Source organism: Oncorhynchus kisutch, linkage group LG5 (genome assembly GCF_002021735.2).
Source record: "Oncorhynchus kisutch isolate 150728-3 linkage group LG5, Okis_V2, whole genome shotgun sequence".
NCBI classification, from domain to species: domain Eukaryota; kingdom Metazoa; phylum Chordata; class Actinopteri; order Salmoniformes; family Salmonidae; genus Oncorhynchus; species Oncorhynchus kisutch.
In genome coordinates, this window is record NC_034178.2 from 7,996,662 (window position 1) to 8,068,750 (window position 72,089).

Here is a 72,089-nt window from a genome sequence, read left to right on the forward strand (position 1 = left end):
AGAATGAAACCACTTTCTGTCAAAATTAGAAGCATGTAATATGTGAAAATGTAGATAGCTAACACTAGACTATCTTACCTGTATACATCATCATGCATGCAAGCGTCTCTCTCCCTGTCCGGAATGCTATACCACAGTTGCCCTTAGTTTGAAGATGTAATCCAGAGACAGGTGTTTTCTCCATCTCTTTAGCTGTCACACTCTTATTCCACTGATTTCAAAACTTGATCCCCCAGAAAGTGGAGAGCAACACTTATGCAGCTCCACTACACAATAAAACATTTTTTAAGCCGCATTCAACAGGATTACTAACACAAACTGACGAGCTCAAATAGACAGAAGCCTTCAATATGGCAGACCAATCCTCTCTCCTCTCTCGGCATGTCCAGCACACTCATTATCCCAGCCAATCATGGATACTTTTTCTGTGGCTTAACCAACAAGGCTCGTAATTTAACAATTGTATTCATATTTTCAGATGGCATACAAGTTTGTTATTATGGCACATGAAAGTTCACATGTTCGAGAAGGCATTTCTGGCAAAAACGCATTTTGATTAAAAAACATGTTTTACGTTCAGTCGGCTCTCCTGTGAAGTTGTGACTTGCGACATATGCCTAGTTTCCTGAATTGGGTCACAAATACACAACATGTTTTAAATGTCCTGACTGTTCTCCTGCAACAGGATGATCCAATCAGGAACCCACATCTGTACATGTGTGTCAGTAATCTGATGGACAGTCCTCCACCAGTCTACCACTCCAATCAGAGGTATAAGAAAAGTGTTGCAAAGCGTGTAGTAGTAGTCCAAGCACACGCAGGGTGTGTTTCAGTACAGTGTCATTACTACCAAGCTTGATGTGTAGTAGTGGTGTTACGGTGGGCTCTGTGGTTGTGTGTGGCACACATGGGCCCAATAAAGACATTGAATTAGAAATTACACAAATCCTCTCCAGGGATGGAAAAGGAAGATCAGAGGGCCTGGATAGCGCATCTCTTTAATGCACCATTGCCCTTAACCACACGGTTGTGTGTTCAAGTGTGTGTGTGTCCAAGATGTGAAATCCAAGTGTTATCCATTATTCCCGAAAGTTGCACCTGTCAAATGTTGCAATTTGCAGTATAATATAAAATGACATAACATACCATAGTTAAGTATTCTCGGTTCAATCTGTGTCCTCGCCATAATCGTCCCATAAATTAATTGGTATGATGGAAATATACAGTCATAACCTAGTTTTCACTAATGCCTGTAGCGACAATGGTTAACATACTTATTATATACGTTATCCCCAGGATGGACTATTATCATGTTGCTCATATGAAGGTCACACAGCAGGGTCATGTTAATTAGACACCAAATAGAAGACAAAGCGATGGAATCAGGGACAGACTACCTGAATGTGTCCAAAAAGTTACGTTTGTTTTAATGAATACAACCCAGTTGTCTCTACATCCATCCACATGTCTGATGGTTTCTCTTCTCCAGATCAGTGCACTCGCTAGCTAATTAACCCCAATATGCAGTGAAGTGGCACATGGGAGATGGAGGCCATCTGCAATCTATTCAGTCAAAATATAATCCTGAGAAATCCTAATGCGTGGTGAGCTGTCCTGGAAGAGATGCAGTATCATTAGCTATCACTATGACAGCATTTCAAGAAGTCCAAGAAGACCTTGGTGTTAACACTCAATCTCTTGCATACAAATTCCCATCGCACAGAGCTTAAACTTTAAGAGTTTGTGAACTTGTGAAAGAGGTGTTTATTTTATACTTAGCAAATGAAAATTACAGTGGTGGATTTGAGTAAAACAAAAAAAAGCTAATCCCTTTGGCCTTGGGGGAGTACTGAGCTAGGTGAACTGTGGAGGAACAAAGAGCAAAAGGAATCACTCATTAATTGTGTTGGTTTTGTTCTTGGCCTTCTGGAACAGGCAGTGAATGTAATTAAATTAACATTCCCCCCAAAGAAGCAAATAGCGAGAAATCGCTTGTAGAACACAGTGAGCGAGAGTGATTGAAACTATGCTCTGAGTACGCTTCAGGGTCCTGGAGGGTCCTCTGAATACGTAGATAACATTTTACTATATATAGTCTGTCTGGAACAACACAGCAAAGTTCAGAGCACAATCTGCAGCCATTGTGAGAGTCACTGCAGTGCTTATTGGTTTAATTCACTTATTTTACGTGACACCCTATTTGCCTTCATTTAACTAGGCAAGTCAGTTAAGGACAAATTCTTATTTACAATGGCGGCTTACCACGGCCAAACCGTAACGTGGCTTGATGGAGGCTATATGGCTAACACATCCATCCCATCCACCCCCCGCCATCCACCCCCCCACCCGATCTCCCGCCCTCCGAACCCCTCAGGGGCAGCTGAGAAAAATGAATCATTTTTCCAGGTCACTTCCCATGGTTGCTCCTTGCATCGCAGCTGACTTGGCCTACTTTAATTACAAAGTCGACCGGGGGTCAAGGGAATGGAAGGTTGCTGAGAGTCGTAGTGACACGAGGCGGTAAGTGGTCATGGCATGCTTCTTCCCCATCCTCGCCCACACACTAAAGCCTGGAGGCATTGCCTGGCGGGCTAGGAGCCTCGGAGGAGACGCAGTCCTACATATGATAGAAGCTCCAGAAGTACTGGAGAGCCTGCAGCAAGGCAAGCTGCACTGACTAAATGGGCAGAGACTGACGGAGTTCAACGCTGGCTTCCATCTTGGCACATGGCTCTGTTGGGGGATGTACTGTACAGTATCTCACTGTACAGTTCATGGCCACTGACATGAGTGACTAGGTCGTTGGTTAGCGTCGTTCTACGATCTTGAGATTTATGTTATATAAAAGGAATTGGTGTCTCCTCAATTCTCTCTCAATAGTCAGCTAAATTGCTAAGTATCTTTCCATTTAACTTGCAATACCGTAGTTAACGGTCACACTAGCAGTTTCCTTTCTACTGCTTCATAGCTCTAACAATCTAACACTCATTTAAGTGACAGACACAATACTCACGATGAAGAATATTCTTTCCAAGCCAACAACATAATACAGCATATATATAATTCACCAATTTATGGTTGTAAATGTATGTAGTCTCAGGGAAAATATTGTCTGGATTATTTCAAATCCCATTCCATTGGTGCCCAGATACACCCTCAGGGACAGTATTTAGCTGGATGGATTGTGTATTGTCCTATACAAGCCGTCTCCATTTGATTCTGACCCACATTACACAAGAGCCTCTGGGATTGAGGAGGATGGAGGGGAGGATGGTGAAGATGGTCCACAGTTATGAAGGCTGGTGTTGCTCCACATGCAGAAATCGTGTCATGTTCATGTATACTGTGACACAAAGCATTAATGTCATGAGCAGGCAGTCTTTGTTCAATGGCTTGTAGGTAACAGCATTGCCCGTGGACACTTTCCCCCATCCATTCCTCTGACACAGACTTGACCCTGAGATTTGTGCTGGAGAGTCATGTTTTAAACTTGACCCCACCACTGACCTGTACCAAAGCAAGCTGTATTACAGTGAACCTGTCACATCCACTTGTATACAAACTACTGCGAATTCACTGGAGGGATGCTATTCCCTCTTTAGAGTTTAGACCTGCCTCTGTTACTTTTGCTCTGACTCTTGGCCCTGGGTTTTGTGTTTTTGGCGCCACTGTGTATTACTGAAGTAGCTCTGAGAGACCATCATTCCTCTGCCCAGAAAAAGACTGCTGCATGTTGTCCATATTAGGACAGCCTCAGTCTCAGCAGGACTACTCTACTTCTGCTGTAATATAGATAAGAACAGCATGTTGTTGATACTTGATTAAAAAGGCTTTGCAAATAAGGATTGACGACCTAAATGGTCCTTTGCCCCTGCCCACCACTCTAAGATTAGCGACCCCCAGTATACGTGTACTATCTTGTCCTTTGGTCTTACTTCATTTAGGATTCAACTTTCACTGTTTCATGCCAGCAAATCCATTGGTGGTGAACCTCCGTTCCCCCCAGTTTAACCATAACTGATCTTGGTTTGGTCTCTTTGAAGAGCTTTTTTCCAGCTATATTGAATGATTTCTTTTCTCTAACCAGAACTTGCTTATGCTGCTTGTTTAGCATTTTAGCAATACAAACACTGACCCGATGGTAAACTTAGTGAGTAGTCTTTGTCTAGCTAGCCTCTAGAGTACTTCTCAACTGATCCAGCTATCAGATTCCATTTTGCATCCCTACTGTGTAAACCCTATTATGAAAATAACAGTTTTATGTTGGGTGGGCCTATTCTGTTAGCTTGGTTGGGATAAGATTAAACCAACTGTAATCTAACTGAACACATTGTTGGGTTATCTCTCATGTGTCTGCACATGTGGGTGGAGGGATATCAGTTCCACGTCCTGCCTTTGGGGAAATTGGGCTGTCTAGTTGCAGCTTGACTATGCTCCTGATCTTGTAAGAGGTTTGCTCTGCTGGCACCGCTATGGGTAATTCAAATCCCCAGCCTGTGTCATCAGGGGGTACAACATATTATTGCTTTTCCCAGATGTCTAAAGCGGTCATTTTGGATATTGCTCCAGAACTACAGGACATTAAGCTGAAGCTCTGGTGAGTAATGTTGAACCCCTATTGTCAATCAAACTGCAGGCATGCTGGGGCGGAGTGCGCCTCATACTTCTAATTCCAAAATCCTGCAATCTGCTGCAAAAATATTTTGGCCTAGATTTACCCAGAGGCAATGGCATGTTTTCCAAGTCAGTGGGCGACGCTACAGAGAGCTTGATTATCATCAGGAACAATAAGGGATTGTTTGAATGGAAAGAAAACCCCAGCTGATCCTTCTGCCTTCAAGGACTGTCTGGAATACCCCATGATACACACACCTCAAGTTGAGGGAGTTTACACTTTATTTTCAGGTATAGTCAAGTTTACACTTTACAAAAACATACATTTTAAAAAGGTTTACAGTTTATTATAACAGTTCACAGCTAAGAGTTGTTTTATAAGTAGGTTTATAAGAAGCACAGGATAAATGTTCAGAGTTAACAAGTGTTTTAAAAAGGATCAAGTAAGAAGAGCTGGTGCACTGTATCCACCATGTTTATGAGAAACAGTGATATAGATAGCAGACTTAGTGCCAATGGTTTGTCCTGCTAAGTGTCAACACAATCAGTAGCATCTCCCCCCTGAGGTTTCCCGCTCTTTTGTGTCCCAGTCTGAAGTCAACGAATGGGACAGTGGGAAGAGGGAAGGTGTGGGGGGAGTGGTGGAGGAGCAGGAGGCACAACGCTCAATGTTCCGCATAATGGGAATGAGAGGTCCAAACCACATGATAAAGCACTCAAAGCACTGGTCTCTCCAGCCTGCTTCACGCTCTCCTGAGCAACTTGACAAGTACGAGTCAGGGGAAAGGGGGAAGGGGGGATGAGAAGGAGAGGAGGGGGAGAACAACAGAGAGAAAGAGTCACTGAGGAGGCTTGATCACTCATGTTGTGTATTGAGTGCCCGTTGGATACGTGGCTCCGTCCCTCTCTCTCTCTCTCTCTCTCTCTCTCTCTCTCTCTCTCTCTCTCTCTCTCTCTCTCTATCGTGCCGTGCTTCATTGTTTTCCCAGGTTGGTCATCCTACGCTTGTCTGTTCTCGGTTGGAGGATCACGAAAGAGTCTTGAATGTAAGTCTTTCTTTAATTTGTTCAGGGCCATCCTTGTGGGCTATTGGAATTTGTTTAGTTAGTGGAAGATGCTGAGGCACTAAGCTTGGTCAAACACGGGGAGGTGTGTTTTCGGGGGCTCCATGTGCTTGGGCATGGGAGGCGCCTGCACGTGTACGTTGTTGTTATTCTATCTGTGGCTTCAACTCTTCGGGTCTGAATTGGACTGGGATAGACTTCTAGAGCATGGCATTGAGATGTACTTCAAATGGATTCAGATTCAGTAACACAAAGTAAATAAAAGTGCAAATACTTTGAGGTAACTATATGCAAATGTATGTCCAAAAACAACTTTGAAATTGACTGTTTGGACTGTATACATCAGAGACTACAAATACCATAGATTCAATAATACATTAACCTATTACATTGCTGATTCATTTTGCAGTACAGTTATTGAGAACATTATAACACACATTTCAATGGAAAATGTGACGTCCTACTATTGTTGCTGAAACAGGTAGGCAATTGCTTTGCATGTTGAAACAAACATCCAAGTGATGTTAGCTTTCATGCAGAGGATATTTTTCAGATGAATTCGTATTGGGACCATAATTCCAGTCTTGCCCGACTGATGTCTAATATAATGACCCAAGTCTTTGTTTCATTGGAATAAGGCTTTTCGTCTATTTTGTACTCTCACAGGCAGCAGCCAGAAGGACTCTGAAAAGGGCAAATACTCTTGGAGCAATCATATCTTGTGCCTTTTTCAAGAGATTTATCTTCAGAGGTTTGCCAGAATCAAACCTCCGAATGACATGCTCACTGCTGAATTGTATAGCAATCTAATACAATAATGTACAGGGTACATTATAGGGCAGTGCCTTCAACTGCGCTCAAGGACAAATGTTTTTCATTTTGCACTCATCTGCAGGATCATGTTGTCAGGCTTTTTCTGAACACCTGCAACTGACCTGGGATACATTTAGTCGTACATGTTTTGCTGTTGATAGTTAACATTTATATTACGTTTAAGTCATTTAGCAGACAATCTTATCCAAAGCGACTTACTGTACAGGAGCAATTATCATCAGATTTTTCACCTATCCGGCTTGGGGATTCGAACCAGCGGTCTTTTGGTTACTGGCCGAACGCTCGAAACCCCTAGGCTACCTAACAACAAAGGAACATCGAGACACGCAATTCTGACCTAACTTCTGGTCTTTTTTGGTCAATTATAGATGAAAGATTGACCCATTTTGAATGTTATATTGTTTTTGTTCACCTCTGAGCGATGTACTATCAATTCCCGGGCTCATTTCATGTATTTAAAAAAAAAACTTAATTTGGCCAAGATAAAGCAAAGCAGTTCGACACACACAACAACACAGAGTTACACATGGAGTAAAACAAACATACAGTCAATAATACAGTAGAAAAATAAGTCTATATACGATGTGAGCAAATGAGGTGAGATAAGGGAGGTAAAGGCAAAAAAAGACCATGGTGGCGAAGTAAATACAATATAGCAGGTAAAACACTGGAATGATAGATTTGCAGTGGAAGAAGGTGCAAAGTAGAAATAGAAATAATGGGGTGCAAAGGAACAAAATAAATAAATAAATTAAATACAGTAGGGGAAGAGGTAGTTGTTTGGGCAAAAATATAGATGGGCTATGTACAGGTGTAGTAATCTGTGAGCTGCTCTGACAGCTGGTGCTTAAAGCTAGTGAGGGAGATAAGTGTTTCCAGTTTCAGAGATTTTCGTAGTTTGTTCCAGTCATTGGCAGCAGAGAACTGGAAGGAGAAGCGGCCAAAGGAAGAATTGGTTTTGGGGGTGACAAGAGAGATATACCTGCTGGAGTGCATGCTACAGGTGGGTGCTGCTATGGTGACCAGCGAGCTGAGATAAGGGGGGACTTTACCTAGCAGGGTCTTGTAGATGACCCGGAGCCAGTGGGTTTGGCGACGAGTATGAAGCGAGGGCGGGCCACCGAGAGCGTGCTGGTTGCAGTGGTGGGTAGTATATGGGGCTTTGGTGACAAAACGGATGGCACTCCAATTTATTGAGTAGGGTATTGGAGGCTATTTTGTAAATGACATCGCTGAAGTCGATCGGTAGGATGGTCAGTTTCACAAGGGTATGTTTGGCAGCATGAGTGAAGGATGCTTTGTTGCGAAATAGGAAGCCAATTCTAGATTTAACTTTGGATTGGAGATGTTTGATGTGAGTCTGAACCGTCCAGATATTCCTACATTGAGAAATGTGTAATTGAACAGGAGGTCCACCTAATATCTCCTATTTGTCGGCCTCTTCAGTCCAGGGCGCCTTATATGGTTCCGTTGTGAATGTCAGACTCCACTCTGCGAGGCACATTGATCTGCAGGCGGAACATGGTGAGATTGTAGACTCTTAAATAGCCTCCATATTGTTTAGGCGGTTTTACAGCTAACTAGCTACTCACATGATGATATTGACTTTGGTATTATTGTATGTAGCTATGTTTGCAGGCCAGCCCATAGAGAGAGTATTGCATTGTGGATTTTGTAGCCAACTTGATCTGGAACAAATTTCCACGATTTTCATGTTGCTACCATCTGTATTATAAAGAAAAAACTATTTAGTGTTATTTAACACTATAAATTATAGGAATTAGTTGTTTGGGGAGATTTTTCCTTTAGGGGCGAAGCACTTTGACACTCCCAGGATAATGTATTCATCAATGCCTAATTGTAAATTCCACATAGAACTACAAATAAATCATAAATGTCTCTGTGACCCTTTTCCACTTGGTTGTCATGTAACGGTTGTCTTCGTCGTCTGAAGACGACTATGAAATATCGGACCAATGTGCAGCGTCGTAAGTGTCCATGTTCATATTTATTTAAACTCAGAACACTAAAGAAAATAACAAAGAGAATGAAACGAAACAGTTCTGTTTAGGTGACATACACTAAAAAGAAAATAACCACCCACAAACAAGAGTGGGAAAACAGGCTACCTAAGTATGATTCACAATCAGGGACAACGAATGACACCTGCCTCTGATTGAGAACCATACTAGGACAAACACAGAAATATAAACACAAGCACAAAACATAGAATGCCCAAACATACAAAAGGAACTAAGGTCAGGACGTGACATGTCATTATATGCAGGATGCTTTTATCAAGTATTTCAATTCAATGCAACTCAAGGACATTTGAAGTGAGTTTCAGTCAAGACGACTGATGAATAATCCACACGGTGTACATACATTTAAACAATAAGGCCCGAGAGGGTGTGGTGTATGGCCAATATACTACGGCTAAGGGCTGTTCTTATGGGCGCCTGGATACAGCCCTTAGCCGTGGTATATTGGCCATATACCACAAAACCCAGAGGTGCCTTATTGTTATTATAAACTGGTTACCAATGTAATTAGAGCAGGGCTAGACCCACCCAGTTTATAAATATCAATAATACACATTGCACATCAAGTAAAGAGTCCGAATTGGTGGCTACAACCTAAGTTTTAATATTCATTATTGGTTGTTTTTCTGTGTGGCTGCTCTCTACTTTCACACGGTTCTGTCCTGAGCCCATTGTTATAGCATGGCAGAATGTGTCCTAACATAAATATTGGATGACAAGATAAGTGTATTGGTGCAGGGGCCTGCTTCCTCCTTCCACCCCTCATCTAAACGTATAACACCATCAGCTAGTCCCAAGGGAGTGATAAGATACATTCTGAAATATTTCTTAACACTTTAAGGTCAGGAAGGTAATATGCTCTTTGGAAACCGATGAAAGGTAGGAAAGCTGTCCGGAACTTTTTATTTACTTGTGAAAAGATGTACTTTCTTATTCAGACTTCTCAGTTGACCTCGAGCTAATGTTTGTCCTCTGAGAGAAACTGTGAAACGGGACTGCTTGGGCTCAGACATATAGATGTAGGATCTTAATTTGACCGCTGTTTTGTTGCTGAGAATCTTCCTGCATAGCAGGAAATTCTAACTTGTAGTGTATTCAAGGTTTAAAAAGGCTTCTAAAGTTAGCAATTTCCACTTTAAAATGTCAAACTTGATTTGCCCTAATGGCAAATGTATCAACCCCTACAAAAATATATAATCTACATGATAATTCACATTTCCTGTTGCTGCAGGAATAATTTCCTACTGTAGCAAACTGACTCAAATTAAAATTCTACATTTGTATTTATAGATTTGAATAGCTTTCAGTCTGCCCCTCGCTTCAGAAAATTCCTGATTCTAGTTGACACACAGAGTTGAGGCAGTCGTGACAAAGTCAGGGAGTGACAGTTCTGGACCTGAGGCATGGAACAGAGCTGTAGTTGGTCACACTGCTGAGACCGTTAACATAGAAACACAGAGAAAGTGATGCTGTTATACAAAGGCTTTGTCTTTGTTTACTTGCCAAATAAATTCCATCAGCAAGTCATGGCCATCCCCCAAACAGTAAAAACTAAATGGAGAATGTATTCATATTACCTTGGTGGGATCAGAATCAGTTCAAAAAACAACATGGTCTCTTTAAAATGTCAAAATGGTGATATTTAACCTCTGTACCCAAGCTGACCTATTAGTTATATAAATGATACAGATATTCCTTTACATAGACTGCTATATGTTGTTAGTCAAAGCCTACAAGGGAAGATACCACACTGGTTCGCAGTTGTCAACAAGGCAAAGGCGAGTTCACATCGGACCACAGTAATTAGACTAAAGAGGGACTGTCCCTATTTAGTCTAATTACTGTGGTCTGGTTTTAATAAACCAACTCCCTTGTTGCCATGGTAGAAACACCACCGTTTCCAAGCAAGGCCTTGGCATGGGCGACCAGCAGTGTCTCAGATCTATTCATGGCCAGCCAGTCTCCCAAATTCCTGCTGAAAATCTATCCTCTCCCCCTGCTGTGGCTTCCAGTGTCTGGCAGCCATTCTCTGGCTCCTCCACATCACACAGTTTCCCACTTGAGTCAAGAATGCTGGAGTTTTCAATAGAACTAAAAGTGGTTTGTTTGTGAGGGCCTTTCTCTTCTACACTGTGGGGTTACTGGACTGTGTGAAGGGTGGTTTGTGTTCCGTGTGACCAGACATGACACTAGAACGTACCTCTTGGCAAAGACAGACTAGAGAAAACCAAGCAAATCCAATTTACTGTGGTGGAGGGTGGATATTTAGTTCTATTCTTCCACCCGCACCTACTCATTAAAGTTTGCAGGCTTGGGAATGAGGCAGTGGCCACCCTTTTCCAGCTCTATGCTGAAGACAGTAGCAGAGGACATACAGTCGTAGTATAATTACCTCTGGGATGGCGTTGTGCAAACTTGTCTTTAGCTTCAATGTCATGGCTATTAAACCAGCTATGATCCTGCCACAAACAAAATGGTCAATGACTTTACTCTGAGACCGGTTTCACATCACCATCTAACGAAAGTGCGATGTCAGTCTTTGGGTATGCAGGGACATGATATGAAGCTGCTGTGGAGGTCTGTTGACTATAACACAGTTGTCACCTTCAATATATAGCAGAAATAACCTGAGAGACCTTAGAGCAGAAACTGCAAATATATTTTGTCTTGAACGTCTTGACTTAGGCTCAGGGCAAATCATTGACCTCAGACAGTACCAGTATTAGCCTAATCTGAGTATCTGAGTTGACTTACAAGGGCCTAACGCCATCGTGTATGGTTATTGTTTCTCAAGTGCACACTTGATTTGAACTGGTTGGTTTTAGGCTTTGTGCCAACATGATTTTAGAAAATGTTGCATTGACAAAAGGCGCAGATGGGGTTTGTGGACACAGCTGTCGGCGTTAACTGGATATTCGATTGGATGATGTTTCCAGTCAATGGCACTGCATTTATACAACGGAGCAGTAGATTGTTTTTCAAGCTGCAGTAGGCTAGATGATAGCCCAGGATAAAAGAGAGGAGAAGAGAGAACAGAAAGAGCAGTATTGATTGTCTCCTAGCCTTTCGAAAACATATGTTTACTTTAAAAGGAAAGAAGACAATCAATGTACTTCCCTATTTCATGTTGCCACTGTGGTGAAACTGCAGCAAGGTTACACATTTATTCTTACCAGAACTCGAGCACTGAAACATCATCTTAGATAACCTTCTACTTGCTTTTTGCTGCTGAAAATCTGCTGTGCTTTGTAATTATTAGTTGTGTTTGTGGACCCATTTGACCCAGTCTATGGAGGGAGACCATAACAGTACATTGAAAAGCAAGGTGCGTGTACACACAGCTAAACCGTGTTTAATCTCATTAATGCAGAGAGGCCACTATTGGTCCTGGGGAAATTTAATTTTGTTATCAATTTCCCCTAATCTCCACTGTGATAGAACAGGCTAAAGGGGACAGTATTATTAAATGCAAGGGCTTTGGTGGGCAGTCCTGGCATATTAGATATATACTTTCCCTGAAGGGCCTAACACCAAAGTTAATGGTCAAATAAATGGTCAATTAGTCTAAAGTAATCCATTTAGAATTCATATGGGACAGGTTACCTTAACGGGGTATATTTATGAAAATCAGGTAACACTATACATTAGGCTGCTCTTATACCCATGTAGTAACACTGCTATTACACTAGTAACAACATTGCGGTAATGATGATCTTAACGCATACAGTATTTCAGCATTAGTACACCGGTAGAAGATCCACTTATTGCTAAATGTCACAAGAGCATCACAAGTGCAACTTACTTAATGTAATGTTAACACACATCTAGTCCAGGGAGGGTGAGACATCTAGTCCAGGGAGGGTGACACATCAGGTCCAGGGAGGGTGACACATCTAGTCCAGGGAGGGTGACACATCTAGTCCAGGGAGGGTGACACATCTAGTCCAGGGAGGGTGACACATCTAGTCCAGGGAGGGTGACACATCTAGTCCAGGGAGGGTGACACATCTAGTCCAGGGAGGGTGACACATCTAGTCCAAGGAGGGTGACACATCTAGTCCAGGGAGGGTGACACTGTGCTGACTTGATCATGCTTTCACGCCACTCGTTCCATATTATCGACTATGGACACACTCTGTTGTCTCCACAGCTCGATGCAGCAACCACTCAATGTTGTTTTCCATCCACACAATCCATTTGGACTAATTTGATATCCATCCCGTGCATGAGCACACGCTGAGAGGAAGTGACAAGGTTGCATTGCAAGTCCACCAATCAGAAAGCATCTTTCTTTGTTAGCGGATAACAAGTTGTGAGACAACAAAGCCACGGTGTGCCAAGGGAAGTAATGTGAAATCAGTATGTGGCCTATGGTGAATTCTGTAACGCGTTTCAAGAACAAAACTTCACATTCTGTCTCGATAGAGGCTTACAATGCAACGTATGCTGGACAAAGGCTATGCTGTAGGTGGTTTATTGATTTAGTTTTTCGATGTAAAAAGAATAGAGATAAGGTGCTTAGTTTGCCTTTAGTCTGAGTCAGAATCTGTTAAAGGCCCAGTGCAGTCAAAAATGCATTTTATATATATTTCCACACTATGAGGTTGGAGAAATACTGTGAAATTATGAACATTATGATAATACCCTTTCAGTTTAAGAGCTGTTTGAAAAGACCACCTGAAATTTTTGCCTGTTTTGGTGGAATGGAGTTTTGGCCTGCCTGGTGACATCAACAGGCGGTAAATTAGTTTACACACTCTTAGAAAAAAGGGTCCTGAAAGGGTTCTTCAGCTGTCCCCATAGGAGAACCCTTTTTGGTTCCAGGTAGAACTCGTTTGAGTTCCTTGAACCAAAAAGGGTTATTCAAAGGATTATCCTATGGGGACAGCCGAAAAACCTTATAGGTTCTAGATAGCATATTTTTTTCTAAGAGAATAGATAAATTAAAAGGGAGTTCCCCTCCCTACTCAGACCACTCCTAGACAGTCCTAGCTAAATTATTGCTTGAGAAATGTATCTTTGCTAAGAACCTTTTTTGTTTCTTTTGGACCATATTAATGAGAAATATCACAGTAACGTTTGATATTGATTTGATATTGAGATAAAACGGCTGCATTAGACCTTTCAGACTTAACTGTTCAGGGTTAAAACTATTTCAGGTGAAAGAAACCCATTGTTTGACTTCCCATTGAGATCCTTAGAACTTTTTGTTTAGTTTCGACCCTATTCAGAACTTTTGGAATGCAGAATTTAAGGAAAATTAGTCATTCGAGATTTTGATAGGATCCACGACTATAGCCTGGCTCGAGGGCGTATCAATGGATCACGCGACCTAATGGTCGCTCATCACCATGTTTAATTCCTCTGCCATAGCTACCCCATGTCCGCTCATGTAAAATGCATGACTCTGATGAATGTTCCTACGCCTTCATCTCTTAGCCCCGTTATGCATTTCTCTGCCGTCTCTCCCATCTCTCTGTCTTTGATGCCTAAAGATGATACATAACTTTCGTATTAGCGAAGAGCGAAGTGAGATATTCCAGTTCTGAGCGAGCCGAGGGTATAGACCTCTTGCTCTCTGTTTTGAAGGAGAGATAAATCACGTCTATCCCTAACGGGCCGTCACATTACACACTGCATTACTTCTAGCTCCACTGTTAGGGGAACAGCGAGGTTAGAGTGACTGAGTTATTCATGACTTATTCATGACCTTGCATTTTTATACACCTGGATATTTTTGTGTGTGATGTTGCTAGCGAGGGCGTATGGTACAGGTGGTAGCCCGCCTGGGAACTTAGTCTTCTCCCATCCATATTCGTCCTCTTTGACTTATTCTTTCAAGGCATTATAACAATGTTATAAATGATTATAAGACGTGTAATAACTGTCTTATAAACCGTGTTATATCGTATACATCAGATTGGCTGAACAAACCCCCAGTGCACACTCCCCCACACTGGATATGAGTGATGCGTTCATTAGATATAATTTCTCTTTTTAATCGTTTCATCTCTAATAACTTCAAGCGTCACAGCTTACATGGGCACTCGACAAATAGTGTCTCCGTACGATGCGTGTTAAAAAAGGATTAGCTGGCTGTCGTAATGGGTTTGGCACATCACCGTTCTGCTGTAATCATAGTAAGTCATAGTAAATACATTAAACATATATAGTATTTATGTCACTGAATTGAGGATGCAGAGGATTATAGCACATCACACCATCACAGGGTCCAAAACCTTATTTCACTCAATATGTCCTTGCCGGAGTCTAGCTAGTGTCAGTGATGGTGAGAGCGGAGAGGACCTGTTTGACAGTTTGAGTTCTCGTTGGAATATTGTTCCTATTGTGAGAAAATGGTGATGCTGTGTGACATGCCAGTGTGTATGTTTGTGTGTGTGTGCATGCATGCTTGTACCCATATGTGTGTTTGTCTGTGCACACGCACATGTGTGTGTGTGTGTGTGTGTGTGTGTGTGTGTGAACTGGACTTCCCTTGTGTGACAGAGAATGACAGCTGAGTTCAGTGCCGGGCGAGGTGTGTGTGTGTGTGTGTGTGTGTGTGTGTGTTTGCCAGCACTGTGCAATGCACTGTTCACCGCTGGATTTGATTCAGCATCAGGACGTCTACTGAACCGTAAATTCATGATGCTAAAGATATTGATGTTGTATTTCCATTCATCTCACTAGTTCGTATCCACTGGCAGAAAGGAGAATGCAGTCATCACTTGTTAAAGTCATTATTGACCTCTTAATTCGTCCCTGAGCGGTCATTTCATTCAGTTTGTGTCCAATTATTGGTTATTGCCTAGCAACCACGGCCGGACTCAGAGGAAGTCCATGAACAACATAACACAACAAAAAGAGAGAATGTCTGGTCCTTTCAGCTGATAAATGTTATTTCTCTCTTGTCTTGTTGAACCACGCAGCCAGGCATACCCGTGGAACTTGGTGATTAGATCTAAAATATTGGGCCATCCCGGAAAGCATTTTCTAGGTGCCTGTGTTGAGATGCCAGATGCAAACACTGGCCGTATATATCACTACAAAGAGTAAAAAATGCTCTTTAAAGGCCCATCTGAACTCAGTTAAAGGGGCAAAAGTCACCAAGTGAAGAAATGTGTTTGGGATTTGCCTGGAGGCCATGACGCCTTAGAGCGTGATGCCCCCCCCCCCCCCCCCCGAGGCAGACACGTACTTGTATTAAAGTGCCCTCCCTTTTCTGTGAGTGCTTTGTCAACAAAGCTATGCAGAGAGCTTTAGATTTCCACTCAGCTTTATTAAACTACCACTAACACGTGTAGGAGCTCCCCTGTCAGACCATACCAGTTCATTGCAGGAGGGAGTCGAGATAGATGTGAGAGGTAAAGATGTTACGACCAGGGAGGAAGATGAGAGATGATGATAGGAAGGGAGTGTGTGTGTGTGTGTTATCCATAGCGGCAGTGCCCTCTAAATAATCTGGTAACAGCCCTGGTCAGGCTTATCCCTTTAATGGGCTCACTTAGAGAAAAGAGGCAATCTCCTGAACATTCCAATCATTCCACCATGTTAAAACCACGGCTCCCAGAACGCGTCTGAGAGGGAAATATAGAGAAACCCCAAACAACAGCTTGTGCTAATCATGTTTGTCAGTTTCAACCAATATAATCACCCACATCCGGATGAAAGAGCTGGCATTTTTACTTCATACACCATGACTTTGCACGAATGATTCCACAGACATTGTGTAGGTTGATGATATTACTTCCCTCTACTAATTTGATTGCAGTCCTTCCAGGAAGAACAGAGAAAAGAATAGAAACACAGCATCAATGAATACAATCCTTTACATTGGAGGACGCAAGGAGCGACATTGTAATAAATGACCTTTTTGACTTGTATAAGAGTCTCTTGAACACCGAGGAGGCTGAAGAACGCTGAGCTCTGCCTGTGTGCTGAGTGGCATGCATTGTGTTATTACAGTGAGCTGGGCGCTTTCCAGCCAGGCTCTGTGACTGGAGGTCTATTGTGGGCTTAATTAAAGAAAGAGTCTGTACTGTGGGTATTCATGTGCTTTCTGAAGAGGCCTCTCCACCTAACAGCACATCCCAAAGCAGCAGCAGCAGCAGCTCTCCAAAGGTTGCCCAGAGAACTGGGTTTTTGTTTGATTTTCTTTTTACTCTAAGGGAAATGGAGGATATCATCTTACTCTGGAGATGGGCACTTATTTACTGAAGCTATTCTGGCATAGTGTTTTTCCCAAAGGTAGAGAAACCTCTCTCCTGCTCAAACCTCCTACATAGTCCTTGTCTTAAAACGTACAATATTTTTTTCTACATTTGTGCAGACTATACATCATGTTTCATCAAACGTGCTTAGCTGACATTTACTGCAGAATCACATTTTGTGATGATACAAGAACTTAGCTTTTTCCGTTAAGATCTCAACTCTTGTCTAAAACTAACCTTAGATGGAAATGGATTTTCTTGTCTTTCTCAAAAGTGCAATTTTTTAACTGTGCCTTACTCATCCGGTTCCAACTCTAAAAATAAGTGTCAGAATCACTGCCACGGTCAGGGTGCTTAACTAGCCCAGCGCCCTGATTCATTCCATTCAACCAAGGTCTTAAACTTCAACTCTTTCTGACTAATACAAGCATATTACATTCTTCTTCCAAACATTTGAAATGCACAGATTCTAGAGGGGAGGTGGCAGATTTGAACTTTTCAAGTGACTATGGGGAATGTTACCCAAGATAAGGTCAGTGAGTGAGTCCCTCAATATCATGTAGAAGTTGAGGGAGAACGAACGCCCCACATGTCTCCAGAAGTAAATGACTGCGGACAGAATCTTTAATCTAACCTTCTTTCATTTGGGGAGAGAAAAAAAGCATGCTACAATGAACTTTTGCTAGTGTGGGTGTATGTATGTGTGTGTGTGTGTTTGAGAGAGAGAGAGAGAGAAAGAGAGAGAGAGAAAGAAAGAGAGAGTGAGAAAGAGAGAGTGAGAAAGAGAGAACGAGATACCAAGAGAGATACCAAGAGAGAGACGAAGAGAGACAGAGAACTTTGGCAAGATTGCAACGTGCGTGAAAATTATAAGTGGGACAATACCAGGAAGGAGAGAAGATTATAAACCATTATAAATCGACACATTTTCATTTCAGATGCCATAATCCCACAACAGGCATACTGTACTGTACCAACTGACTGCACAGGGTGGGCTGTCCCTGCTCTAGCTACAGTACCTCCCGATTGGCTCATCTAAAGCAGGGCCGCCCACTAAGCTATTTGAATACAGAGTGGAGGGGGAGGGGGAAGGGGAGGGGGAGGCGGAGCGGTGAGCTAGATTCCCTCCTCCTGCCTGTGTGTTCTCACTGGGCTGGGGAGAGGAGCGGCTTTAGGGTGCAAGGAAATATGCCACGAGAGGCGATGTGACAGCCAGAGACAGACGTACACTGACACAAAGTTCCCCCAGTCGGACTGGAGTATAGCAGGTCGACTATTGCTGCAGCTGGTCTGTTGTAACGGAGAATGAAGGGCCTCTTCTGACCTGACGGTTCAGCAGCTCAGTTCAGCTCTCTCATTTCTTCTTCCTCTCTTATTTCACTTTGTTGATGGACAATGGGATTTTAACCATGTGGCAGGTAAGGTGGACTGTGATTGATTGTGTGGAAATGTTGTTGTGTGGTCCCTGAGGGTATGGGGTCTCTGGTTACTTAAAGCAGGGGTCATCAGGAGTTCTCTCCAAAGCTCTCTACATCTAGTGATGATGATATCACAGAGAGAGCTGAGTTCTAATCATCATTAACCGTGATCACAGTTATAGGGCTGATGATAGTATGACCATGAGGTTAAGTAGGCAACATTTCCAGATGGGACTACCACCATATACGTGTGAGAGGTAGTTACTTTAGTGAATATGCTACTGTATCAATATAACTTATTGATCATCAGAATTTGAGTATGATACACTTTACTTCAGCATCTGTGTTCTTGTGTTTATGAGACTAGAATAGGTTTGCTGTTTGGGGTTATAACATAAGTAGTTGTCATATTCAGATGAGGGGACTGTGATATGTCAAATATTTTTTGACAGCAGGAACACAGTGGGACCCCTAAGGGTGCACGTCGTGATTGTATCAGTGCAGGGAGTGATGCCTCTGTTCATTTCCACAATCGTTTTCATGTGACCTAATTTTGGGACGCTGATGAGCTCTTGTCCTCTTAGCAGACTTTATGCGAGTGGGTGAGAGATATCGGTGGGGTGTTCACAAAGTTAGTGTGGTGTGAGAAACCTGAACTGTTGGGCTTTTAAAAATAAATCACTGAAGAGAATTTGACACACCGACTCTGCGGGCGACATGAGTGGGGAGGCAATTGGGAGGATGGCGTGTGTGCACGTGTGTGTGTGTACCTGCATGTGTGTGTGTATGTGTTTGTTTATGCTATGTTATTTCTGAGTTCCTCCAAATCCTCTCAGCATACTGCCGTCAACATGGTGTGATACTGATCACCCAGAGTAGGAGGGAAGCAGAGGTCACATCTGCCCATTCAGCAACATATTCTTTCCAGCCATGCACACGTTTGACAACGCTCTTCTGAACCCTAAGCACAAACCTATCATGTTCACTTCCCTTCACTTACTGTATTGTGGGTCAAAGGCACAGAGATGCCCCTCTAACCTTCTCTCCCCTGGTTCCAGATCTATTTGTTCATGTTTGGCATGACAATGACCATATGAGTTGACAGACAGCACAAACATATCTTGGATCAGACTTTGCGTTTATTGTCTTTGATAATGATGGGAGAGCTGTGATTTCAAGATATGGCTGATGCTTTGTCAACCTGTTATAAAGCGGTCCACTGTCTACTTGGTCAGTGGAGACGACTGCTTGAGGACCATAGTCTGATAAGCTCTCGTGGGGCCACTTTGACCTGCCTCAGGACATGACAGACTGTGGGAATGAGTCACTGTGACTTGCTCTGTGTTTGTCACTGGGAATAAATATAGCAACAACAGCATTGTCTGTTTGTCTCTGCTTTCCTGTGTCTTTGATGTACTTCTGGTCATGTTGTGTGTCTTGTTGATATAAGGTAATTAGATGGATGGTGACCAAGCTGTTATCCTTGCGTTAGTTGTGGCATATTTTCAGTTTATTACAGTTGTGCTGTTTGCTAATTGCATTCTGGGTATCTCCCAGCAGGAAATGAACCACAGACAGTTTTTTTTCTTCTCTTCTGCACCTATGCTTATGCGTTCTTTGATTATTTGGTCCAATAGATGCATGAACAATATTTCCATGGTAACTTATTCTGCAGTGAGCCTTTGACAATGAGAGACTTGTTTGGGATTTTGGCTCTGCCTCTTCGATCAGGGAAGTCGTGTGGACGGAACACAGTTTTTCAGTTTCCAGCGATCAGTCATAGTCATTCGGCACAGTAGAGCGAGAACAATTGAAATAGGAAAAGTGTGACTTTAGTTTGGTGGTTGCCATTTTGGGGGAAATGATTGAATGTGGAGTGATGAGAGCCGTCTCTCTCAAGATCCAGAGAAGCAGATGCTCCAATGTATAACGATGTGTCTTTCTGCACGTCTGCATTGTTGCCACCAGAGAGCGTTCTTTCTTGAAACGTTTTACAAAGTTACTTTGACGATCATTTTTGTGTATAAATAATGATTTATATTAATTTAATTTAATTATTTTTTTATTTTTTTAGGGGTGGATCAGCTTAATATTGCGGAAAGATTGTTGTTTCCATCAATGTAATTGTCTGCATCATTTCCAATCCCCCATATCATTTTTTGGTAAATATATATATACATATATATATATATATATACATACACATACCTATATAGATATACTTTTTGTGGAATTTTCCTTTATTATTCCCCGCAACCCCTACCAAATTGAAGAATTTGACAGTCCTCCCATTCATATCACAAGAATGGACAAACAACACTATTAAAACAGGCAAGAGAATAGACAGGCGTGTGCATTGTGTATGGTACATTGCTCAAAAAACCCTGAAGTAGAAGGCACTACGTGCTGAAACGTTGGTTGCTATACCCATCAAATGTTTGGTATCATAATTAGTGTGCAACTTTCTTTCTTTCTTTTTATAGTTTATTCTGTCTGTTTCTCAGCACTTCGACAAAACATTTTCGGGGTGTGTGTCAGCTACAGAAAACTCAATAAAAGGTGTAGTATTTGAAGTGTGAAACATAAACAGATATCACTTACACATAGGCTGCTTAAACACCTCCCATAGTGGGTTCATAGAGCTTCTAACTTGATCCATGTGTAAGGTGTTATGTATGCTGTTATGACCTTATATGACTGTTTACCCGGTCAGGTCAAGCATGCCAAGAATAACCTGGGGTCAGCCTCTTGGGGTGTAACTGATGGAGCAATCAATGACCTGTGGTCTAACTGACATGTCAGGACGTAGGCCCCCAATCGCATGACTGTGTCTGCAGTCTATAGCGACATCTTCTGCTGGTAGAAAAGGATATCAGTATGACTTGATGATGCGTGTCAGAGAGAAGATAACCATACACACACACACAGTTGCACACACACAGGCGTTCACACACGCACACACAGGCGTTCACACACAGGCGCACACACACACACACACACACACACACACACACACACACACACACACACACACACACACACACACACACACACACACACACACACACACACACACAGTGTGTATGCACACACTCACACAAACGAGTGCACCCACACACACACACCTTTATTACATTCCCACCTCTGACCTCTATGTCTGTTAAACTCAGTACCGTAAGCTTCCTAGCTCCATATAACATTCCACAGACGCCAGGTAAACTTTTCCCACTCTCCCCGCCCGGCACTGGGTCTTTGACAATGATGAGTGGAGAGGCATATGTCACCCCTGACCCCTCTCTCTTCCCCTGTCACTGACTGACACTTAGCCATGTCTGTGGAAACTAAAGCTGGGTCTCGAACAGTATCACAGAATCACATCAACAGTCTCAGCTATTCTGAAAGGGAGACAATCACACACATTTAATACACTGTCATGTAAACATGCACACACATACTTGCATAGTCGCTTCATAAGACATCTCTCTCTTGTCATCTGTCTTGTGATGTAAGGGAGCGGAGCGGGGAACGGTCCTATACAGTATGATGCATTATAGATGAAGGATTTGTGTACTGTTTACATCACACAGGTCATATAAGATGCCTCCACCGTAAACTGGACAGACTCCCACTTTCTACACAAACTCATAACCTCACATATATGACTCGTTTCAGGAAATTAGGCGTATGCCGTGGGTCACTACTTCACGGGAGAACCATTTTTTATGCAGACTTGCTGTGCAAACATGCACTCACACGTAAGCATGCACACATATGCTTGCTTGCTCGCACACAAACGCATACAGCACACACATGCGTCATTGAAACTTTTCCATCTGGCCCTGTCAGCTTTATAAACACTATTATATAAACACATTCTTCCCCAATCTGTCCCCAACACAAATGTAATTTTCAATAACATTTGTTATTGTTATTCCATATCTGGGTCAGTCAGGAGGGGGGAGCCAGATGAGGATCATAGCCAGAGAGACCCCCCTGAGTCAGATGTGCCAGTTTAGGGTTCCAGGTCCCCCCCCCCTAATCTCCCGGCTCGCACCCCAGCCTCAAACACAGCGTCCAATCCCATTAGCCGTGACTGACCCGATCTTCAACATGAAAGTCTCTGATTGGTCACAGACACAGTGGCAGGAGCGGATTATGGATAAACAGGCAGGGTGTCTGGGGCCGAAACAAAGACAGGCAGGCCGAGAGTGAGGGGGGCGAGTGGCTAAATGCTAACGCTAATGAGTCCGACGTACGGTCTGGGGCGGTCATTAGAGGTGATTAGGGGGGCACTGCATGCGACGGTCATGGGGAGAAGGGGACACAGAGAGAGAGAGACACTGGGTAACAATACACTCTATAACTGGTGTCAGAACAGTGGACTGGGGCTGTGGAACTGTAGCTGTGACAAATCCATTTTTATGCCAAGACCAGAGGGTCCAATTGCCATTTATTAGTGGATATTTTCACACTCTCAACAATGACTTTGGAAATATGCCTACAGTATATATTGACAACAAAAGCAGACATCAAGGGCATGAAGACCATGCACCAAATGTTATACTATGGTTCAAAGGGTGGAGTCAATTTCATACTCAATAAAAAATGTATAACTTCCAAGTAAATTGTATGAGGAGGTCAGCTCCCGAAAGAAACGTTAGGGTCAGTGGTTCATCTCAACCACTCACTGTGTGTCTGAAAGAGATTGTTATTACTCTCAACAGCCAATCCTCTAATCTGCCTTTAGGTTATTAAACGTGTTTGGAGAGAAGCAAATAAATTGTCAAAAGTCCTAGGTATCTAGAACAAATTCTTTGTTATTTTTGTGCCCTGGTTAGGAAACTATAGATTATGTCCTGGTATATGAACTACGGACATGTGAGCGTTGATTCTTATTAGACACTGTATAGGGATTATAAAACCCAGAATTATTCATTTGTATTTTTTTGTTCCTCTTTTTCAAATCCAAAATAATACAACCATTTGTTTTTACCATTAACAATTGCAAAATAAAACTGATATTGGAATTATGTATCTCACATCTAATCCCCAGAAATTAGACGAGATGTAGAATACGTTTGTATTTACGCTACCTATAAATGGTTCATACTTTTGCCCTAAAAGTATGAACCATCTCCTCTCGTGCATCTCCTCTCATGCATCTCCTCTCGTTTTTCGCCCGTCTCAGTTCATTTGGAAATGAAAGTGCATATGCATACACACACTGATTATGTTAGGTAGGTCAATGCCTTTGACCTAGTTTGAGCGTTGCGCTCCGTGGGATGCCACAGTCGCTCACGTCAAGCCACCGGATGGACAATATTCCCCTCCATTTTGTTACAGCAGCTTTCTGCTGGTTAATTTATTTTTTTGTACATTTTATTTGACGTTTCAGCTGTTTTGGGATAACAAGCGTGGGATTATAAAATGGTATCCACTGTATGGGATCTCCCTTTTTTGATAGTCCTATTGTACTGAACTGAAAGGGAATCTTGACCACATATTATTGAATAAGTTTTTTTTTTTTGGCTACTCTAGCTACAAACATTCAGTAGGAGATGTAAGCTTACTATGATAGCAATTTCAATATACAGTAGCTTGAAGGTGTTAACTAATCTCCAATTGAATACTTTTCCTTTTTGTCTCAGAGCATCTGACCTTTGCACCCTCATACATCATATTGTCTTGCCCTTTCATCTTTTCATCCAATCTTCATGAAGTGACTGTTTTTAGAAACTGGAGAGAAAAAGGATCTGTTTAAAATTTATGAGATCAAAGATAGTGAAAAAGCCACAACCTCTAGCAACTGAGTTGATTTAAAGATACAACCAGTACCTCCACAAACAGACAAGATATCCAGCGAGACACAGGGGGATATGCATAGTGCTCTAAATCAGGGGTTCTTATACTTTTTTTCAGATGAGAAATTCTATGTTTTTCTGGGACCCAAGCTCATGAAAAGTGCCTTATCCGAGCAAAACATTTTAGTGTCCCCCCTCTTGAAGGCAGAGAGAATTTTTTTTTGTTTTAAAGTTAATTTCCTGCAATTCTACACATTGTGCCATGGGCATGGATAAAATGTTGCTGTTTCAAAGCAATTTTTCAGCAAATATACACAGTATGCCATGGGGCAGAAAGAATATGTTGCAATTTCATAACACATTTTGCCATGGGGAAGAGATATATATATGTGTATATACATATTTTTTGCAGTTTTACAGCTAATTTTATGCAATTCTACACATTATGCCATGTTAATATGATATCAGAGTGAGAGTGAACATCAAAATCAAAGGCGGACCCGTGGAATTCAGGGCCCCTGGGACCGTGCCCTACATCAGTATTTTGCCACGATAACAACAAGTTTAGATAGCTGGCTAGACTAACTTAACAATAAAAAAATGGTTAGCTGACAAGGCGAATTGAGTGACTGACATAACAAGAGAAGAACTGCTGATGCACAACCAAATTTAGAAATTGCACCATGTATTCTACTATTGTAACTCACAAAAGTAAGTTGACCCCCCCTCTCATACTTTAAAAAAGGCTACTCTAAATGTTAGTTGGGACCAAGTTTCCTTACCGGTAAATCCATTTTTTTTGTCGTTAATTGTTAGGTTTCAACTTGGTATAAAGATAGTGTAGCCTCGTCTTCATTGGCCATGTTTCAGTCTGGCTAGCTGGCTGTCAGTGTGAGTCTCCATTCTTTGTACCTGTCCCCACCTGGCATCAATTGCCAAGCCAGCAACATTTAACTTTCTCAAACAAACCTGCCTGAGGCACCATGTTAGTTACAACAGAAAGGGTTAATGCCATGACCGTTAGCAAATGGAAAACACTGTAATTCAACTTGTGACTCTCTCTCACGCTGCATATCAGCACACTAACATAACTCCACACAGTATTTGATTGATCTTAAAGGTTCAGACTCAGTTCAACTACCAACCCTGGTTAGGCCCTTTGGGAAGGTCATCACAGTCTATTATTCACAGAGGTCAATAGGAAGAAGAGTCCAAGACTAGTGTCTAAACCCATTACATGTCATAGAACTCCAACGTATACAATGTGTATTCCTCAGATTTGAAATTCACACGGTATTTTAATGACACGTGTTACATTAGTTATTCTTCGGGCACCTATCCCTGCTGATTTTTCATTGGACCACAGCTATAAATGAGCAGAAGGGAGAGAGAAGACAATACCCTCTCCCTCACCCCCTCTCTGCCCCTCTTCTCTTCTCTTCTCTTCTTTTCTCTCCCTCCTCCCCTCCCGCACCTCCACTGTGAGGTCTGACAGATTGCAGTGTCACTTTTTTTGTGTGAAGTGGGATTGTCCACAGAGCTAACCGCTCTAGTGAACCGCTCTATCTCGCTAACTTTGCTGGAATTGTTGGGACAACTCTGTCCTTTCCTGTTGTGCCTCCGTGGCTCCTGTGAAACGCTGGTCGGCAGCTACACTAGATGATTTTGCGTATTCAGTGTGTGCGTGAGGAGGATAAGGGCTAAGCAGGCAGCAGAGTGATGCCTGCTGTGGACCGATGTTCCACCCCGCTGTGTCTCCATGCTCAGGGATCTGTCCTCTGAGCTCCCTGCTGCCTGTGTTTCTGATTCGGGCTCTTCAGCTTCTGTAGCATCCTCCTCCTCCTCAGCAGAGATGTCTGCCATGCTGAGTACACGGGAGCGAGATCCATCGGTGGGTACTGAGTGGGTCTGCTAAGAGGGGATCCGCGTGCTAGGGAAGGGCAAAGACCATGGCAAAGTCTGACGGGGACTCCACTTCAAATCAATTCAAATTTGATTGGTCACATACAAGTGTTTAGCAGATGTTATTGCGGGTGTAGCGAAATGCTTGTGTTTCTAGCTCCGACAATGCAGTAATATGTAACAGTAATATCTAACAATTTCACAACCTATACCCAATACACACAAATCTAAGTAAAGGAATGGAATTAAGAATATATAAATATGTGGACGAGCAGTGTTAGAGCGGCATAGACTAAGACACAGTGGAATAGAATACATTATATACATATGAGATGAGTAATGCAAAATATGTAAACATTGTTAAAGTGACTAGCATTATACTTATTGAAGTTATGACTTGCTTTGGACTTTTCCCAGAAGAATCTATTCAGCTGTTTCATGGTTTATCTGGTGTTATTAGGTTGAGAGCAGACACTTCGACATGCAGTCGCATACTTCAATACCGTACACCGAAGTCAAGGGAGCGATTATCTTCACTGAGTTCAGGGAAACGATAGGGTCACTGCAGTTGTCTCTGTGATAGACAAGTCATTGCTGGTACGGTGCGTGCTACATTGATTTATTCAGTTCTGTATCAGGTCAATTTAGGCATGTTTGGTGTTTGTGTGTTTAAAACGTACAACGCATTACACATTGTATGATCCATCACAATGAATGTGTTTGGTCACTACAGCTTCTGTCCGATGCCCGAAGGTTGAAGCATTCTGCAGTTGACATTCAGCGAACTCACTGTCCCCGATCAGAGGAATTCAGAGACCATTCAATGCTAAATAAGAAGTGTTGTGTCTGTCACTGTGGCGTTGCTTAGCAGTCTAGTCCCACTTGGAACTAGGTCAGAGAGATGTATAATACTGTACTTGCTGGACACACAAGTACAGAAAACAGTGACATCTGTTGAAAATACTACACCCAGGGACATCCCTGGAAAAACGGCTTTATTAGAGGTAGGATTATGCTTTGACTTTGAAGGATTGTTCACTTATTGACAGGGTTCAAATTGAACCGTTCAATTAAATCAGGTCAGTATTATCATGGTCAAATAAAATCACATAATGGTTCTGGGTAGCTGTAAAATCATTATATTTCCTGGTAGACAGGTCCTGTTTCCTGTGCTCTGCTCAGCATCAGTTTATTGAAAATCATTTGCCCCTTGCTGTACTCGGGCCAACCTGAAGGCTGAGGGTACATTTTCACTGCCGCAGGATTGAGAGAAGGGCATGGCGTCGGGAGAGTATTGGCATCCGCCACCTCAGACAATGGCATGAGTGTTTAGTTGACCTGTCTAGACAGCGTCGTGGGGGAGCAAGTTTCAGTTCTCTGTTCTGATGAGTGATTATCTGCATTCAGCATCAATTGTGGATGAAATAACCCACCTGGAGGCCTACAAAAAGGATATACAAATGTATATTGCCAAATGTATTGAGTTGTGTAACCAGGTTTTCGATAGAAGTAAAAAAAGACATCCCTCCTTATTGGTTTTGACAAGGACTCTGGGTCACCGTCAGTCAGTGTGTTACAGCTTGCCATTACTGAGACAGATGTTTTAACATAAATTGTACTCCTGTCCTCTGTTTATTAACATTAAACAATTAAGACAAATAAATAAAGGAAACATAAAATAACAGGAGACTTTTGCTTTGTTATTTCTATGACCACACCTTTTTTTTAGCACAGCATCCACCAATATATTGTGGACATTTCAAACAATACAAGCTCTGATCGCTCAACACTCCACGTTTTTGATGAATTAATTTATCGCTTCATTTTCATTCAAGTACTACAATTGATGACAATGGAAATGATCAGTCAACTGTAGATAACCATTCACGTGTATTTATCTGAACGGTTCAGTCTTTCTGTCCACCTCTCCAGATAGCTGAGCAGTTACCCTGGATTTCGCTGACACGCCCGCGCCTGAGTTCCACCTGAGAGGATGGACGCGCTGGAGTCAGAGCTGACTTGCCCAATCTGCCTCGAGCTCTTTGAGGACCCACTGCTCCTGCCCTGTGCCCACAGCCTGTGCTTCGGCTGCGCCCATCGCATCCTGGTATCCCACTGCGCCTCCAACGAGCCCGTCCAGTCCATCGGAGCCTTCCAGTGCCCCACCTGCCGCTATGTCATCTCTCTCAGTCCACAGCGTGGCCTAGAAGGACTGAAACGCAACGTCACCCTCCAGAACATCATCGACCGCGTCCAGAGGGCCGCCTCCTCCGGCCCCCTGGCCCTGCTGCCCCACAGCGGGCCCAACTCCCCTAGCGAGGACGCCGGGCGATTCGCCCTGGCCCTGGTCCCCGCCTCCACCGCCATGACCAGCCCCGGGACGCCGCCCAGCCACGTGCAGTGCCAGTTCTGCGAGCAGGACCCGCCGCAGAACGCTGTCAAGACGTGCGTGACATGCGAGGTGTCATACTGCGACGAGTGCCTGCGTGCCACGCACCCCAATAAGAAGCCCTTCACGGGCCACCGTCTGATTGAGCCCATGCCGGACTGCCACCTGCGGGGGCTGCAGTGCCTGGAGCACGAGGAGGAGAAAGTGAACATGTATTGCGTCACCGACGAACAGCTCATCTGCTCGCTGTGCAAACTGGTGGGCAGACACCGAGACCACCAGGTGGCGGCCTTGAGCGACCGCTTCGAGAAACTCAAGGTAAGGGATGACTTTTTGAATGTATGCATGAACCTGGTCACTATGCTCTGCTGGTGGACATGTTGTTTTGAGGAGGGGCGGCATCAGAACTGCTGTGGATAATGTGTGTGACGGGGTAAAGAATTAAAAGCGAGAAGTGAGGAGCTGTGGAAAGCTGTGTGTGAAGTTGAAAAGAGTGAGAAAGTGAGATGCCCGATTGTGCACCCGCCATCGTAGGTGTGACTTTGTAAGTGTAATGTTGTGGTGAAGAAATACAGCTACTATATTTTGTTTTGAGTGCACTATAATCCTCACTAACTATGTAGCCTAGATTTCCAACAAAAATTATGTTATCATCTTTTTGTTTCATCATTAGCAAGGCGCCCTAATCATACAATTAGTACAAGTACTGCACCGCCCTAAAATGCCAAGAGGGTCTCTCTGCATCTCTCCTGTGCAGGCAGTGTGAAAATAGGGTCTCATTAGTGATGAGGAAGAGTGCTGCATCCAGAAGGTTGAGGTTAAACAGTGGTAATCGCTCCGTTTGGTGGGGGTTGGTTTAATTGAGTGTGACTGGCAGGTCGTGTTAAAGGCTGTTAGGGAGGGCCCACTGGGAGATGGCCTGTTATTACCCCCTCTCTCAGGGGGGAGCTGAAGCACACTCGGGGGGGGGGGCTGTCGGATGGGGGCCTGCTGCCATGTGAAGAAGGGTGTCTGTTAGGGCATGGTGGTCCCCAGAAGTGTGATGTTTGATGGAGGTGTCCTATATGGATTCTGCAGAACAAATTAAGACCAGAGTTTGATTTGTGATAAGGCCATGTGTGATCACTGATTTTCAGTTTGGCATCTATTGCACTCTGGTCCATCTCTCCTGTGTATGTTAAGCGGTCTAGAAAAGTGTTCTGATTACAGAAGCAACACATGAAGTCCAAATGTAACTATTATCAATGCTTCATTTGTAAATCGGGAGGTTCTGAAACAGAATGTGAGCGCGAGAGGGGGGTGACCTGTGGGGCTCTGAGGTACCGGAATGCATGATAAAAAAACAGCTTCATAGTAAAGCATCACATGCTTATCATTGTATTTGCCGAGTGGCACAGAGCAGTAGAGTAGAGGCACTTGCAGAAGTTGCACAAATGGCAACGTTATTTGTTGCCTATGGTCTGGGAAAAATGTGTCCTTTTCTAAAAGTCTTTCATGCAATTCTACGTCATTTTAAGTGACTGGTGACTTTTACAGAATCTTTTTTAATACAGCACAAATGATCGAAATGACAGGCTACTTTGACACTGACAAAACGGATAATCTGAGATCAATCAAAAAGACCTTGTCTTGAATCCATCAAAGGCTGCATTTATACAGGCAGCCCAATTCTATCTTTTTTATCTAACTTTTTTTCTGGAAAAGATCTGATGTGATTGGTCAAAAGACTGCCTGCCATTTTGTACAGTATGAGGAAGAATTAAAATCCTGAAAAAGCTTTCCAGTTTTACTGACTCACTCACCAGTCATGGTCAATACGCTGGTGTCAACAGCCTCTCTCTCTCTATTGTTTTACTTTGTAAAACAATACTGTTCACTGAACAGGCCTATTTGGAAGTTGATCAAATATTTTGGTATCCTACATACTTATTAGAGTCTTCTCTTTTCAGCAGTAACCATTTGCTTTCCAACCTACGTTTTCCTGCGATTGTATTTGAAAGATTGCGAAAGGTCTGTTTAGCTATTCACTGGCAGATTTGCCGCACATTCCCGAGGCAAATCCTTGTGTTTAGGCTACACACAATCCACACATATGTTATTTATTTTAAATAAGCTATTGATCCTCTGTGGCTAAATTATAGACGTATTCCTGGTGTAGTTTTCTGAATTATTTCATTTATTTCAGAACAGACAGACAGCAGCTATTCTATAATTTAGTGCAACGCTGGAGAGGTGATAGTTGCAGGCTCGCGTCTATCAGAGCAAGAGAGAGACGGAGAGAGATCATTGAAAATGAATATCATTCTAGTTCTGTGAGTGATTTAAGAGTACTTCTCTCTTTTCACAGCAACGGCCACCAGGCTACAATGTTGCGCGAACCATAAACCCGGGCCGGGTTTACCTTTCACATGACTTTTTTTTTTACGGGGCAGATCTCTTTTATTTGATGTTTACATTGTAAACAGTGTAAAGAATGTTTCATGCCAGGAGCGGTGGGCTACCGGACCCTTGCAAAATTTAAAGGTGCCGGATCCTATTCCGGCAGGATCTGGGCCAAATTAAACACGGACTATCATGTTCAGTGTGAATTGCAAACAGTGAGAAAAAAATGTCATGCCACGAGAGGTAGGCTACCGGATCCTTGCAAAACGGAGAGGTGTTGGATCGTATTCCCGGAAAGATCCAGCTCAAATGAAGCACTGGCTATTTTTGTTTTTCAGAGAGATGAACCATTGATGGAGCATTTGTTATTCTACACTACAGTGTCTTTCTGCCTCACTTCCATATTATGTATGCTTTACGACAGACAGATGCATTCATATTAAGGTCAGTGGATCTCCCAATTAGTACACTGAATCATTTCATAGTGGTATATATGCATTACTCATGGATCTTCTGCACTTAAAAGGCATTGCACAAATGAGCATACCAGAGGATACACACTCATGTAAGAATGCAACGGCCGGTCCTTACCTTTCTGCTGCCCCTAGGTGAGTCCAAAAAATGCTGCACCCCTCAAAACTAGAATGGGTACCTGGGTGCATGATTACAGACTAGCAATGGGGCTTTGGGGTTCTTGGTTATAAAATGGAGATCATTCCTGATGCAGTGACAACGCAATAGCACGTGTGCACTGCAATTGCAAAATAAACACATTTCTACCTACTGTAGAGGAAGAACATGCTGATCTATGTCCAGTGAAGTGGATCTTTTTTTTTGGGGGGGGGGGGGGGTAATATTCTCAGTGTTGAGAACCCTTTACATGTTCCTATATGGCTCCAGTATCAATTAAGCAACAGAATACAAACATTTGCTTCCGTTTGGAGCCGAATGATCGCAACCCAGGATTGGCTTACGATGGGCTAATACTCTCACTCTGCGACAGACCTGCATCGAAAGGCCTTGTGCTATAGTCTAATCTCTCTCACTTCACCTTTTGAAGGATTTTAAGATTCGTAGAATCATGAAAACACTCCTGTAAGGATAGGCGAAGCTCGGATGTAGGTCACTAACTACCAGAACCCTTTGCACCACACCATGTAAAATTCATGCAGTATTGATTTGACCTTTAATTACTCATGAAAGAAAACATTAAGGATCATTAAACATGTACTCATATTAGGCGGAGCTACCGAACGATTGAAGGGAAATGACTGTCCTATGATTGCAGTATTTTCAGTGGTGGCAGTGGGCCTCTGTGAAGGGGCTAGGTCATTGTGGCTACACCCTTTCCTTTTGGGAGATAAAATTACCATTTCACGGAAACGTACAGAGAGAGGAAATGGTTCAAAATAGCATCAGAGGTCCATGGATCTGGGTCATAGAGGAAGCTCTGATCTAACAATGCAGAATCACGATAAACTTGTTGTAGCTAAGCAAAGACCTTTGACTGTCCTCTGCCTTCCTCCCCTCCCCAATGGCACAGCTCCTGGCTTGGCCATAACTCTTCACTTTACTCAGCCCAACTACAACTTCTTCCCCCATGCCCTGGAGTAATCGAGTCATACTGTTACACGGTCATGACCCTTTGCCTGTAGCCTTGCCTCTGATCTATGACTGGCCATGCAGATTACTTTGTGTCTCAAGGGTCTAGGCCAAGGGAGGGACCACAGACAACACAAGCATTGACTGTTTCTGAAGTGTTATCATGTACAGTACGTTATGCAGCATTATGGCTTGCATTTTGCACAACTGGCAGAGTAGTGACAGGAGAAACGTTACGTTTATCATGGACACTGCAAATAGATGGTAAATAGTGATACAAATGATTTTGTATACATCATTTGATGTCAACAAAACGAATGGCACAAAATCACATGGAATTAATGCAGATGTACTTCATGTATGGATCCTGCAACTTTCCCACATGGTGTGCACATGAAGACATGGATTCCATTAAGTGAGAGTAAATAACGCAAAGCTGCTTGCCTTTCTCCGTAAACAAAATCACTGAGTTTATATCAGACAGAAACAGCTTGGGAAAATGAAACAGGAGAAATGGAGAACTGATGGAAATGAAGAGAAAGTTGACGCAGATAATGTGAGGAGAACATAATGGCACACAAACAAAAAAATTAACACTGAGACAAGACACACAAGCAAACACAAACACATTAAGAATGAAGCAAGATGTGAGAAGTTGATATACAGTACATTAGATCATATGATACACAGTCTATAGCTGTTTCAACATTATGTATCCTCTGCTCAACAACCAACAAGATCTTATGGTCTCACTTCAGTATTCAACGTTTGCACAGGGGGGACAAACATCAAAACTCGATAGCTGCGTTTAGGCATTAACTCCGACTGGTTAAGGTAAGGGTTAAGGTTTGGTATAGGGTTAAACCCTGTGAGACCCAAGCATAGGCCTCTGACTACGGTTTAGGGTTATTTTTATTTTTTTACAGAAAAGTTGCAAAAATTCACCATTGGGCATCAATGGTAGGAAGAATTTGTGTTAAGAAAACTGTACAATTCTATAAAAACCACATAAAAATATATCAAAAGCATCGACGTGCTGGCGCATGTTCTGGTGGGTCCTGGGGGTGTGATCTTTGACCCTCTGTAACTTTCTCACGCATCATTACTAATGATTCATTCAGGATGACCCGTAATCATGTTAGCATCCACATTAATGTAGAAACATGTTCTATTATCATTTACAATATGTGACTCCAAAATGACACAAAACATGAATTACCATTTAATTATTTTGGGCATAAAATAATCTGAAACTCAACCAAAACGAACGGCAAATGCATCCGATACGTTTGTAGAGTCACAAGCTTGATGTAGTCATTCCGTGCTAGGAATATGGGAGCAAATATTAAACTTTCGATTACTTTATTTATAAGAATCATTTTGACACCTACTTTTTTGAGTGAAAAAAATACTACTTGTTAATCAAAATCTCTTTCTCTATGCAATTGGGTTAGTATACAATTATATAATTTCCCTTTTTTTGCATACAGTTTAGCTCGGTATTAATATGATTTATTTCATACAGTCATTATTGCTCATCTTTATCAGGGATGTCAATAATTTAAGGCACAGTACATGTAAAATGCAGTTATATTGTCTGAAATAGTAAAATGCATCAACATTTAAACATTTTAAACTAGAACACCCCCTCGTCACACCCTGACCAACTACACCATAGAGAAACAAGGGCTCTCTATGGTCAGGGCGTGACACTATCACTAAATGTGAAGACTGTATATAATCAAATCAAGTATCTAGGTTGAATTATTATGTGATTAAACTAATCATGTAAACATTAATTAACTCGGATGTCGGGGCACCACTGGAAAAATTAAGAGTAAGAGTATAATTTCCCGAATTTAACTCTTCAAATTGGTCTTCTATTAATGATTTATTATTATTATCAGTTCTCATTCCAAAAATTGTACAATTCTTGGTTATCTGCACGAACCCTAGTTTCCATAATGAATCAGAAATATACAAATTGGCTTAATGATTTATTTACTAACTAACTAAATAATCACACAGAACGACATAACAATCAAACAGTAGATATTGGTTACTAACAATGATAGAAAAGTCCTATATGACGGCTTGGTAGACAAAGGAAAGGGGACTGAGAAAGAGCGGGAAAGACTAAATTAATTCAATACACACAGTGGATAATTGCTAATACTTTGCACATGAACAGCCACTCATTCTGAAAGAAATTGCAATGTGGTTGTCTCTCCGTTGAAAACACTCTATCGTCCTGTAGAGTTCATAAGAGTCTCTGGTTAACTTCTAGTCACATCTAGGAGTGATGCAGCACTCCTAGATGTCACAATGTCTTTTGTGGTTGTAGGTGGTTGGGATGGACACTTCAGAGTACCATTGGTGACATTTTCGGCAGTTGTCAGTATTCTCGTACTAGGTTTACGTGATTTCTAGCTGCAGACTAGTAGTTCGTGCCATCTAGAATTAGCTCCTTCTTCTGTAGTGATCGACAGTCTCAGAGTTTAAACATTTCCAGCAGTGTATTCAAAACTACAGCTGTATGGTCTCCGTGGCTTATAGAATTGTAGCCATTCCAACGTGGGGACGACATACCGGCATTCTCTGACTTAATGTATATTTTGTAGGACAGTGTTTTATACTCTTGTGGAAGAAGGGGCAGTTCTATGATGCCTAATGTGATGTCTGGGCTCACGGGGGTGTGGCCACTGACTAGTTAATCGTTATATGAACATCCATACTCTCATTTAGAAGGTTAACATCACATTACATCTTTTCACAAATAGTTTCATGTTTAATCACATATGTTTCACAATATTTAGATGTATACTTGACAGCTGGGAAATGTACACTTTAAGAGATACAGTTATGTGTGTTTCTTGTCCTTCATGAGATCACCAAATGAAACACACTCGTCATGACTGTACTTTAAGTGTCCACGGACCATTCCCATATTCTCAAAAGTAGAAATATTGTTTAGTTCTCCTATTTTGGCAATTAGGAGTTTTGAACTAAGATAAGCTCTTTGTTCTGGTAGACTCTCTCCCTTAATAATGCATGGCAGTTTCTACCAGGTATTTATGACCTGGCGTAATATCATAAAACTTGTGGTGGGGATAGTGAGAGAGGGGGTGGGGCCACGTCGTGACAATTTTTACTATTTTCTAGATTGTAGAATAATAGTGAAGACATTAAAACTATGAAATAACACACACAGAATCCTGTCGTAAACAAAAAAGTGTTAAACAAATGTTTAAATGTTTTATTCTTCAAAGTAGCCACCCTTTGCATTGATGACAGCTTTGCACACTCTTGGCATTCTCTCATCCAACTCATCCAAGACCATCTCAATTGGGTTGAGGTCGGGTGATGCAGCACTCCATCACTCTCCCTCTTGGTCAAATAGCCCTTACTCCGCCTGGAATTGTGTTTTGGGTCATTGTCCTGTTGAAAAACAAATGATAGACCCATTAAGTGCAAACCAGATGGGTCGGCATATCACTGCAGAATGCTGTGGTAGCCATGCTGGTTAAGTGTGCCTTGAATTCTAAATAAATCACAGACAATGTCACCAGCAAAGCACCCCCACACCATCACACCTCTTCCTCCATGCTTCACGGTGGGAACCACACATGCAGAGATCATCTGTTCCCCCTACTCTGTGTCTCACAAGACATGGCAGTTGGAACCCAAAATCTCAAATTTGGACTCATCAGACTAAATGACAAATTTCCACCGGTCTGATGTCCATTGCTCGTGTTTCTTGGCCCAAGCAAGTCTCTTCTTATTATTGGTGTCCTTTAGTAGTGGTTTCTTTGCAGCAATTCAACCATGAAGGCCTGATTTACGAAGTCTCCTCTAAACAGCTAATGTTGACATGTGTCTGTTACTTGAACTCTGAAGCATTTATTTGGGCTGCAATTTGAGGTGCAGTTAACTCCAATGAACTTATTCTCTGCAGCAGAGGTAACTCTGGGTCTTCCTTTCCTGTGGCGGTCCTCATGAGCGGCGGTTTCATTATAGTACTTGATGGTTTTTGCGACTGCACTTGCAGAAACTTTCTTGACATTTTTCTGATCGACTGACCTTCATGTCTTACAGTAATAAAGTGACTGTCATTTCTCTTTGCTAATTTGAGCTGTTCTTTCCATATTATGGACTTGGTCTTTTACCAAAAAGGGCTATCTTCTGTATACCACCCTACCTTGTCACCACACAACTGATTGGCTCAAAAGCATTACAATAGAAAGAAATTCCCCAAATGAACTTTTAACAAGGCACACCTGTTAATTGAAATGCATTCCAGGTGACTACCTCATGAAGCTGGTTGAGAGAATGCCATCAAGGCAAAGAGTGGCTACTTTGAAGAATCTGAAATATAAAATATATTTGGATTTATGTTAACACTTTTTTGGTTAATACATGATTCCATATGTGTTATTTCATAGTGTTGATGTGTTCACTATTATTCTACAATGTAGAAAATATAAAACATGAAGAAAAACCCTTGAATGAGTAGGTATTCTAAAACTTTTGACTGGTAGTGTAGGCTTCCAAACTCTGTTTTAGACGATACTGACTTTATGACCAAAATGATTCTATTCACACTTTGTAGTAGGTGTGTCCAAACTTTTGACTGGTACGGTATATATATTTTTTTACATAATCACTACATCTTAGAGAAGACAGCAAAAAATGGCTCAAGTCATGTACTTGCATCATGTACTGCCAACATATGCTTTTGTAGGGGACCATTGTACGTTTCTAATGTTTCAGAGGCACTAATGCCAAAGTAATCATACTAACACACAACAAATACTACTAAGAAATAAATATTGTTCTAAGGAAATGCATATAGTGTTTGACACGACATTTTTGACATTTGACAGTTTGACATTTTTTTGTTTAAGACCTGTATAAGATGCAATATAGGTCGCGTTGCATTTTTGCAATTGTGGTTCTCAAAGGGATAAAACAGAAAAAAACGTAACAGTTAAAATTAGGCATTCATTGTTTGGAATAGGGATAAAACATAAAAAAATATGAAAGAGTGCATAGCACTGGGATTGAAACCTCGACGCCGTAGCTTGCGTTTCAAGCCCTTCCTTTATCCTAATCCACAACGCCTTATCAAGCCGCGAGCCTACTAGATGGTAATAGGTGCTCACATTACCCCTAGTGGATGGTATCGAAGGCATCTCCCAACATCCTGGGAATCTGGACAAACGTTGAATACTGAAGTGGATCTGGTGTGACCTGGCTGCAACAACAGCGCTAGAGGGTGTTGTGATGTGTGATGACCCGGTGGACATTTTTCAGAGCATCAGACTGCTTGTTCAGGGACACCCAGACACAGAGTGAGCAGGAAAACACCATCCCACCTGCCTATGTGAAAGAGACAATGGTGTAGCAACGGTATAGGATCATCTCTCTACTCCCATGACATCACTGCCTGAGGCTAACTATGTCTAACACCACTGCATGTCAGTCGATACCACACACAGTGAGTTAAAACAGGGATAAAACATGTTTCTTGTTGTTATTCCGAACAGGAACCTGTTGCTCAGAGACCTTTGGTATTGTGTTATGTAATATTGGGGAATGGGCACTGACATGATAGGACATGTAGTTCTTGTGGGCCATTGTCTGCTAGCTTTTGTTCTTTTTTTCAAATCAGTGTCTGACCAGCGAATCCAGGTATATGCTTGCATGTAATTAAATGCCAGGCAAAGCATGAAAACCAGTCTAGTTGCCCTGATGTAGAGGATGCAGAAGAAGTTATGTCACATGCCATGTTTTATCAGTGACCTTGTTTACAGCATAAAGGTACAGGACCTGACGCACCATAGAAATGATTCATTTATTTTACTCAGGGGTGTGAAGTGTTGGCCTCCAAGGATTCACGCATCGTTCGTGGGAGGCTCACTTCGGAGTATGGGAGAAGGAGAAAAGGGCAAAGTCGTGATCCTAGTACTCCTGAGTCACGCCGTTCATAAAGGCAAAGAAATTGACATCCAAAAAGGTTCATACTTACAAATGTAAAACAATTTTGGAATTTACAAGCCACACATACATTATAGGTTGACTTTTGCATTAAGATTAAAAAAAGCCTTGCCTGTCCTTAGCCCTCTTTATGCTGTGATCGTATCACATAAATCGTTTTTTTTTAGATGCCCTTGGTGTTTCCTCCCATATAGATATTATCAGATATTGAATAGTAAAAAAAAAATCCTCATCGTAAAGGGTTCTTACAGGGATCTTAGAAGGTCAAGTAGCAAGAAGCCATTAAAAGTGTGGTGAGTGGTATAGCTTTCTTTTGATTAGATACAGATGCTGAAGGAAAGACGTTAGAATCTATTTCCTTTGTAGAACTCCCTGCAACTGCCTTCAATGTCATCTGACCACACTCAGGAGTAGCGCACTTTTTTTTTATAGAACTGTATTTAAATCTCAAAAGTTTCCATATACCCTTCCACTAATGACCAGGGATTTCTCCCAGTTTGAGATGTTAACTACACAAATGTGGCTAGTGATATTTTGCAATGAAGAGAACTAGTGTATTTGGTAAATTGATACAGTAGGCTGTCATTTCATATACTACATTATCTCCTGCTGAGAGAACATTCAAAATAGAAACTGACTATAAGGATTCAGGTATTCCGTCCGCTTTATTGGCATTTTGGTTTTAAAAACAAACCATTTGAAATATCTATGAATAGGACAATTGCATTGAGTTTGAGTTCAACCATGTGCCTCCTGCTTAATGTGAGTCTTTCCTTTAACCATCATAGACCTTTCTTTACTCCATACAGCCAAAGATCTTTCAACAGAGGTCTTATCTACGTGATTTGTTTCTCGGTGTGTCTTATTTACTCAACATGTTTTCAGACAACAGGCTTGGATCACCCCAACGTTATCGTACATGATTCACTGTACAACAGTTTCAAGATATGTAACAGATGCTTCTTTCACATTTCCTCTGACACTCTGATTTATTCTGACCTCTTACTAGGTGAAGAAGAAGAAAATGCTTGATAAATATCCTCAACCTAGAGCGTGTCCACTTTAAACTCAGTGAATTGAGAATATTGGCTATAAATACATGAGATCAAGAGTAATTTCTCCTGACCCGAATACAAATTTACAACAGGGACATTTCAATTAATCTTCTCTGGGCCGTGGGGGACAAATTCCATTGTATTAGCGTCAATTTCAATCGGACATTAGATTGAACATGCTGAGGAGACCATAATGGAGGGAGTCACATGGGGCATACTGTTTGACCCCTTAGTTTGGTTTCCAGTGATACCTATTCAATATGTCCAATCAAGCAAGAAGACACGCTAGTAGTCCTTGTAGTATTGCTGTTCTCCTGCATGGGTTCAGTTATTTTTTACACCCCCGTTGATCATGCCATCCCCTATGGTCCTTAATGTGTTTTTGTTTTTGTATGTCATCATCGTATTAAGGCCATCCATTAGACTGGTAACCCCCCCCCCCCCCCCCCCAACCGTATTCTTCTGCCTGGCTCGTCTGTTGTTTACGTTGTTTACCCATGGGGCAACTCCATTTAATCCCTACCGAACATCACATTGTGGCTTAATATGGTCGGTTGGGCAATAATATGATAGAATGTTGAAATAAAGAAGACAGGCAGGCAGAATAGGAAGGGGAAAAGGGGGGGGGGGAAACGTCAGGATGAACAGCTCACATAAACACTCTTTGATAGGTGGATGGGCTGTCAGAGGAGCTTTTGACGCTTCATCTGCCGGTCGGGGGGGTTTATGCATGAGTTTTTTTTCCCGGAGTGGCTCAGGCTCTGGCTAAGGCTCTGCCAGTAGTGTTTGGCTGTGAGTCCTGCTCGGAGACTGAGTGACTGGGATGAGGCGGTATCGGGACGAGGGACATGGGCAGCGCCCGGAGGTTAGTCTCCAAATTGTCCAAAAGCAAGTGTGACAACCGTGGATGAGATTTTGGAAGGGGAAGAGGGGAGGTGAAGGAGGAGGAGAGGAAGGAAGAGGGGGAGGAGGAGGAGGAAGCTTCTCTGTTTTGGCTTCATGATTTTGCTCTCTCTAAAACAGAAATGTAGGACCTCTAACACCTTTTGATCAGCTTGGTTTTGTGTTTATTTTCCTCTTGAAAGTATGGTAGGTTGCTTTTCAGGCTTGTTCATGAGACAAACAAGGACAATAATTGTTGTTTTCTCTTCTGTCTTCAATAGTCATTTCCTCTTTCTTTTGCAGCAAGCGTTGGATTCCAACCTGAGTCATTTGGTCAAGAGGAACAATGAGTTGGAGGGGTTGATGGGAAAGTTGATCCAAACCTGTCAACATGTAGAGGTGAGTGCTCTATGCCACTGACCATGCCATTAGTTCAGAGATGCCCGTGCCAGGGGCATGCTGTATTTAGTTAGTCTAGTGCATGTGATGCACGCCCAATTCACCGTATGCTGTTCACCTCAGAGAAAACAACAAACTTTGTTCATTTTTGTATTGGGGTCAAATTTAAAATGAGAATGATGATTTTCCTGACATGCTTATGCCCATGTTGTCCTGTCGTCTTGAAGTAGTTTATGTGGCCACAGATGCTCTTGTCTCCGCTTGAGTTTGCTCATCTGAATTTGCATATAGAATCTTGTTCTACAATTTCAAAATGCACAATGTTTTCCTGATATGTAGGCTACTAATCATTGAGTTGTCAAGCAACACATTATACAAATGTATTATATTATATACGTGTCCAATTTAAATATGCACATGTACAATACAATCAGATTATACTGATGTATCTATACGGAGACAAAAGATTGGTTGTGCCACTTCTTTAATGAAGGTTCTTCTGGATTAAGCCTTTCTGACCATTGCCACTTGTTCTTGGTCTGTGATGATTCAAATTAGATGCGCCTGAGAGGAAAGAGTCACAGCCCCATGGTGGACGAGTGGGCTAGGATATGACATGTCCTGAATCTTTATCTTTATACTCTAAGCAGAGATCGTATTATGTTTCCATGGCCACTGTCACCAGTACACTAAAACGTTTAAGGACAGGCCGCAGGTCCACTTTGGTCATTTCATTTAGCCTTTTAAAATCCACAAACCTGGTCCTTTCAAAATGGATGTATTTAAATAATGCATCAGAGAAAAAGAGGGGAAATATCTGACCTCGTTTTCATGGTGGATGTAGGTCAGAACGAATGTGTACATGGTTTTTAAACACACTTCCACCCATTAAATAATGTGTGTAGGCTAACTCTTGAGTGTTTCTGTGTTTTTGTATGTGTGTGTGTGTGTGTGTGCGTGAGTGTGTGTGTATGTGCAGCTTGTGCTCAGTGAATCAACTTTGCAAAAGTAATTCGCGTGAATAATTGAGGAATGTGGAATGACTTGCATAATTATTGTGCAACTCATGAAACAACTTCATTAAATCTGTAGATTGTAATTTGCTATATCCACCCCAAGGATTACAGTTAGAGTTATTTTTAGTATAGTCATCATCACTGTGCCTAAATGTGCAAGGGAGTGGAAAGACCCCCTTTCTCAGCACTTAACGAGAGTACACAGGACGCGTGTGTACTTTTTGGAGATCGCTAAATATTTTAAAAGCCTTCTAAAGAAAATCAGCCTCTCTTCCAACTTCTGTTAAAAGTTTGCGCTCTTTTGACGTGCAAATTCCCCAGAAACGCATTTACTTTGGGTTAAATGAATCACTTATGCTCCTGCCAAAGACTCTGTCATGTCCGTCACACACCCTCTTGCCACGGCAAAAGGCTGAACCCACAGTGTGTCAGCCACGTGTACTCATGACGCTGTCAAGGCAACATGGCCACAGCATGTGTGTGCGTGTGCTTGTTTGACTGTTTTTGTAGGTATATAGGGGGGCGAGAGAGAGAAAGAGACAGAAATGTGGGGCTAATTAATAAGTATTCATCTAATCTAATGAATCTAAGATTTCACGAGATGCTAGAATGATTTAAGAGGAATACAGTGTGTCCTCACTGAACATCTATCTCCTACTGTACACATAGATGGTTCATAAGACCTAAACTCCACAAATATTCAATAGTAGATCAGAGGAGGGAGATAGAGTGAGGGAAAAAAGTTAACCCACTGTTCCTAGGCCGTCATTGAAAATAAGAATTTTTTCTTAACTGACTTGCCTAGTTAAATTATTATTATTATTTTTTAAAGGCAGCTGGGATCATAGTCACCAAGAAAACAATTGGTAACACACTATGCTGTGTAGGACTGAAATCCTGCAGCGCCCGCAAGGTCCCCCATATACATGCCCGTCTGAAGTTTGCCAATGAACATCTGAATGATTCAGAGGACACCTGGGTGAAAGTGTTGTGGTCAGATGAGACCAAAATGGAGCTCTTTGGCATCAACTCAACTCACCGTGTTTGGAGGAGGAGGAATGCTGCCTATGACTCCAAGAACACCATCCCCACCGTCAAACATGGAGATAGAAACATTATGCTTTGGGGGTGTTTTTCTGCTAAGGGGACAGGACAACTTTACCGCATAAAGGACGATGGACGGGGCCATGTACCGTCAAATCTTGGTTGAGAACCTCCTTCCCTCAGCCAGGACATTGAAAATGGGTCGTGGATGAGTATTCCAGCATGAATTGATTGATTGCTTCTGTGGACAGGTGTTTTTTTATACAGGTAACAAACTGAGATTAGGAGCACTCCCTTTAAGAGTGTACCTGTATAGAAGACACCTGGGAGCCAGAAATCTTTCTGATTGATAGGGGGTCAAATACTTATTTCCCTCATTAAAATGCAAATCAATTTATAACATTTTTGACATGCGTTTTTCTGGATTTTTGTTGTTGTTATTTCTGTATCTCACTGTTCAAATTAACCTACCATTAAAATTATAGACTGATCATTTCTTTGTCAGTGGGCAAACGTACAAAATCAGCAGGGGATCAAATACTTTCCCCCCTCACTGTAGTGGATCTCACCCAGGATCTCCTCTAAACCCTGTGAACGTACAGTAGAGAAACCCACTCACAAGGCGAAGGAACCTAATTACTGGCTTTGGAAAGACAGATCTGTGTGCGTTTCAGTGAGTCCCTTTCATATCATAAACAGCCTGTCCACACCAGGGAGTGACCATAACACACCTCGTTGGCTTGGCAACTCTCAAACAATCCCCTCTTTCACGACTCCCCTCTCTGCTTTTCGCTTCGCTTCGGTTGAAACTTGTCCAGGTGGTGAAATCTGTGTTTCACCAGGACATAACAACGGGCACCAAAGAGGCATCTATTTCAAAAGCCTGTGGCTAGTAAAGTGGATCTGAGTGTGCATGCACTCAACAATCACAAAGCTTCAAGATCTGTAGACTAATCCAAATTCTACATAGAATTGAGCACTGTTAGACTCAGCAAAACACAGGTGCAGTCATTCCCTATCTTCTGTAGTAGCCAGAAACAAACACAGATTAAGGTACTGTGTTTCAATGTTGATTAATTCACCTGGAGGTTATTATTTACAATGCAAAACCAACTGACATCTGAATTATCATTAGTTGAACTATAGCTTTAAATGGAGACTGCAAGATTCTGACAATTAATGTTTTTCTACTTTTTTCTAAATCATTGCCCTGAGACAGGTCGGACGTTTTGATAATTACAAACCGTTAATGGGATACCGTGAGATTCGTCTTTTGACAAAGCCAGCATCAGATGAACTTGTGGCTACCATTTTTATATCTGCATGCAGTATGAAAGAAGTTAGAGGTAGTTTTGCAAGCCAATGTTGAACCACTGCTAACTAGTGTTAGCGCAAACCATTCGCTAGCGTTCCAGTAGACTTCCAGTCATTGTGCTGCCGCTAGTTATCGTTGGCACTTGAAACTACCTCGAACTTTCTTCACAATGCACACAGACATAAAAATGGTATCCATGAGTTCGTCTAACTCTGGGTAAGTAGAACAATAAATGGTTTGTAATTACAGTTTACTTAAGGCTGTGAATTATCAGACAGATGAATTATGTTTCATTTGTGTTTTTCAGGTCAATGCATCGCGGCAGGAGGGAAAGCTGATGGAAGAATGCGACCTCCTGATTGACATCATCCAGCAAAGGAGACAGATCATTGGGACCAAAATCAAGGAGGGGAAGGTATAAGTTCCAGGAGTGGCCATGGGTCTGAAAGGGGAATCCCATCCAACACACACAATCCTCTGCACTTTCACTGAGCTGCAGTCTGAACTGTACGGCCTGGGAAGGAATGTAATAGTAAAACAACAGAAGGGTAAATGTCTCTCGCCTTCTGTTCGGGGTCTGCATTGGATCTGTTGGAAAGTCCACCATCTGTTCACTCTCAATCTGTTCATTTATGATGCAAAGTGAACATTTGAACAAGGTCACCAGGGGAATTGGACCATGCTTAATGATCAAAATGTCCGACCTACAGGGCATGTCTCAATTATTTTTACTGACTGACTGAGTTGGAATTCGCTCAAAGCTAACTATTTGTAGTCAGAGAGGAAATGAAAAGGACTTCACACTTTGTGTTACTTTTACTTGCTTCAGTTCCCTTGCTGTATTTCTGTTGGCATTGGAATTACCAAAGCAGTCCAGGGTTAGTCAGAAACCAGGTTCCTGCAGTTTAAAGGGCGGGACTTCCTTCCTTCCTGGTCTCGTGTCAGGACTTGAGTCAGGAGCGGGGCATTAAAGTAGAAGTACCAATATCAGGGGCCAAAGAGGCAGTTTAGCTCTGGCCTTTCGGCTGGAAATGAAAACCTACCTAAATCGAAATCCTTTATGGTGGTCGGTTGCCGCTGAGACGATAGAGAGATAATTTGGTATTTTTCCCTGCTCCTACTCCTCTGGTATTGTCCAGATATAGGATGCGGGAGACAAGTTGTTTCATATAAATACAAAACAATTGCAACAGAAATATACACATACGAATGACACCAAAGATTAGTTGTTTAGTGAGAGTGGGTCAGAACATGTTGATGAGGGTAGTGTGTCTGACCTAAATACAACATCCAACCAACCACATTTCAGAGCCCTCAATCACTCTCTCTAAACCTCTCATTAGGTTAAGAGAAAGCAACAAGCAAAAAACATCTGGATACGATCCCAAATGCCCCATCTGGGCTAAATCTCTACCATCCCTGACGTGGGATTCAGTTAATCACCATCGACCCATTCTAACCCACCTATGTCCTATCTGCTCTATAGGCAGTCCGGATCAGGAAGCTAGCCCAGCAGATCTCCAACTGTAAGCAGTGCATCGAAAGGTCCTCTGCTCTCATCACCCAGGCTGACCAGACCCTGAAGGAGACGGACCACGCCCGCTTCCTCCAGACCGCCAAGAGTATCACCGAAAGGTGAGCCAGGCCAGCAAGGAGAGTGTGGTAGAAATTCACTACGAACACTGACTAACCATTGGCCATTGGCCATTCACGGTCAATCCAATGTGCAAAGTAGTGGGATAGTTGTGAACTAAACCCTCTGGGATATGTGTTTGCGTTAGGGTTTCCATGGCAACCGCCTCCTCTCAGGTCCTGATTCCAGAGATCAACCTGACAGACACATTTGACACGTTCGCTCTGGACTTCACCAAGGAGAAGAAGCTGCTGGAGAGCCTGGACTACCTCACAGGTATAGAGTACAATCAGCTCTGGTTACTAGTAGTGGTGGGCGCCAAAAGTGATAGTTCAATACAATGTATAATTTGGAAATATTTTGATATACTGTAAATGTGTTGCCTATATCATGGTTTTGCTTTATATCATGATATCTACTATATAAAAGCACTGACAATATATGTAGCTATAATCTATTGTTAAGAGCATGAGTTGGCATCTCTCTCTATAAACATAACCTAAAAATGTGGTTGAATGAACTTAACCTTACTGTGGTCCAAAGTTCCACATCTACATAATGTCAAAATTGTCTTTGTTTTTGTCAATGTTATTGCATGTTATTGCAGTACACATATGAATAGGTTTCTATGAGATCGTGGAAGAGGTTGTTGTTAGGTCTTTGCGATGGCAGAGGGCTTCGCTTGAGCGTTGGCTCACTAAGTAAATTAGTCTGAGTCATCGATGTGTACACACTGGCGGAGGGTGAGAGCGAGAGAGGGTGAGAGCGAGAGAGGGTGAGAGAGGGAGAGAGAGAGAGAGAGATGAGAGAGAGAGATGAGTTGAGAGAAGAGAAATATGTCATCAGCCAAATCACACTATCAACCTCTGAAATATCATCTGGGCTATAAATGATCATTAGCAAACAAAAGCATGGCAATCAGTATAAGTCACTAGCCTTCAGTCCTCCTTTAAGAGCCACAGTACCTTGTTTGAGGTGAAACGGCATGCTCAAAGGTGAACCGCTGTTATTCCATTGTTATTTATGCCAGAGCACGCATAACATTTTCCATTCTTACCCTTCTCATTACCATTATCTAGCGCCAAGTCCTCCAGGCATCAGAGAAGAGCTCTGCACTGCATCGTACGACACCATCACCGTCCACTGGACCTCAGACGACGAGTTCACAGTGCTTTCCTATGAGCTCCAGTATGCTATCTTTACAGGGCAAGCCAACATTGTCAGTAAGTATCTGGGTGTCGGCAAAAATGCAGTCACACATACCAGAAACACCTTCAAGCACACAACTATCTTCATAGGTCAAGCCAATGTTGTCAGTATGTATCAGGGTGTAAGTTAAACTACCCTCTGGCATACCAGACACACCACCAGACACACAATGGTATCTTCACATGGCAAGCCAATGGTGCTAGTAAGTGCACAGAACGCCTTGAGAGAACACTTTGTGCTCACAACTCTCTCCTGATGATACATTTTGTATTTTCCAACTCAAAGCCCCGCGATAAATCAAGTGCAAAGCCAAACAGCTGGAGGACTTAAGAATCAAAACCGAATCATGCGTATCTTCTCACCGAGCCGGTCGACTAGGGCCAATGGGGTGAGCTCAAATCTCAGGATCTCAGCTTGAGTTATTACAGTGTCAAAGGGGACAGAGTGGGAAGGAGAGAGGGAGACAAGCTGACTCGGAGCGAATTACAGTCATAACACGAATCAGTGCTCAGAGACCTCCTCCCCCACGGATCACGCCTGAACGCCACACTCATGCATACTTCACTGGGCAAGCAATATAAAATGAGGTCAGGGGGTGGGAAATATAGCTTCTTAGATGAAGAGAACAGAGGAGGAAGTGTGGTTTGATGAAAGCGGACGGCTAGCAAACAAGGTTATAGGATGTCACGAGCATAAATAGGATATGATGTCTCGTATTGTGAGCATCTAACGTCACTTCAAACAATAGCATTTAGCAACAGCTAAAAGAAGAAACTGAAAACTACCAGAACTATAGCTTTAATATTGCAATACATCCCCAGCGTTGCTGCAATTTGGAACAAGAGCTGCTGGCTTTTTCCACGCTTTAATCATGTTCGAAACTCCAGTGCCCCCAAGTTTGAATGCCTTTCGATACTGATATACAAAATGAATGAACATAAATGTATAATAGAAGCCTCCCATGTTCACCCTTGAATGATAATTGAACATAACAATTGTGTCAGATGCTGTCTTTGGAACTCCGTTGAGCAGACGCCTCTCGAAGGGCCTTGAAACATTTTTTTCCCCCCAAGTCTACCAACATCAGCACTTTTCATGAGGGGTGGCGTAAACCCAATGTGACACGTGTTTTTTTCCCCCACTTCCCCCTCTCCTCATCCTCTGCACACGCTATGTTCTCTTCCCGCTCTAGGTTCACATCCAATCACCAGGTCTAAGCTCTGGGCTGAGGCTGAGGTGTTGTCACAATGTCACATCTTAGAAATGTCTCCGAAAAACATGGCAGAGGAAAACGGGTGACGGCAAACACTGGTCCCATCGGGTCTCACTCAGGGTCATTTAACTGCAGGACAATTTAATAACTCACTGTGTTTTCTCTCACCAATGTAAATGATGTGTGGCGGGCACTGCATTCCAAGATGGCTTCCGTGTGTGAGATGAGAAGGGCGCGTTTCCATTTAAAATATTAACAAACGTGCGGTACATTCACAGTGCACTACACATTTACAGCAGGTCAGCCTTCAGAACACACGTTAGACATGATGACGGGGTAGGATGGTACATGGTAGCCTATAGGGAAGGACAAAAAGGTGTAACGGGTTCGCAGATGTCGCGTGAAGCTTACGGAGAGTACACGGTGCACTCAGCACGATGGCCACTCTGTCAGAGAATTAAGCCTACGGGCATCAATGTGGCACGGCACAGCTTAGTACAGGCCTATCAATGTACAGCACAGCCAGTCCCATGGAACAGCACAGCCATTGAGAGGTGAATGACCCTCCCCCTCCTAACACCCACAGTAACCACATGAAACAGAGTGAAAAGCAAGAGAGTGAACGGCAATGGAGAGGGAATGTGTTGGATCTTAATAAAGGAATCACTATTAATGGCATAATGCTGCGTTGCATTCTGGCTGACTGTTTTTTTGAACATCACTGGCATAATGGATTGACTTTGTATGATAAATTACCCCTCAATTTCACATGTTTACTACACCCTCCCATGCCAAAGTCCCTTTGGACAAGAAGCATTGTCTGAACACACTGATCATGAATCCTTCCCCTCTCACTTGGGTATGATTGAAAAGGCCATAGAATGGATTGAGGAAGTGACTGATTGTGGAATTTGGACCACTCCTCTCTATCCTATAGCTCTGGTCTCCTAGGATCACATGAATCGACTTCCTCCCCTTCTAACACAAACAGACTCAAATCTACACCTCTCTTACACTATAGATAAGACTTCGCTAACTAAAGAATGAAAAAATACAATATGTCGGGGGAATATGGACTTAATTAGGTGAATGTTGATAGTTGGTCCAAGTATGATACTTACCTTGGCTGAGGATTGGCTGTCTCTGAGGCAGGCAACATAAATCATTTCCTCATTATGTGACAATGAACTTTGCTCATGTCCTGGAATTCGGCAGTTGACGAGTGACCTTATTAATTGAAAATGTTTGCTCTTCAAAGTTTATCAAGGCCACACACTTCAACAACAAAGTATGTGTACTGTACATGTGTAGTCTGTGTTGTGGGTCTGTTATAGCCACTCTGTGTGTGTTTATGTGACTACGTGTGTGCAAACGGAGACATATGTGTGTTCACTCATACGCACCAATGCATAGCTGAGTGTGTATGCATGACAACACGGTAGCTGTGAGTCTGTTTCTCCCTCCCAGGCCTGTGTAACTCAGCAGACAGCTGGATGATTGTGCCTAACATCAAGCAGAACCACTACACCGTCCACGGCCTGCAGAGCGGCACGAAGTACATCTTCATCGTCAAAGCCATCAACCAGGCAGGTGCCCGCAGCAGTGAGCCAGGGACACTCAAAACCAACAGTAAGGGCTCCATACATTACGCCATAAGGAAACTTGGCATAATGACATGCAGTTTTAGAGAAGTCTCTTGTGATTCTTAGCTAATATGGTCACAGGATTATGTATCAATACGGTGTCCATATTAGGACAGCATCACATGTCGGGATGGCGTCCTAATATGGACACCATACATACAGCTACTGCCTTCATAGCCTATCCTATCCTAGCCCCTTGCTAACTTAACCATGTTGTCTCTCTCCGTCCTCTTCATCCAGGCCAACCATTCAAGCTGGACCCCAAGTCCGCCCACAAGAAGCTGAAGGTCTCCCATGACAACCTGACGGTGGAGCGCGACGAGACGGCATCGAAGAAGGGACACGGCCAGGAGCGCTTCACCAGCCAGAGTAGCTACGGAGTCGTGGGCAACGTTTACATCGACAGCGGACGCCACTACTGGGAGGCCCTGATTGGAGGAAGCACATGGTGAGTTAGACCTGGGTGACCTGATGGACCAATGTCTTGCTCTGAACCACATGGTGTTTGGCGCGTTGGATCTGGCTAGGTAGAATGACAGAGATAGAGGGGCGGTTATGTTACGCCACTTTCTAAGTAACTTTAAGGCACATTTATACAATGTAGACAGAGAAAGATTCAATGCACATTTAATAAGTATGAGTTTTTAACACTTGGTAAGTGTTCAAAAGTTGTAACGGTTCTCTTCTTCCTCTTCCTCTGAAGAAGAGGTGTAGCAGGGATCGGACCAAGACGCAGCGTAGTTATAATTCATGGTTCTTTTAATAATGAAACTATACATGAAATAGACTACAAAACAAGAAACATGAAAACCCGAAACAGTCCCGTGTGGTACAAACACTGACACAGGAGACAACCACCCACAAAACCCAACACAAAACAGGCTACCTAAATATGGTTCCCAATCAGAGACAATGATTAACACTTGCCTCTGATTGAGAAGCATATCAGGCCAAACATAGAAATAGACAAACCAGACACACAACATAGAATGCCCACCCAGCTCACATCCTGACCAACACTAAAACAAGGAAAACGATGGTCAGAACGTGACAAAAGTGTTGAAGTGTTTGGGGTTTAGAGGCTTGTTAACAGTGTCTTCTTACTTCTTTCTCCTCAGGTATGCGGTGGGCATCGCCTACAAGTCGGCCCCCAAGCACGAGTGGATCGGCAAGAACTCGGCTTCCTGGGTCCTGTGCCGCTGCAACAACTCGTGGGTGGTGCGCCACAACAGCAAGGAGCTGGCCATCGAGCCTTCGCCCCACCTGCGCCGCGTGGGTGTCCTGCTGGACTACGACGCCGGCTCGCTTTCCTTCTACGACGCCGTGGGCTCGCAGCACCTGCACACGTTCCACGTGTCCTTCGCCCAGCCCGTGTGCCCCGTCTTCAACGTGTGGAACAAGTGTCTGACTGTCCTCACGGGTCTGCCCATCCCTGAACACCTAGAAGGGTTGGAAACCCAGAACTGAGACCCCCTGGGAACTAGAATTCCCCCTGGCTAAACCAGACTAAGTTGGTTTGGGTTAGGTTAAGCCACCTTCAAGGCACTTTGGGCCTCTATGAACTAGCAAAGGTCGTCTTCAATCTTGAATCATCTCAGAAAACGTCATGCTACCACCTCCTCATTTCATTTCATTTTAGGGACTTTGGACCACCCCTTGGGCCAACGTCAATCACACAGACCACCCTCTATTCATCCACAGAACGCTGTTTGCAGTGGGAAAGAAGGGAAAAAGCTATGTAGCTGTACAGTTGTGAATTATAGCATTGCCCAACTCCCACATTCATGATTATGGAACCAAAGTAGACATGAATTTAAATGATTTTATTACTATTTTCTTGTGCTTATATGATAGATATTCATTATTGAAGTGTAAGAAATTAGCCTAGATAAATTCCAATATGTACAATTTCCCTTATGTTTACACATTGTTCATACATTATTTATGGTCAGTTTACCAGGGATAGGAGACATTTATAAATCTAGGGAAATTATTTTGATGCAATTTATCGATGTTACTTTCTAATCTAGAAAAGGTATTGTGTCCTAATACATTAATGTGTAAATTATACATATTTGTGACAACATAATTACTTTCTTCCTTACAGTACCTTAAACCCACAAGTGTAAAAGTACCGTCGCATTTTAGACAAGCAGGGAAACAAATTGCGTCTTTAATTTTTGTCATGTTTTGTCCTCTTTGCAATGGGATAGGTCCTTTGTTGTTCAGCCATGCATGTTAGTGAGAATCTCTCAGGTCTATTCCAAATCCTGTTTTCATCCATGAAAATAATGCAAACTACTTTGTCCTCTCCTGAGTGAATACTAACTTCCTACTGTCCTTAGCAGTTGTCACAAATCTAAACTGAAAAACACTTCCACTTTGTTGTTAGGTACAGTGAGGACAAGACTATTACAATAATTTCTCTATTCAGGTTCAGTGGCCGCTGGGAGGTCAATTTCAATGACAACAACCATGCCTCTGGGCATTTGTCATCCATATGTCACACAGGGAAGCACCACACTTACAAACTCGGTCATTATTTCACCAAGGTCGATGCCACCACGAGCCACAGCTTGACCTCAGCTTGACCACTGTATGACCCAGTGACCAGGAACTCAAACGTTGTATGATACGTCTCGCCACCACAAACAGGCACTCCATGATGTACATAGCATATTATGTTCTCTTTTACTCTGTCTTCTTTCGAAAGAAGGACCATCTGGATATTTTACAGACCATCCTTAAGTTTTTAAAGGAACACAATGGATTGGTTCACTCATTAATATGTGTCTTAGGTTTGGGATGATCTGTTTCCTTGTAATGGATGCAGCGATTATCTGCTCTTTAATGTTGCCACAGAAACTGTTTCGATTCAGTTGTATGTTTGAATCCGGTGGACACTATTTTAGGAAAGAGGATCGGAATGCTTGTGTCACTGTACAAATATGAAGTAGCATTTGTCGATTGTCAAAGGTTCAATAAAGAAAGATACATTTTAACTTGTTTACTGCCTCCTGTACTGTATATTTTATACACACCGACACGCACACACGCGCGTGCACACACACACACACACACACACACACACACACACTTTGTTGTAAACATCACTTTAGCAATAGTTACCGACCACCAACGTAGCCTAATATATCGCTTTTTCTCTTTCTAGAGCCTTGCCTTCCCACCATAAACCGGCCCATCCAGCCATCTATGTCTAAGTTTAGCCTACAAGCTGGTGAATTTATCTTGAGAACTTCCTGTAGACAACAGGGCCTCTTCCTGGTCCGCTAGAGGCTTTTGTCTCTGGTTCACAGGGGCAATGGTGTGACCGGGCAATTTGGGCCTTACCCAAAACAATATGGGCCTCAGACAAAACAACAAAGACCTGAATACAACTGACTGGGGTCCTTCCTCTTACAACTAACATACATGTTTGACAACAGTGTTTGGGAAGGTGTGTGTGTGTGTGTGTGTGTGTGTGTGTGTGTGTGTGTGTGTGTGTGTGTGTGTGTGTGTGTGTGTGTGTGTGTGTGTGTGTGTGTGTGTGTGTGTGTGTGTGTGTGTGTGTGTGTGTGTGTGTGGTACTCCCCTGAGTGTCTCAGGGTTGCCATCCCGCTGGGCAAAAACTGTGAAAATGTGGAAAACTGATTGGACTTGCAAAAAGTAAACATTTTAATCATATATATTTTTAAGCTGAAGTCAATGACAGGGTGACATCTTTGATTGATTTCACACTTGCATCATTTAGTAGACACTCTTATCCAGAACAACTAGGGTTAAGTGCCTTGATCAATGACAGATTCATTTTTTTATCTTCACCTAGTCAACTTGTGGATTCAAACAAGCAACCTTTTGGTTACTGGCCCAATGCTCTTAACCGCTAGGTTACCTGCCGTCAACATATCACATTGAATTTGACAACTCAACCAAATGTAAATCAAAAATAGATGTTGAACTGACATCTGTGCCCAGTGGGATGGTACCGTGATTCTCAAGAGGCAGCTCTTGCACCAGCCCAGGAAACTGTTAGGATGACATGATTTTCAATGACATCTCTTTTGGTACCCTGATAGAAAGGCTTTAGGGATTTCCTGTGTGTTTGGTGTGTGTGTGACGGCATATGTACGTTGTGCATGAGTGAATGTATATGCGTGCATGCATGCATGCTTGTGCGTGCATGCGTGTGCGTGTGTGCAGACAGGTGTGCATGCATATGTGACTGTGTGCGTGCATGTGTGTTGTTCATGAACTTACAGTGACCCTACACATCAATTACTGGTCAGTGGAGGTCATGACTGAGCAGGAGCGCTGTGACATTTACCTCATGGCTGGATGTTTGGCCAACACACCAGGAATCTTAGCTACCCGTGAGAGAACTGCCCAGAATCACAATCTACAGACACAGGAAGTGAAGGATAGTTGATAAGAGGGAAATAGGAAAAATAACAAAAACAAATGTCTATATCAACTGCCTTCATACAATGTGATAAACATTGTCTGGTTTCATGTGGCTATTTAGTTGTATAGCAAGCATCTACACACATTTCAATAGGACACCCATATTACTGGTCACGTATTGAAAGGAAAATAAGAAAAAGTTGGCCACATAATTATACTTTACATTATGGCACATGATACTCTTTTCTTTAAAGAAAAAGTATTACATCAACTGTGGATGCCGAGTCGAGTCAACTCCATGAATGGCCAGCAGAGGCCAGTATAATGTGAAAAGAAAGTACTTCATCCATAATCCATAACATCATTTGGAAAAATGATGGTCTCGTGCCAATGTCTAACGATCAGGGTAGTGATATTAGTATGATTCATTACAATAGGACCACACATGCTCAGTTGAATCTGTGTAGTCTGGCTCTTAGTATGGGTTATGGTGATGGTTAATCTCTCTGATACAGGTGTCCGGCTATCAACAATGATCTGACAGTACTGATTGTGCTTTATCAAAACAACATCTGTGAATTTGGAATACTATAACATAAACAAAGAAAACAAATAAGGGAAAGATCCTATTAATTCACTGACTACAGCTGTTCCATTAATCAACGTTGGATCCTAATCAAAAGCTTACTAATTCCTCTTACACAATGTTTTGCTTCCTGCCATGTGTAATAAATTGCCGTTTGATTCGCTGTGTGCCGCTGATCGATCATATGAAGGCTGGGAAGCAATTCAATTTGATGATTTAAGTCCTTCTGCAATGGGCACAGTTTTTCTCAAGTTATCTATCTGGATTTTGCCTAAATGCATGGAAATAGAATGAATAGAATGGGAGTCCCCATTCAAGTAAACTATTTGTCAGTTCTATTCATCCTATGTCTATGCATTTAATCCTATCCGAAAGGAAAAATCCAGATGGACAACTTTTGAAAAACTGGGCCCTGGGATTACAGGATCATTAGGATAGATAAATGAGAAGGGAGTAGTTTTGGAGTCAGTTGTAAACAAGCATAATTCTTGCTTCCTTCTTTCCTGGTCTGATCAGACATGATCGGATGGCCTAAATGTTCACAATGCGTGATTACAATATACAACAAATGGCATAGCGTGACAACCCTGACTTGCACATAACACATAATGCACCCATAATTCACTGTGTTAAAACACATGGTGACTTTTCATCAGATTGATATGGTTTGTACCAGCATAGTCAGACAGAGCATGCTCTGTATCCAGTTACACCAGTATTCACAGACAAAAAAGTTAAGAGAACATGTCAAAGAGGATAGAATTTCATGCACTTTCTTGACATCATAATGTCTCAAGTGAAGATGGTAAGGTCTGTAATCACAACTATTAGTATATAAATATGATATCCTCCTATGTTCCCTCCATCAATCCTAATCAGAACTGGGAAGGTATGAGGTCTGTAATCTAACATCCTAATAGTTCTGATGTTCTTTCATCAGACCTAATCATACCTGAGAATAGAGGGGGAGCTCTTTTAGAGCTGGGTCAGAATGACAAATGATGCGGTCGTTTCATCTTAAATCACATTTTCCTCCAGCCCTTTCTCTCCATTTGGTTGAGGCAGCTCTGACAGCTCCTGTATCTGTCTGCACCACTCTCTTACATCCACACTGGGCAAGTTCAATTAAGAGGCAGTTCGCAAAGACACTCAATGCAAAGTTATGGCCTCTGTCTCACCTCCAACTGTCTTGCTGTTTCTTTCTTTCTCTCGCTTTCCTCTCTGTCTGTTTTGCTGTTCCCCCCCCCCTCTCTCTCTCTCTTTCCTGTCTGTCTAGCTGTTTTCTCTCTCTTTCTTCTCTGTATGTCTTGCTCTCTCTCTCTCTCTCTCTCTTTCCTGTCTGTCTAGCTGTTTCCCCCCCTCTCTCTCTCTCTCTCTCTCTCTCTCTCTCTCTCTCTTTCTCTCTCTTTCTCTCTCTCTCTCTTTCCTGTCTGTCTAGCTGTTTCTCTCTCTCTCTTTCTTCTCTGTATGTCTTGGCATTTTTTGGTTTTCTTCTGTGCATGATTAAGGTTATTATTTTTGTTGTGGTATAATTAAGTATGCCTGAATAGGCCGAATGGGGATGCCGTCCCTGTCACTTCGGCATGGCTTTAGGTGTGTTACTGAAGCTACTGTCACGGTGGAGGAGTTTCTGTTCGCCGTAGGAGAGAAGGTAGGAGAGAGGTGGAAGGTAGGTGCATCCCAGATGAATAAAGCAGTGGTGGTATTTCTTAAAGAAGAGCGCCTTGTAGATCGTATGGTTGAGCATGGCGTACTTCTTAAAGGAATGTTTATTCAAGTTACGCCGCTTTTTTCTCAGTCAACAAGGGTAACGATTTCAAATGTACCGACATTTATTCCCAATGAGCTATTGGAGCGCAAGTTATTGCGCTTTGGGAAGTTTGCTAGTTCAATTAAGGTTGTCCCGTTGGGTTGCAAACACCCGGTGTTGAAACAGATTATGTCATTTCGGCGACAGGTGTTTCTGTTTTTGGACTCACCGGAGCAGACTTTAGAGTTATCGTTTAAAATCAAGTATGACAATAGACTGTATATGGCTTATGCTAGTACGGGTAGTCAACGGTGTTTTGAGTGTGGGGATGTTGGTCATAAGTGACATGTTTGCCCGAAAAGGGAGAAGGCCGAGGGAGGGGCGCAGGTGGTCATCGTAACGCCTGGGCCCACTGATGTAGGGAGAGGTGGGCCGACAGTGGTACTGCAGCCACAAGCACCTGTTGCTGAGGAACAAGTTATCCGTGTTGAGGGCACGGATTTGCAACTTGTATTAGAGGGAAATGTCATGCAGCAGAAAAATATTGTTGTAGAAGGTAAGGATGTATCTGAAGAGCCAGTTCATCAGACTGGTGAGCAGGTGCCCACTATGAGTAATGGGGTACAGGAGGGGGTTCATGTGGAGCTATGCTCCCAGGGAGTGGAGGAGATGCCCACTACGAGTAGTGGGGTACAGGAGTGGGTTCGTGTGGATACTAGGCTCCCAGTTAGTGGAGGAGATGCCCACTACGAGTGCTGGGGTTCATGTGGAGCTAGGCTCCCAGGTAGTGGAGGAGATGCGCACTACGAGTGCTGGGGTTCTACTCCACTACCTGGTAGCCTAGCTCCACATGGTACAGGAGTGGGTTCATGTGGATGCTAGGCTCCCAGGTAGTGGAGGAGATGCACACTACGAGTAATGAGGTTCAGGTGGGGCTAGTCTCCCAGGTAGTGGAGGAGATGCCTGGTACGAGTGATGGGGTGCAAGTGGGGAGTGTTGAAAGGGATGTGGTAGAGGGGAATCAGTTGTCTGTGGCCTCAGCTGAGGAGGATCAGGAGAAGGATATCTAATTTTGATATGATAGCAGATGGTGATGACTAAATTTACGATCTAGAGGAGGTAAATGGGTTTCTGGATCAGACCTTTGGGAAATCTGTCAAATTGGCAGATTATTTTGATGTTTGTGAGGTCAGCTGTGATGTTACAGAAGACGGTGGGGTTAGACCATTTGAGTGAGAAGAAGCGGTTTCGCTTGAGGAAATTTGTTACTGCTGTTGCAGCAGCACAAGGTGGTGGGAAACGTGGTCAGGTTAATAAGAGAAGATGAAAATAATGATGATGATCATGCTTCATAGGGTGTCTTTTTTCTCTTTGGTATCTCAGTGGTTTCTTCTGCTTTTCTTTTCTCTTTTCTACATGGAGGTACTAAGGGTAGGCTCCCTCAATATTAATTGGGGAAGGGACAGGAATAAGAGGGCTTGGGTATTAGAAGTAATAAAACAGAAAAGGCTTAATGTAGTTTTCATACAGGAGACACATAGTGATGAGGAAAATGAGGTTGACTGGGGTATGTGGTGGGAGGGGCAGCATATACTCAGTCATGGTACTAATGTCAGTGCTGGGGTGGCAATCTTGTTTTCCTCAGGTTTAGGGGTGACTGTGGCATCTACAACAGAGTTTGTCAAGGGTCGGTCGGGTTTTATTGGTCAAGGTGGATGTTATTTTTTTATTTCTATTTTTTAAATGTTTATGCTCCTAATGAGGGTACAGAGCGTATTGCTGTATTTGTTCAAATAAAGGCAACCTTAAGACAGTGTGACCAAGAGGGGTGTATGGTTTTAGGGGGGACTAGAACTGTACAGTGGATTTTACTGTTGACCACACTGCTGAAGAACCTCATCTGCAGTCAGCCACTTGCCTGTCTGGCCTATTAACTGAGTTTGAGCTTTCTGATGTGTGGAGAGTAAGGAATGCGAAAGTTAGGCAGTTCACATGGCTAAAAGTTAATGACGGTTGTGTCAGTGCAGCAAGGTTAGACAGGTTGTATGTATCTGAGCAATACTGTAGTAGGGTTGGAAGGTTAGACAGGTTGTATGTATCTGAGCAATACTGTAGTAGGGTTGGAAGGTGTGACATTACTCCTGTGGGTTTCTCTGATCATCATATTGTTACTGTTAATATTCACTTGTCCTGGCCACAAAGGTTTTAATTTTAATGTTAAATTGTTACATGATGTCATGTTTTCTGAAAGGTTTTAGTTTTTTTGGGAAAAATGGAGGGTTACAAAAGGGAATTTTGAGTCCTTGAGACAATGGTGGGAGGTTGGGAAGGACCAAATATGAGTATTTTGTCAACAGTATACTGCTCTGTCTCGTATTGAAGTTAAAGAGACTATCAAGGCCCTTGAACAGGACATCAAGTCTATTGAATTGAAGCTGCTCACTCAGAACGACCCTGGACTAGTCATGAATTTACAGGACAAGAGACATGAACTGAGGTCGATTCTGCATGAAAGAGTGAAGAGTGCCTTGATTAGGTCTCGTTTCGCATCCCTCAAGGATATGGATGCACAGCGCTTAAAAAAAATCCTGGGGCAGTCGACATTGCAACGTAAACAGATGGTCTGCCTTCGTCTCCCTGATGGGAAGGTGACCACGGATGACAGTGAAATGCGTCAACATGCTGTGGATTTCTACTCGGCCTTCTATAAGGTGGAGGATTGTGACTCTCTGTGTACTGAACAGTTGTTACTCGGTCTTCCTCAATTGGGACCTGAGCAGAGAGTTGCATTGGACTCTGACATTACACTGCAAGAGCTGTCCACAGCAGTTATGCAGTCCTCAACAGGCCGAACCCCTGGCATCGATGGTTTACCATCTGAGTTTTATAAGCACTTTTGGGGGTCTATTGGGGAGGATTTTTATGAAGTGGTGTGTGAATCTTTTCATGAGGGTTCTCTTCCTGTATCCTGTCAACGTGCGGTGCTTTCACTGTTGCCAAAAAAAGGGGGATTCGGCTCTCATAAAAAATTGGAGACCTGTTGCTTTGCTGTGCGCTGAATACAAAATTGTTTCTAAATGTCTCTCAAACAGGTTGAAAGAGTATCTGGGATTGTTGGTCCACAAGGACCAGTCCTACTGTGTACCTGATCGCTCTATTGTTGACAACTTGTTTCTGATAAGAGATGTTTCAGACATTTGTAAACTGTCTGATGTAAATGTGGGTTTACTTTCTTTGGAACAGGAGAAGGCTTTTGATCGTGTGGACCACCAGTACTTGTTTAAAATAATGAAAGCCTTTGGGTTTGGGGATGTTTTTTTGTCTTGGATGAATTTACTGTATGCTGAGGTGGGGTGTATGTATGTATGGTGAAGGTGGGGGGTGGTTTGAGTTGCCCCATCCCTGTCCAAAGGGGCGTCAGGCAGGGATACCCAATTTCAGGGCAGTTATATAGTCTGGCGATTGAACCAATGCTTTGTTGTTTAAGAGTGAGGCTTACTGGTTTCTCTGTGCCAGTTGTAATGAAGGATCCCACGATAGCACTGTCTGCGTATGCAGATGATGTGATAGTTTTTATTACAGGGGGTGAGGATTTTAAGGTTCTCTCAAACACTTTAAAGGTGTATGAGGGGGCCTCCTCAGCTAGAGTCAATTGGGGAAAGAGTAAAGCGCTGTGGGCTGGTCAGCTTCAAACGGGGTCCGCTCCACGGTTACCAGGGGCTCTTCAGTGGGGCAGAGATGGGATGAAGACTTTGGTTTTTTTTCTAGGCTCCGATGTCTTTCAGAAAAAGAACTGGGAGGGTGTATTGGAGAAAGTGTGTGCCAGACTGTCAAGATGGAAATGGGTGCTGCCCCAGCAGCGGGGCAGCACCCCAAGGGTCCTGGTAGCTAATAATCTTGCTGCCTCTACCCTGTGGCACAGACTAATGATTTTGCAGCCAACAAAGGGTCTGATACAAGAGCTTCAGAGGACCCATGTCAATTTCTTCTGGTCTGGACAACACTGGATTAAAGCTGCAGCCCTGTACCTGCCACTGTACGAGGGTGGGCAAGGCCTGGTGGACATTTCCTCTAGAATCATGGCTTTCCGGCTTCAAGCAGCCCAGAGATTGTTGTACAGAGACTGTTCTAGCTGGGTCGAAACAGCCTACACATTGATGAGGAGAGCGGGCTGTTTGGACTTAGACAAGCACCATTTCCTCTTAAAGCTGGAGGGGGGTGATTTGCCTGGCCTGCCATTTTATGAGTCTGTTATGCAGGCTTGGGGAGTCCTTGTCAAGTCCCGTAAGGCCTGCACGCCACCAGGGATGTGGCTTTTTGAAGAGCCTCTTTTTCACAACACTGCCATCCAGTCCTGTGTTTTGGGTTCAGCTAGCCTACGTTTATGCCTGTTAGGCGTGGGGTGTACCAAGCTGGGTCATTTGATGCGGAGCAGGAGCAGATTGTTGGAGGAGCTGGGAGAAAGAGCGGGGATCAGATCATCTCGCCTACTGAGGAAGGTCGTCGCTGAGGTCTGCAACTCCTTGCCAGTGCTTCATCTGTAGTATGTGACTGACACACAGTATACACTGATTTAATTATGTCATATGTTTTACCCCTACACGACTTTCAATAACTTTGCAGAAGAGTCCTGTATGTCAAATATAATCAAATGCTTTTTGGAAGTCGATAAAGCAAGCGTATATTTTGGTATTATTTTGGTGGACATGTTTATCTATCAGGGTGTGTAGGGTGTAAATATGATCAGTTGTGCGATGTTTTGGTATAAATCCAATTAGGCTTTTACTCAAGACATTGTGCTTATTAAGGAAGTTTAGAACTCTTACATTGATAATACTACAGAAAACCTTCCCCAGGTTACTGTTCACACAAATGCCTCTGTAATTGTTAGGGTCAAAATTGTCTCCGTTTTTAAAGATTGGGGTTATGAGTCCTTGATTCCAGATGTCAGGGAAATAACCTACACTCAGGATCAAATTAAACAGTTTTAATATAGCCAATTGAAATGAGTGAGTTTGAGCATCATTTAGGATCATTATAGCTTTTTCTAATCCATTCAACTTTTCATGAATTTGACGTTCTGCTTTTTGTGTCAATTTGAACTGTGTTGTTGAGTGTTTTAAAATGGGTTGTCCAGAAGTTGTTTGTGTTTATGGACTCCCCAATTAGTGTCAGCTGCTTGCTGTTGTACTGTGCTTTTTTTTGGTTCTGAGTGTACGTTTTATAGAGTTTTAAAGTCTCACAGTAATGAAGGCGTAAATCACCATTATTTGGGTCTCTGTGCTTTTGGTTGGATAGTGTTCTAAGTTTTTTCCTTCTAATTTTACAATCAGCATCAAACCAGTTGTCATCTGTGACCTTTTTTGTTTTGTTTTTTGTCAATTTCAATTGTGCATCTTTTGCCGTTTGCCTGAATATATAGTTGATGTTTTGTACTGCTAGATTGATGCCTTCTTTACTGTGAGTGAATGTGGTATCCAGAAAGTTATCTAAGAGTGTTTGGATATTTTGGTTACAGTTTGCTTTCTGGTATTCTTCTGTGCTGTTTTGGGCCCATCTGTATGAATTTCTGACGTTGTACAGTTTACTGGGCTGTGAATGTGTGGTTGTTTCCATGTCTGTTCTTTTGAGGAACAACGTAATTTGGCTGTGATCAGACAGAGGTGTTAGTGGCTTGACAGTGAATGAGCTGAGAAAGAAGGGGTCATATAGACTACTGTACTGTGGCCAAGAGGTGAGCAGCAGGTGCATCTCCCAAAAGAGTTGCCTGGTAACCTACCATTGACAAAATCTCTCTCTCTCTCTCTCTCTCTCTCTCTCTCTCTCTCTCTCTCTCTCTCTCTCTCTCTCCCTCTCTCTCTCTCTCTCTCTCTCTCGCTCTCTCTCTCTCACTCTCTCTCTCTCTCTCTCTCTCTCTCTCTCACACATTTAGTCAGTCAGCCAGTGAGTGAGTCTCTCCATCCTTTCACAATAGTCAGCAGTTTTATCCTGACAGCCAAGAGAATCCAATTATTTTGCTCCCCTCAATCCTAAAATCTTCACTGAGGGTGAAACAAACTTGGACAGGTCCCCCTTTTTTCCACTGCACCAGCTAATTAAGTGATGATAATTTATTGGGCTCCACATTTGCGAGGGCTTTTGTGCTTTCAAGCCATTGAAAAAAAGCAGCTTGAGCAGCCGAGTGGCTGAAAACGATAAAGCCATAAATTGAAAGGTCACCGCATCAGCGCTAACGTGTTACCTAGGTGTTCCAGTCTTCTCCCTGACCTTTCCTTTCCACTAATCTACAAAGTAAGAGCAGATCCAATGGGAATAGAGATGGTGAGGGCAGCCAAGCAACAATGAATGGCGAGGTCACTCAAGGACGTGTGCAGCCAGTTTCCATCCGACCGTTAACATTCTGAAGAGAAGCTCTAGCTTACACTGACTCCCAGACACAGGACATGTACAGCCCCCTGGCTGGGTGAAATAGATGCTGACGCTCCAATGGCAATGGCTCACCACAGTTTAGCCCTCCCCCTCAAGGTCTGAGCAGTTTAACAGCACATCTTCTGGAATTCATTTTTTTTTTTTTGGGGGGGGGGGCACACTATTATCCAATGGTGAAAAAGCAGAGAGCCTCACTTATGTCACGCCAGGAAGAAATGGCGCTGCCTTTAAAAAAAATGAAGATAGCTGAGAGATGATGTGAGATGCTGTGACTCAGTAGGTTGAACAAACAAGCGGAGGTGTGTTGCACAGGGGGGCGGGATATGACAGGGCGCATCGCAAGGCTAATTTCTTATGGATTACCTGTGCAGAGTCCCCTTGGAGAGAGATTTGGAAGTGGCGCTCTCCCAGGTGACACTTAAATGGCATGTTGCTGCCCCTGTTGTGTTGAAGGAAAGACAGTTTAGTATTAGATGCATCTGTGAGTGTGAAGCGGGTTGGGGGGTTAGTGTAGGTGTGTGCTTGTGTGCGTGCGTGTGAGGGGTGAGGGGGTCTGTCTGTCTGTCTGTCTGTCTGTGCACTTAAAAACATACTGAAACAAATACGCGTCACTCTTAGCGTCTCCTACAGCATCACACAGACCTCATTCCCATAGACGTCAGAGATTGTAATCTGATTTGACGCCTGACCATGACCAAATATGCAAGCAGTCACCCAGCATTTCCATGTGACAATTTATCATTGAATAACTAATGATAGAGTGAGGATTACATGTAAGACAAAAAATCTAAGAAAATCTAAGTTATCGGGCCTTAATTGCTTAAATAATTGAGTGTATAGTATGGATAGCATATGAACAGGAAATGTGTGTACAGCAGTAGTTATACAGGATGATCCATGACTAGAATACAGTATATACACATGAAGTGGGTTAAACGGTATGTAAACATTATTAAAGTGACCAATGTTCAATGACTCTATATTTAGTGCAGCAGCCTCTAAGGTGCAGGGTAGAGTACTGGGTGGTAGATGGCTGGTAACAGTGACTGAGGTTCAGGGCAGCGTACTGGGTGGAGGCACCTGTACTGTCTCCTACTTCTAGATGGTAGCAGGGAAAACCATCCGTGGCTTCGGTGGTTGAGGTCATTGATGATCTTCCTTGCCTTCCTGTGACACCGGGCGCTGTAGATGTCCTCGAGGGCAGGCAGTGTGCACCCCAACGATGTGTGAAAGCAATATCTTTAAATACATCTGGACATTATGCACATGTTACCCTTTTTCAGACATATACATGACAAAGGTTGTCATATTTGCCTTTGATTTTGACATCAAGAAGATTATTGCTCTTCAATACTCCTCTGGAGTTTGCCATTGAGGACAAATGACCTGCATAAAGATCTCTTGTCTGGGGACGAAAAATGTACGTTTTCTAAATGAAAAAACAAACCCAGCATATTGATTCGCTTTGATATAACATCCCTTAACTCCTCTTGATGATAGGCAAAATAAAAATAAATGTTCTTACCAGGTGAGCTGTGAGGTGAATGTGAATGATACAGTTTCTACATCCGAACACCAGAGGGTGCTGTGGACACATGAATGAACTCAAGTGGATGCTTAGTGGCCTGGGAAAACCTGGCTTGGAGCCCCATGGGGCCTCATTTCTACCTCTGCAACACTGTCGTGCAGAGAGCTAACACTGAACAGAGGCAGCAGAGACAACGCTCATGCAAGACAATGCAAAACAAGACTTTATTCTCATTTGGTTGGTCACGTATGCTTTCCGTGTCGCCCATCCTTACTCCAAACCAAGACCTAGCCCTCCGGTGAGGATCTTTGTCAGAAAATAGATTTCCACTATGTTTTTACTCTAAGCCTCCCTCAACCCGTTCCATATTCACGACCCTCCATGTTTTGCTACTTCCTGGGGGCAGCAGGCAAAATCATGTCTTTTAGGAGATGAATGTCCACATTCACTCCCGGCAGTTAGTGTGCTGAATGCATGCCAGAATGATAAAAACAACCTGGGGATGTTGGTTAAGTTTAATATCCATTTGGCGTTGCGATTTTATGGGTCAGCACGGCTCCAGTGAGACGAGCATCAGTCGAGAGACTCTCCATTGCACACCTTGAATTATAAATCGGATGCATAGCAGTGTAATCCAGCTCCATTCGCTACAGAAGACTGCAACCAAATAGCATTGATACTATCTATACATTGTATCTCTGCAGATACTGAGCAGTAGATAGACACAACTAGACTACATCTCTAAACGTTAACTCAATCATTTGGAGTCACAGAGGTGCAGTTAAAGGTTATCCATTAAATAATAATGACTAATGAACAAAGGAAAGATTCTACCTTCTGGTGGTGCAAAACCTGACCTGATATAAACACAGGTGTAAAAAAAACAAAAAACAAGTGTGTGTATGTGTGTGTGTGTGTGTGTGTGTGTATGTGCACAAACTCAGTGTGTGTGTGTGTGTGTGTTTCTCTGAGTTTGTGTGTGCATGTCTGCGCATGCCTGTGTGCGTGTGCTTCTGTCTGTGTGCATGTGTGTGTTTCTCTGTGAGAGTGCATGTGTGTATGTGTGTGTGATTATGCATGTTTTACCATAGTCTCTGATATTCTTCTCACCACGTGTGACCTGTAGATTGACAGGGATTTCCAGGGGTACTGAGGAGGATACTTTAAAGCACTTTGTAGGAATAGTCAGCCAGCAACACAACAGGGGATTCAAGGCATCACTCCTTCAATCAACCTGTAGAATTGGAGTGAGCTGCTCTACAGCGGCCCACTCACACTCCAGAGCACAGAGAGGGGATTTCAGAGCCTCACAGGTAGCCCTTTGTAGGCCTGCCAACTCTACGGGAGGGAGGTGGAAGCCGATTTCCACCCCGAGTCCATCTCTCCACCCCCCTCTGCCTGGGCGAGTTTGAAGACTTTTAACCTCAGTCTTCCTTCTTAGGGTTGGGGATAATTCATGGGGGTCTAAAGCTGAGATCCTGTGAAATGCCATTGGGATTCGACTTCCTCTTACTGTATCTTCTCACTATAGGTGTATAGTTCTGTCTACAGTTGAATGATCTTTTGAATTAATATAAAAGGTATCGAAACAGATGAAAGCGCTTATCACTAATTCATGGGGATCTAAAGCTTAGATCCTGTGAAATGCCATTGGGAATCGACTTCCTCTTACTGTATATTCTCACTATAGGTGTATAGTTCTGTCTACAGTTGAATTATATTTTGAATGAATATAAAAGGTATCGAAACAGATGAAAGCACTTATCACAACAGTGCCATGAATCGACAGTATGCAGATGGGGTATTACGGATCAATAGTTTGTTAATCTCCCCTGTTAGACGATCTGTCAAAGGTAAGTGAATGTGCCCATGGACTCTTTGTCAAATGCAAACCTAATGGTTGGATCAAAGGTCAAGCAGCGGAGACCAGCAGTTCAAAATCGATGGCCGGATTAATCTCGTTCCACTGTGCAGCTATTACAGCGGGGGAGTGATCACTAGACCATGGCAAAGGCCAGCATTCGTCTCTGTAATGATCAAATGTGTCGGATGACAAAAGGTCCACTTTTAGGAACCACTGCAACATAGACATAGGCTCTCCACCTTTTCAGCCTCGACAAAGATGCACTTCGATTGAGACGTATGCCAAACACTGTGAGGCATTATTCTCCCTGACATGCTACTGTGCACCTCTCTTTCCAACACCTTATCCTTACCATTAAGTGATGAGCACATGATTTTTAATTGACACACTCTCACACACAGTATGATTCCATGGAAAGAAAGAGGGGTGGAGGGATACCGTGAGTAATCTTAAACCCCTAAACCTGGAATTGTAAGCTTAACTGGCTATTTATAGTCCTTTAGTCTCAACCCTAGCACCCAAAACTACTTGGCACCACACGTCCCGCTAGGGCACCTCCCCCCACTGCTCAACTGACACAGTAGCACACAGAACGCCAAAAATATTCTTAGAAATATTTAACCTCCACACATTAACAAGTCCAATAGCTCAAATGAAAGATAAACACCTTGTTCATCTAGCCACCAAGTCAGATTTCTAAAATGTTTTACGGCGAAAACATAGCACATATTTATGTCAAACCACCACCAAAGATTGGCTAATTTACATAGCCATTTTGTAGAACAATAGATGCAATCACAAAAGCAGGATTAAAAGTAAAATAATTCACTAACCTTTTGAAAATCTTCATCAGATGACAGGAATAGGACATGTTATACAGTACATTTATGTTTTTTTCAATAATATGCTAATTATATCCATAAATCACGGTTTACATAGAAGGTCATGGCTAAAAAATGCTACAACAATGCCTGGAGAAATTATGGTAACTCTGCCAGATAACAGAAATACACATCATAAACGTTGACTAAATATACATGTTCTACATATACTTAGAAAGATACACTTCTTCTTAATAAAACAGCTGTGTTACATTTATTTTTAACTTTACAGATTTCGTTCACTAGGCTATAATGTGAGTCGGCGCTCAGGAATTAGCATTTTGGCTCCTCTATCTCGGAGTCCACAGAAACCCAAATTTAACACATAAATGTTCCCTTACCTTTGCTGTTCTTCCATCAGAAGACCTGGAAGGGTTTATACTTACCAAAAACAGCTTTAGTTTTGAAGTCTGTGTCTTTGCAGCCAAAAAGTAAAGTTAGTTCGCACCAAAACGTCGAAATTACATATTATATGTCGACTAAACTTGTCAAACTTGGTTCAGAACACAGCGTTAGCATGCTATATAGCTTCACCGCAATTCTCAGGACAAAGAGAAACACACGCATCGTTTAATCAATCTTGGAAGAAAGACAGAATGCGCGTGAGAGTAACCTGTTTTCTCGCGTGACCGAAAGGTTTCGGCCCGTCATTACTCTCGTGAGCGCGGGATTCACACAATGAGAAGCCCAATTGAAAGCGGACACAGCGCTGAAGGCATAGGAACTGTTCCCAGGACTGTAGGTGCTTGGGAAGGGTGGGGGCGATGACATCAAAGTTGGGCCAACTTTTTGGATGACAAGAGAGAGTTTGGGAGATTGAGTGCCCTGAGAGTTCTGCTTTACTTACAGACATAATTTAAACGGTTTTAGAAGCTTTAGAGTGTTTTCTATTCAATAATATTTATTATATGCATATATTAGCAATTTTTTACAGATTTCTTTTCTGTTTACTATGGGCACGCATTTCACCAACGGGGGCAGTATTCTGCCCTAGCCTTAACAGGTTTTAACCCCCTCAATCTCCTTCCTTACCAACTTTTTTATAGAGGCAGATTGGCATGGGAGGAAGCAGATTGGCATGGGAGGAAGCAGATTGGCATGGGAGGAAGCAGATTGGCATGGGAGGAAGCAGAATTGAATGGAAACTATTCAAATTGAGACTTTGCTGTATTCTTTTCCACCAGAATCCCCTGACAACCAGAGCTGGCCTTTCATATTAACCCTGGCTCTCTACCCTCCTCCCCCTCTTCCTCCGCGAACCTCCAGCACCAACCAACCATCAGCCTCTAAGGGATCAATTGAAGTACAAATTCAATGAATTCTTTGGCAGCTCCTGTATTTCCTTGGAGAAACCACTCCTCTAGCTATCAGTCGAGGGGGGGAAAAATAGAGCCAAAAAAAGAGGAGCTCTGACTGGGCTTGGCAGAGGAGTTGCTGCGTTCACTCCCAGCAAGGCTAAATACAATGCTGTACGAGGAAATGAAAGAGGGCCAAAGGATAAGATCAGGAAATACAATAAGGAGCTGTCTTGTAAACAACACCTTGATGGCAAAAACAGATAATACAAGGAAGTGTATTGAACAGCCATAAAAAAAAAAATCTGACAGGGGGTGTATGTTTGCACTTTTTTTCAGGGTGTGTTTGCGGTTTTTCAGGGTGTGTTTGCGGTATTTCAGTTTTGTAAACAATTGCTAGTTTAAGTCACCCTATTTCTCGTTTCAGTCATGATACATAATGCACTTTCACAACATTCAGCTCATGAATAGTATACATAAGCAAAGATGTGGCATATTATCATTGATTTTATTCATACATTAATAGGCCACCCTTGAAGATAATGAACTTAGCTGGTGTATGCATTATTCACTCAATAGGACAAAAGAATAATATTAGATATTCATATTTGTTTTCGGAGCATGGGTGATTAGTTGTGGGTGTGTGAGAACCTGTTTAGAAAATATGATGAGTGTGAAGACCCCGAAGGGAGGATCAACTTTATAGGGCAGAACAAGTGAACCGTTCCACCAGCGCATAAGACATACCGAAAGGATGCTGTGACACATTCACTTCCTCAGGCCTCATCTCACCAAGTGGTTGAAGCACACTAATGGAAGAATATTTATAAAAGTTATCTTCCAGCATAATATATAATATAATACATGCCATTTAGCAGACGCTTTTATCTAAAGCGACTTACAGTCATGCGTGCATACATGAAAGATAACTACTTCATTTAATGGATGTAAAGTGCCTGTAGGCCGAAACATGTAATAGCTAGTTCCATCTCTCACATTATGGAGTCCTGCGAAAGGCATCTCTTTCTCCTTCTTTTGATTTCAAATGAGAGTGCAGCCAAACAATACCAACAACAGCAGCAGCAGCAGCTGTATGTCTGTGGAAGAGGAAGTCCGTGTTCTTCTACAATAGCTGACAGAGCTGTGTTTGTCCATGTCAGCAGTTTATGTGACAGCCTGAGGAAGTCTTAAAGTACTGATCTCCAGGATTGGATGGAGTCGTTTGATCACCACAACAATGTACTTCTTCCAGTACTTTCAGGACTCTCGGCCCCTCTCCTCTTGAAGGTTCGAGGAGCGTCTACCTACATAACATTATTGTCTGGAGGAGTGGTGCTGATGGTGGGAAGACTATTGTGTTCTAATAGCCTGACCACCCACACGCACACGGTGGTTGAGTGACACTTTATCAGTGGAAATGTTTCTGCGATGTCCCCATAATTATAAGTTAACTGCACCCACACAACTTGTGCGGGCACTTTGAAGACTCACAATGTAGACTGAGAAAGTTTCTGCATGAGGGAACTACAAATAAAAATGTCCTTTTCTTCATGGTGACTAGTGACCGTTCATCTGGTATTGTTATTTGATATGATCTGTTGGAAAATATCTATGTACTGTACATGGTGTACTGTATATCCCTTGCAAAAGTAGAGTTTTTCTACATTTTAGTCCACATCATAGCAGCAAAATGTATAAGATACTGCATTTAGTGGGGCATCTATAAGCTAGTTATCATGTCACTTGATTTCCTCATAACAGTTTACAACACAGTTACAAGAGCCATCTTAGAATATTAGGACAAACTCCAGGCCAAGTGGAGGCTGCTGAGGGGAGGACAGCTCGCAATAGTGCCTGGAATGGAGTAAATGGAATGGTATCAATCATGTGTTGGATACCATTCCATTCACTCCATTAAAGCCAGTATTATGAGCCGTCCTCCCCTCTGCAGCCTCCACTGCTCAGGCCAGGTCCTCATTTTATCTGATGAGCAACGATGGCCACGCCGTCTCCATTCCTCACAGCTGGTAAAGATCAAGAGCGACAACACACACACACACACACACACACACACACACACACACACACACACACACACACACACACACACACACACACACACACACACACACACACACACACACACACACACACACACACACACACACACACACACACACACACACACACAAGCCTCTCCCAAACTCCCAACACCCGTAGATGTGTACTGCATGAGTCTTTTTAGTAAATGTTTTACTTTAGTTTATTTAGTAAATATTTTCCTAACTCCATTTCTTGAACTGCACTGTTGGTTAAAGGCTTGTAAGTAAGCATTTCACAGTAAGGTCTACACCTGTTGTATTCGGCGCATGTGACAAATACAATTTGATTTTAACCTTCTGGAATAGAACAGACTGGACTTCCATGCATTTTTTATTATTATTCCCCCATGACTGGTAGACTACAACTCATTTGTTAGATAACTTTGTTCTGGCACACTGCGCCTGAATTTAGAAAAAAATATGCTCCCAAGGTGATTATAAAAATTGTCAGTCCTGGTAGTAGGTCAATTTAAAATGTTGTGACTCTTGAGACCCAGGGCAGATTTCTCCTCCTCCACTCTTTGCGTGAGCTTGTCAACACCCCAAAGTCACTTTCGCTGTCTTTCTTCACAACGGAGTTCGCGAAAATAGATTCTACCTCATTGCCTAAGCGACCTCTGAAACCAACTCCTGTGTCGGGCCAACCTGTGCTGACAACCCCCCGCTGGAGTAAAAAGTTGGCACATGGGCGCCAGCTCCCCGCTCTATTCACCACACCGCTGTCTCCATGCCCCAGGATCCTCTCTGTTCCAAACCTGATTGACTTCCCTCTTGCTCAAAGCCTGCCAGCTCCGTAGGTCATTCAGCTAGTAGATAAGAGACAAAAAATTGAAAGAGAAACAGGGGAGTGAGTGAGAGAATTTAACAAAGAACCCACACTGGCTCTCACAGTGTAAACTGTGGAGCATGGCAGAGTCTGTCCCTCTGTCCATTTGTCTGTGGCATAGTGAAATTCACTTATTTTATGTGTGGGTATGACCTGAAAAGGAGAAGCTTTTGCTTGGGGAGAAAGTTTACAGCATCAAGGAGAGTCTAATATGAAAGTGAAAGTATAGTTTGTGGTTGTGCATTTTCAAGCGGTGTATTAAAATGACCTGAAATGAGGAAGTGCAACCGCTACCCAGGGACTGTAATGCTATATTGTTTTTGTCATGACTGTTTCTATGCACTTTCAACAGTATCCACTTTCTATGCAATTATAGGCACAAATGGGATTTAAATGGGCAACACTGAGTAAAATAACTACGGCACTCAGTCTCCGTAGCAAAGTGTCTTAAATTGGAGTTGAACATGTGGGTACTCGACGTCACATGTCCTCCTCCTCACCAGCTAATTGGTATTCATTAGCAGGCAAACGTCAACAGAACTTGGCACTAACGAAACATCCTGTTCTTTTCTGTTTAACCATGGAAGAGCAGGGGGGAGCATTAGCTGTAGTAGTCTTTGAAAAGAAGCTGTTTGGAAATGATGTGAGTGTTAATTGGGCTGAGGACGTGCTCACTTTTTCTGTCTTCTGGGGACTGCCTATGTAGTACCAAAACCCCGGGTCTAGCCAATCAGCATGATACAGTTGCTCCGTTTTCCTGTCA

General features: G+C 42.7%; 1 protein-coding gene across 1 annotated transcript; it reads left to right on the forward strand.

Annotated features, from left to right (window-relative positions):
• Positions 1-17,903: 17,903 nt before the first annotated feature.
• Positions 17,904-52,671, forward strand: LOC109890604 (E3 ubiquitin-protein ligase Midline-1-like). The gene is made up of 10 exons (XM_020482550.2): positions 17,904-18,182; positions 27,818-28,592; positions 40,496-40,591; positions 44,274-44,381; positions 45,453-45,601; positions 45,748-45,875; positions 46,679-46,822; positions 49,489-49,650; positions 49,905-50,112; positions 50,783-52,671. Exons 2-10 carry the CDS (start codon positions 27,879-27,881, stop codon positions 51,129-51,131), a joined length of 2,058 nt encoding a protein of 685 aa, XP_020338139.1. The 5' UTR covers positions 17,904-18,182; positions 27,818-27,878; the 3' UTR covers positions 51,132-52,671.
• Positions 52,672-72,089: the final 19,418 nt, after the last annotated feature.

What these genes read in the sequence shown, in the direction of transcription:
- LOC109890604 (XM_020482550.2), top strand. Translation starts at nt 27,879, where the DNA reads ATGGACGCGCTGGAGTCAGAGCTGACTTGCCCAATCTGCCTCGAGCTC. An exon ending in GCCAAGAGTATCACCGAAAG is followed by an intron (nt 45,602 to 45,747) that starts GTGAGCCAGGCC and finishes TGTTTGCGTTAG; the next exon opens with GGTTTCCATGGCAACCGCCT. An exon ending in GAGCCTGGACTACCTCACAG is followed by an intron (nt 45,876 to 46,678) that starts GTATAGAGTACA and finishes ACCATTATCTAG; the next exon opens with CGCCAAGTCCTCCAGGCATC.